The sequence below is a fragment of the Podarcis erhardii genome, assembly GCF_964252035.2.
Source record: "Podarcis erhardii genome assembly, chromosome: 13".
Lineage (NCBI taxonomy): Eukaryota > Metazoa > Chordata > Lepidosauria > Squamata > Lacertidae > Podarcis > Podarcis erhardii.
The window spans coordinates 26,883,693-26,944,640 of record NC_138502.1 but is presented as its reverse complement, the minus strand read 5'-3'; the positions used below and the strand labels follow the sequence as shown (position 1 = coordinate 26,944,640).

Sequence of the window (60,948 nt, the reverse complement as noted above, 5' to 3'; positions counted from 1 at the left end):
AGCATTATTTCTGGGTTAGCGGAGTCTGTAACCTGAAGCGTATGTAACCTGAAGCGTATGTAACCCGAGGTACCACTGTACAGGCGCTTTCATGCCAGGAGAGGTGATTTGAATCTAGTTCTCAAATAAGGTGTGCATGATTGTACCAGACACAAGCAAGCAGCAGGCTTAGCTTTCAAGTTTAATACGTACATAATAGGTATCGTTGGAGGAGTGTACAGGCAGCCACCGTGATCTTACCTCACCCCATCAAAAACTCGGACTATTTATATGTAAGGATCTCTTACGCAGACTGTGAAGGGAGGTTGTAAATGATCCATCAGCCCTGTCAACTGTTGCTGATTGAGGGCCTCTCCAATTTACCTGTTTGTAAGCATCCTGAGTTGCTTGAATAAAGCTTACCCAGAAGTTAGATTATATCCGATCTTTATTGAGCGTTGATGTTTATTGGGCCACAAGGAAGTTACACAACAAAGAGTATTGTCCTACATCCTGGTTTGTGGGGCACTTACATACCTTTCCATCACTGTTTAAGGCATTTCCTCATCAATTTCCAAACAGTAAAAAGTTGAGATTCTTTTCAAAAGCAGATTTATTGTGCACAGGGTGACCGAGCCCTTTAATCCATTTTAATTGCGTACACCTGAATTTCCGACATCGGCTTGAATTCCTCCCACAAAATAAGTAGAGGCTGTCTTGGAAGCACAAGTGTTAAGTAGCCTTTGAATTTCTTTCCTGCAGAAAAACCCCACAAAATTCCAGACCACAAGAGTTTTAGCTGGTCTGCCTTTTGGCAGCAAGAGTTACTGTTTTAAGGGAGATGCAGAGACTCGGAGTATCCTAGTCATAGCTGTCAACGTTTCCCTTTTTCAAAGGGAAATTCCCTTATTCCGAATAGGATTCCTCACAAGAAAAGGGAAAAGTTGACAGCTATGGTCCTAGTCCACCCATTGGGAGTCATTGGGAATTAAGCCTTTTACCTCCCGAACCCTGTCCTCCTGTCCATGAATCATGGCTCATGCACTTAGGGTTGATTTGCAAAAGATAAAACGCTTCCTGCTGTTATGAAACCCTTTCCTTCTTTCATGCTTGGCTGATGCAGTGAAGGAAAGAGCTGGCTTACTCAGGGCTGGTGACCATCCCCCCCACCCCTCCATAAAACACTCTTCAAACATCTTGTTTATTTACAAAGCTTTAATAGAGCAGAGAGGCACATGGAAAGGCATTGCCCAATACACAGGTGGCGGAGTAAGGGTCTAAGAGCATAGGGAGGGAGGGAGAGCAGTTTCAACTATACAAAATGATTAGATTTTAATTTGCAGATTCCAGAGAGATGAATGGGGCATTGGGGAGGCAGGAGAGAGAGAGAGAGAGAGAGAGAGAGAGAGAGAGATGGTGGCAGGGATTCAGAAGTGAATTAATTGTAGATATCCCCTCCAGCTTATCAGTTCGAATTCAGCTGTGAGTTGTACATTTTCAAACTTGGATTTCTGAGAATCTAACGATGGTCTTCAGGCTAGCTACCTGGTTATTTTCACTGGTCTCAGATACTAGTTTTAGATTTTCAGATCTGGATGGGTGAAAAGATGTTAAGAACCGCCATGCTGGATTACACCAAACGAGCAGCCCTGTGGACAACGACAGCTCTTATGCACACCCCCCCAAACCCCGGAACCTCACAAGCAAAGGCACAGTAAAGATAGCCACCCTCTTGTCACTTGTGCCCAGCCTCTGGCCGTCAGAAAGATGATATATTCCTTCTGAATGTGGAGGTTTGGATACCAGCGACTGTGGCTCCCCCTACCCCCACTTCCTTTTCCCTTGTGCTAAATAATTCACAGAACACAAACCAAACACTGCGAAATGAAAGACAAATCTGGAACAGAAAAGAGAAGATAGTTGTTAAAAGGAAATAACCCAATCCATCTTGGTGAAAAAGGAGAGTTTTCCATCAGTGGGACAGCTCCCGACTCTACCCCTTCACTGCTTGCGCTAGGTGGTGGTGTGGATAGGGGGTGGGGAGGAACGGTTTTCGGCGCTAAGAGCGCAGGGAGGTCTCTCTTCCCAGCTGGAGCGACTTAGTTCCATAACATGATCTACAGAAGGAGAGGAAAAACATAAGCATTGGGGGGGGGGGAGTTCTCAATGTGTAGGGCATCTACATGACAAAACTTTACACCAGTTTCAAATCACTTTAAAGATGGTTTTCCCTCTGGCAGCCATCATTTGTGAAGGTGCTGACATTTCCATGTAAGAAGCCTGTTGCTCTTTCCTATGGCTCCTATTCCCAGGGTTTCCTGCTGAATGGCTGTGACCGTCAAAACTGGTTCTAAACTAACTTGAAAAGAAGTAATCTTCGCTTGTAAAATCCAAAGCAAGAAGAAGAGTTTGGATTTGATATCCTGCTTTATCACTACCCTACGGAGTCTCAAAGTAACTAACAATCTCCTTTCCCTTCCTTCCCCACAACAAACACTCTGTGAGCTGAGTGGGGCTGAGAGACTTCAGAGAAGTGTGACTAGCCCAAAGTCACCCAGCAGCTGCATGTGGACAAGCGGGGAATTGAACCTGGTTCACCAGATTATGAGTCCACTGCTCTTAACCACTACACCACACTGGCTCTCAAGGAGGGGATGAGATGGTTGTCACAGTTAGGGAATTAAGAAGGCATCAAGTTCCGTTCCACCTTTTATCAGTCACGTGCAGGACTCCTTCTGTTCTGCATTCGGCTTCTGACGAAGCCTACATTGTTCATCTCACTGTGGTTGAACTTTTCATAATTGCATTATCATTATGTTATTCTGCACCAATCATTTCAATGCAAAGGAAAGTCAGTGCAAAGCGGATAGGGGAAACATGACTTATTACACAATCATTCTATATTGTTTGTAGGCTGAAAACAACAACAGTGAATAATGATCATATTCACTGGATTAATTTCTGTTCTGGACATGGGACATCACCCAGACCACATCACCACCACCACCACCACCAATTTGTTTTTTGCACCCTGTCCATCTGACCGCACTGCTGGACGAATCAGGTATTTCATCAGGTGCCTGGTAGACCAGCTGATTGCAGCCAGGCAAGGGGAGATGCTAGGCACCAAAGGTGGTACCCGGACATCTCCATTCAGCCGCAAAGGGCTGGTTGCCAGTTGCAAAACGCGAGTGGCGCCTGGCTAATTTCGAATGCAGACCAAGACCCTTGAAAATCAGGTAGTTCTAGACCAGCCAGGTAAGGCAACTTTTTAGCTATATAGGGAAACTGAGGGCGAGGAAGCCATTTCTGCTGGTGGTGGGTTGGTGGGGGGCTCTGTAGGGCCCAAATGAGAGAGATAAATACTCTTAGTCATAAATAGATCATTCACTTCCCAGCCATGATCTTAAACCAGAGGCAGTGTGGAATATACAATATAGAGCACTGGGCTTGGACCAGGGCAATCAGGGTTCAAATCACTACAGTCATACCTCGGGATGAATACGCTTCAGGTTAGGCAAATTTGGGTTGTGCTCCATGGCGACCCGGAAGTAATGGAGCGCGTTACTTCCGGGTTTCGCTGCGCGCGCATGCACAGACCGTCAAAATGACGTCACGCACATGTGCAGAAGCGCCGAAACGTGACCCACGCACGCGCAGACGTGCGGACACGGGTTACGTTCACTTCGGGATGCGAACAGGGCTCCAGAACGGATCCCGTTCGCATCCCGAGGTACCACTGTATTCTGATGTGAAACTCATGGGGGGAGGAAGGCTTGAGTCAGTCATTATCTTTCATGTTTCACATCACAGAGCATAATCTCATGTACCACAGCAGATTCTTGAAGAGGTCCCAGTTTGAGAGATGGTGGTGACACAATATTAAACCAGCATTATACTTATCCTTTGTGTTGTAAAGTGAACTTAAAATAGTTCATAGAAGGCCCAGAGATGGAAAGAAGATAAAGTCCCGACCAGAGAAGAATGGCAGATTAAGTTTATGGATTCTGCCGAAATGGCAAAAATGACCAGAAGAATCAGAAATCAGGAAGACCAAAATTTTAGTAAGGGATGGGAGAAATTTATAATTTATCTTAAAAACCATTGTAAACAGCTAAAATCATTAGTAGGATTGGAATAACACTTGTAGTTCAATGGTGAATTTTGGACATAATGGAGATGTAAAAGATTTGTATTATTATAAAAAATGCAGGAGGAAATGATTTACAACAGGACTCACTGAGGGGAGGAGGAAAGTCCAGGAGATTCTTTGGAATCTTTTTTTGATGCTGGATATGTGATTGTAAAACTTTAATATGAAAAACCAAGTAAATAATTTTTTCTGCCCATGGATCAGCCCCTTACTCAGCCTTATTCAGGGTTCTTGTGAGGCAAACAGGCAAAACATACATTTTTTTTAAAAAAACCTTTTGCAACACTAGGAATGCAACAACATGTTAAAAGCCAAGGACTAAGCTAGGTGCTCTGCTGATTAGCAACCACCAGAGACAGAGCTCCTTTGTTCAGGTACATTACCTGTTAGTGGTGGGTCTCCCTGCTCCGGTCCCACCTCTGTCTCCTGGTTCTGCTGGTCCTGGGCTTCGCCTTCAGCACCTTCTGGTTGCTCAGATTCATTGGGGACTTCCTCTACGGATCCAGCAAAGGATACTTTCTGCCCACCTGACGGGAACAAGCGTCACGCTGACGAGCAAGAAGTGACAAAACATCTTTTGCCCTGCAAGCATCCTTTAGAGCAGGGATGGCTAACCCTCAGCTTGTGGCCTGAAGGCGCCACCGCCACATTGGCGGACGTGGCCAGAAAATGGTTGGAAGAGCAGGGAGAGAGATTCTCCTCTCCACAGCAGCACTGGGATGTTTCCCTGATGCTCATCCCGGTACTACTGGAGCCTTGGCCTAACAGCTTTGGCCAGATCAGGTGCGGGGGAATTGTTTGGAGGCTGAATGTTATGTACTGAAGTTCTCACCCTGGGCCAGCAGGGGGATACTGTAGATAGTTATGCAAATAAGGGATCGAAAGTGACGTTCAGTGATTGGATAGTTTTAGAAAATTGCTACAGTTACGTTGTACTGGAGCTCTATATAAGCAGGCTGACTGAACCCTTCAGTTCAGTTCTGTTCTGGCCTGTAAATAAACAAGAGCTGTTTGAAGAATTGCTATGTCGTCTGATATGTTCACCCACAACTTAACACTGAACACATAGCTATATGCAGCAGAGATCAAACGAGGGCATTCACACCTCACTGCAAGTTAATTCTGGGATCAAATACCCCTTCCATTTAAGAGAAAGGGAACTTAAAAGTTACTCGTGTGCCATGGAAAAACGTGGAAATTCTAAGGAGCCTCAGTTTTCAATACATCCCATATTGTTTAGAGCCCCATATAGATACACCAGCACAGGTACCTTAACTTGCAATTTCCATCCTTTCTGGTGTAGAAGACACTCAGTAATTATGTTAAATATTTAAACCAGTGGTGGACCTTTGGGTCTGACACTTCAGCAGCGCCCTGTACAACATCAAAATTTGGCACCTCCTGCCTCTCGCCTTCCATTCTAAATCATTGTTGCAAGGCCCCTGTGCCCCCCCCCAAGCTCTGCACCCAGTGCTACCAAACCGATTGTGCCCCTCATCTGCCTCAGCTTAAATTGAAGGGTTAAAAAACCCCTCTAGAATTTATTTCGTTTATTGAAAAGAATATTCGCTGAATTCCATTAAGCCCCCTCTGGTGGTGGGAGTGGGAGCAGGGAGTGGGACACACCCCATAATACATAAGAATTATACTGCCATTTAAGATGTCAAAATAACTTTGCAATTATTATCTTAGTAATATTTACATCAGCCCTCTAAAGGAGGCCATTTTTATAATTATCTCAACATTATCCCTGCTTTTGCCGTAATGGACTGTATTTTAGTCCTGATACGGTTCTTCAACCATGGAACAAACTATGATGAAGATAATGACCTGGCTCAATGGGTTCCGAACAATACCAGACCTCGCATGCAGTCTATTGCTGTTATCACTCTATAAGCGCCTAAAGCTAAGAATGAATAGCTTGCAATAACCGTATAAAGTGCCTTAATAATAATAATAGTAATAGTAATAATAATGATTTATTATTTATACCCCACCCATCTGGCTGGGTTTCCACAGCCACTCTGGGCGGCTTCCAACAGAATATTAAAATACAGTAATCCATCAAACATAAAAAGCTTCCCTAAACAGGGCTTCCTTCAGATGTCTTCTAAAAGTCTTTAGAACACATACCCCCCCCCCCCCCCCCGGAATCATGGAAACTGTGTTTTGTTGAGGATGCTGGGAACTGTAGCTCTGTGAGGGGCAAACTACAGTTTCCAGGGTTCTTTGAGGGAAAGCCACGTGCCTTAAATGTATGGGGCCCAAATCCACTGCTGAGATCCCAGATTGCAAACAGGGCAGAGATCTCAAAATAAGTTGCAGCGGGAATCACTGGGGGGCGGGGGGGGGGGGAGCCAGAGACTGCAAATCCCATTCAATCATGGCAGCTTCCCTTTTTCTAACACACACACTCCTCTCACACACATATGCAGCAGAAATTCACTCACAAACACACCCAGACTCGTGCTGAAGCATTTTGCACACACCAAAACAAGCACAGCAGCTCCATTCCTCCCACCCACCGTCTTCCACAGCAGCCTCCTCCTCGGCGATGGCCATTTTTCTTCTGGGAAGCAAGCTCCCTCTGGGAAGAGCCAGTGTTTGGCAACGAGCAATGTTTTGAACAACTCACTCTTAGTTAAATGACTGATTAGAATGGGAATTCTGAAACCTCACGGTTCCAGATTTATACACAGCAGATTTTGACCAGCAGAAGGAAGATCCTTGAAACAGGCACAAGTTTTCAACATAATGGAAACAGCCCCAAATGGGTAAATGTAAGGTATGCTTTGACTGTTTATAATAATAATAATAATAATAATAATAATAATAATAATAATAATAATGGCAGGGAACATGGGATGCCTGAACCTGAACGCAAAATGTGTGAACTGCTCTAATTCAGCCATTCTTCTCCAGGATTTTCTGAAATGTCACCCTATTATGCTGCCCTCAACCCACCCAAGGCATATTCTTTATGCCAAATTTCACGCGGATAGGACAAAACTTCATTTCATGAAGCTTTGCCGTGACAGAATGGAAAAAAAGTCAACTGCCTTCACTGTTAAGTCATGTATGTATATAATATTTAACCTGCTTGCTGATCAAACATCTTTAATAGTCTCTGTGTCTGAAGGCTCTCTAGGCAACTGAGAAGCCTTACACATTGCAGTAGAGAGGGAAATCTCTGTCTTTCACAGACTGATCTCTGAAGACCGGAGCAGGCCACTTCAAATGGCTTGGTGGGCCTCATCCTGCCCACTGTCCATCATCCCCAGTAGTATCCTAGAGGAGAGCACTAGGATCCAGCGAGGGCACACCACAAGCCTATAAAACTCTTCTTCCCCAAGTATATAAGCAATGAAACCTTGACGTTCAGGGCTGGCAGCTATCCCTGACAGTTAACTCTTGGCAACTATATGGTGCAGCAGAGGATTCTGGGAAAGGAAAAAAAGGGCTCGTTTCTAAGCCCTCAACAATGGTAAAAGGTTCCTGTTCAAAGGGACTGTTGTGGAGAAGAGACATGCCACAACATTTTATTGAGATTCCTCTTCTGTACCCACAGAATATGTTACAGATCTGCCTATGATTCTGTTTCCATGGAGACCGTGGCTGGAGAAGGACAAGAGTTCCTACAGGCAGCTGACAGTGATAAGGCAGAGAGAGAGTTGCCCACCACTGCCATTGTTCCCAGCTTTCAAAAGTTTTTTTTTGAGAGCATCAGAATCCTGCATAATCTTCTCGTGCATAGCCAGCTGTGCCCGCTTCTTGAGCTATCTGATTTGGCCACGGTGATGCACGACTTAAGTTACATGCCATTTGGATTACTGTAACGCACTCTTTGTGGGGCAGCCTTTGGAAAGTGCTCAGAAACTTCAGCTGGCTCAAAGAGCTGCAGCCAGATTGTTTACCTGGGCTCGTCGTACACAGCGTACAACTCCCTTGTGACAACAGCTCCACCGGCTACCTGTCGGTTTCCAGGCACAATTCAAAATGCTGGTTGTGACCTATAAAGCCCTACAGAGCTTCAGTCCAAGCTATCTGAAGGACTCTATTCCCTCAGATGAACCTGGCTGGGTTTTGAGATCTTCAGGGGAGACCCTTCTCTTGCTCCTGCCACCTCACAGGGGCGCTTGGCAGAGACGCGGGAGACGGCCTTCTTGGTGGCAGCTCCCAGGCTTTGGAACTCCCTTCCTAGAGAAACTAGACTGGCTCCTTCCTTGTTGTCCTTGTGCCAGCAGGTGAAGACTTTCTTTTTCCAACAGGCTTTGGGGAACTGACTGCTTTGAATGAAAGGGCTGGTGCCGTGCTGTTTTAATTGTAATTATCCGTATGGTTTTAACAGGTTTTATATATTACATAGTTTTAATATATCAATGTTTAATTGTATTTTAATGATTTCCCCCCTATGCTTTTAGTGGTTCTTATTTTTATCTGTAAGCTATTTTGAGTTCCGTCAGGGGAAAAGGTGGGGTGGTAACAACAACAACAACAACAAAGTATGCACCCCGTGGGCAATGATGCTGCTGCCATGCCATCTTTAATGCTCAAAAGCTTTTTGCCTTCGTCCATATATCCCGAGTGATAAATCCCACTTAAGCCCTGCAGTTGTCACACACACATTTACCTTTCCGTTTCTGTGATTTGGAGAGTGCAGGATAGATAGGATGCTCAGATTCTTTGGGCTTGTTTTCCAAGACTTCTCAGGCAGCCGCGATGGTGATTGAAGAGGAAAAAGGAGAGAGAAAATATCACTACCCACAAATGCCCCATTGTGTGCGTTTGAGCTTGTATGTTGTCTCCTCTGCCTGTGTGCTTCTTTCGCTAGTCTGAAGACCACGTACATGTGCGTTCCAATGAAACATGATGCAGCCTTCTTGTTGTGTCTTGGATTAAATCTGGAAGCACCCAGCAGCAACGTTATCAGGCAGAATAACAGAGGCTGCAGCATCTTTGTGATTCAGCTGGTTTTATAGCAACACAATCTTCTCCAAGGGTGCTTCCAGATATACATTTATTGTGGGATCAGTGCTCCTCACACATGCAAGTTGTTGGCTGTTGTTTTTTTGCAGCAATCTCTCAACAATCTTTCGCAGTATTAAGCCTGTATCTGGAAGGACCATAAGCAACAGCCAGCATTGCCAAATGCACACCGAACAGTGAGAAGGTGGCACATATACACACAAACATATGGACCAATGTACAATCTGGGAGCACTTGATATTGTAGCTTTGCGGAAGCTAAGGTCAGTGCTGTGATGGAGCCCCCATGCACGCTGCTCTGTGCTTTCAAAGAGAAAGCAGGCGGTCGATGTCAAAAACACCGAGAGTATATGCACAGATCATTTAGTGATGGAGGGGGGAAAGCAAATTATTAAGAGCCAAGGATAACAGAAGTAAATTAACATGCCACGCCCACACAATTCCCAGTGAATGCAATACATGTGTGGAAAGCAGCAATCTAGCATTCTATCAAAGTGCTGACATCTAAGATGCGGATCAGAAGGAGATATATTTGGACACATAATACAGCTTCAGCCAGACTGTACCACTTTCAGAGTACAGATGGGAAATGCATGTAAGAGTACTACCATATATAGTCATGGAGAAGTGGATGTTACATTTTTCTATGTGGGTTTGGGATTTTTTGGGGGGTATGTGAAACATTAAAGCACACCATTCCTGAGCTGCATCTAAGGGGTGTATAATCTTGGGATAGATATATCTGCTGATTGAGCGGCTCAGCTCTTCGACATTCTTCTCCCTTGCCACTCCTGCTGGGCTCCTGTCCCTATGAACCTGGGACATTAATAACACCCAAGAGATCTCCTCTCTTCCCTGCCTCAGCTATCTGTGTCAGCTGGGAGCTGAGTGGTAGGGAAAGTGGCAGGGCAGTATGAAGGTAGATGGAGACTACGGGGGGTATGATGAATACGTGTGTGGCGCAGTGCTGCTTCTGGTGTGGAGAGATAAACCCAGGAAAAGCTTCCCATCCTTCTCACACCATGGCACAAAGGCGTGCCAATTTTTCGGCCCTTCCTCCTCGCCTCGCCCTCACTCTGGATGCTTTGCGTACTTGGGTCGCATGCAATGTTGTCATTTCTACTGTGGCTATGGTGGTAAAGAGATTTTTTGGGGGCGGGGGGGGGGGAGAGAATACCAATACAGGTCCTTGCCAAGGGCACAAGGGACCCTAGGTATGCCTCTGCATGGAATGCTATATACATCTTGCATATTCAATTTGTAAGTTTAAAACACTTGATGTAGATTTGGCACCTCCTGAATTTCCCTTGTAAGACCGCAGGCATTCCTTGCTTGTTCCAAGTTATGAAAAGGTTGATAAAATAATTGGTTAAAACCAACTGAAAATTGGTTAAAATTGTGTGAGCCAACTTTCTGACCTGATGCCATCTTTACCGGAAGTCTCCTTACTTGTTCGCTATTTAACCAGAGCTCTCATAAGTTCCGATTAAGGCAAAATTAAGAAAAAAAGAAAAGAAAAAAAAGATGTGAATGTTAGAATGATGTTGGACAGAAATTAAGTGGTTCCCAGCTGTAATGTAAAGGTTGAGAAAAAAGATATAATAAGTTATAATAAGGATTTGCTGAATTAATAATTTGAATTGGAATACGAAAAGGGGAGGTGTGAGGAGGTCTGGGAAATGAGTTAAAAGAAAATAAGCAATTGAAATTTTATCTGTTTTTAATTGTTTTTAGTTTTGTATTTTTGTATTTGTGTTATTTTTTGTTCTTTTTTTGTTTCTGTACCATTTTTGAAATACGAATAAATATTATATTTTTTAAAAAAGGAAAATAAAAGATGGGCAGAGCCTCCTGTAACTTTCACAATAGTCTGCAAGACTATTTGGCACATGCAGTTTCTCATGAAAGGGTAAGAGAATCCCTCTTTTGCACAACTGCAAAGCCCACAGGGCTGTTTGACTTTGGACAGCTCCAGTGCTGATTGCTCTGATTATGTAACTCTCGGATAGATTGCTAGGATGCAGATCTGCCATGAGAGGAAGCTGTTTTCTTACCAGTGCATTGCCTGAGCAAGGCTGCCTTGGAAGCTGGGCCCAACTGGGATGCTGTAACAGGCAATAAAGAAATATGAGTTGGGAAAGGAAGACATGGTCAAAACATCTTTCCTTTTTCCTTTTACTAACTTATTTATTGATACTTATTCAGAGATATACAAAAACACAAATCCATTACAAGGTATATTTTTTATAATACACTAAGATAAAATAGCTACTTAGCCAAAAAAAGAACAAAGTCAGAAAGAATAAAAGACAAGATCAGGAGAGAACTGAAGAAAAGAAAAAGGGAAAGAAAGGAAAAACTAAAGAAAGACAGAAAGGAGTCAAAAGACTCCCAGGTCTCTGTCCTGCAGCAACATATAATATCCATTCCTTAAAATCCAACCATTCTATCATCTGCAAACCAGTCTTTTTTCAATCTTCAAATCCAGATATTACAAGTTCGTTTTCTTTTCTCGCACAAAAAGCCCATACGAAATTTCTGGTGCTTAACAGATGCCAGTAATGATTTTTCTCTGATTAAACATGTTAACTTTGCCATCTCAGCCAGACCCAAAAACACCATTGCCTTTTCAATGCCCTGTACACACTGCTGGCGCTACACGAAAAAATAATTGTGCGGCAGCATTTTGAAAAGAAAAGAAAAAAGAAACCAAGTTTCCACTCCCTGTGGTTGCCCAGACTGATGCTGTCAACACATCACTGGCACAGAACACAGTTAGGTGGTTCTTTCGCCCTTTATTCAGGTTGCAGCTAGTTTGGGCAGGGGGAACACATCCAGCACAGTATTTCACAAGATGTTGCAGGAAATATGAATTGTGGCTAATGTTATATGTACGCCAGTTCCCAAACTTAGGATGGGCATAGCTGTCAACTTACAGATTTGAAAATAAGGGACCAGCAGCCTTGAAAATAAGGGACCAGCAGCCAAAATAAGGGACCTGCAGCCTCACCTGTTCCAGGCACTCCAGTCTTCCTGTCCTCCTGCAGTCTGGTCAAACTCATGCTGGTAGCTTTGAGAACACTGTCCAACCAACTTTGTAACCAGAGGTTCAACTGAATAGAATCTGAATCACATGCACCACAAGGCCTATGCAGCCTCAACTTAAGATGGCTCCCTGGCCTGGCTTTGCATTGCAAAGTTTGCAGCAGCACGTGCAACAAAATGGTGTCCAGCATTCAAAAACCTCCTCAGCTTGCATTAACTAGCCACACACAAGGCATGCAAGCTCCACCCCCCCGTCGTTCTTAGACTTCTTATTGGGTGAGCAACACAGCCAAGCAACACAGTTGGAGCCTCCCTCCTCCCTGGCCGGCAGGGAGGGAGGGAGAGGAGGTGCTTTCTTTGAAATTTAAGGGACATCATTTAAGGGACATTTAAGGGACATCTATCAATAAGGGACAGCAGCGGGACATGGCGCTGGAATAAGGGACTGTCCCTTCAAATAAGGGACACTTGACAGCTATGTGGATGGGAGCCCACTAGACGCAGAGTAAATGTGTGTGTGTAGACACAGCCTGAGAGCCAGCGTGTGATCACAAAGCTCCCGCTAGGATCTTATAAACCCCAGCCACATCCACGTACCAACTTGGCACCGTCCTCCTCTTTGCTTTCCCCCTGCCTTCCCTCTGCAGTTTGAAAGAGGCTCCATGTGGCCACAATTTTGTGAAGATCTGAAATCCACAGAAGCCTGCTTTTTTAAAAAAAACTGCCGGACACCTAGCAACTACCCCCCCAAAAAAAACTCCAGACCTTTTGCTCTTATATAGCAAGAGGGAGTGAATTTGTGGACAGAAGGGTCTGGAGGCGGGAGAGAGAAAGATGCCTTGTATAGATGCCACCTCTCCCATCTCACAGCTCTTTCCTGCTGAGGAAGATGGTTTCCTAGGAGACTAGCAGCTTCTCCCCATACTGGGGGTAAGGAGCTTGTGTGTGTGTGTGTGTGTGTGTGTGTGGGAGAGAGAGAGAGAGAGAGAGAGAGAGAGTTGGGAGGGGAGGAGGAGGAGGAACCATTTACAGGTTTCTCCCTGACAGCAGAGGTGCTAAATGAAGGGAAATGTATTCAGTACATGCAGCGAACCCCCCAGCGAGTGGGATACATGGCGAACAGCGGGAGAAAGCCCTTTAAATAGAAGAGCATCGCCATGGAAACAGCCCACCTGTTTGAGAACGACTTGACCTCGAGAAACAGCCCCTCCCTGCTCTCTAGAGCACCCTTTGAGCTATCACCTCAGGCTGAAGCAAATGCATTTTATGGTGGGGGGGGGCAGCGGAAATGGGGAGAAGTCAGGGGAAGGAATTCTATCTTTCAACCAAGACTTGGGAGTAGGGGAGGATAAATGCCAAAGCGGAGAATTATAATTTGATCATTGTTTTTGACGTGGAGTGAAAAAAAATGTCTGAAACAATAGTTCGGAATTTAGCAAAATTATAGGGTTGCCAAAACTTGCAAAACTTTTTTTTTGTTAAATAGCAGTGCCATTATGATGGCAGAAGCCAATTTCTTGATTAAGAACTTCCAAGGGGACTGTTTAGACTGTTGCAGCAAAAAACAACAAGCCAAGAGCCCCAAAGGCTGCTGAATTCAGTATGGCATAAGCCTTCAAGCAAATGCCACAATAAATGCATTAGTCTTTAAGGTGACACAAGACTCTTTGGTGTTTCTGATTAAGAACAGCGCTGCTTCACTGGATTAGACATGGCGTATCTGCAGCACAGATAGCCAGATGTCCCTGAGCGGCTGGGGCAATCACTTGCTATTTCCCCCCAACAACCTGCAGAGGTATACAGTAGTACCTCGGGTTACATACGCTTCAGGTTACAGACTCCACTAACCCAGAAATAGTACCTCGGGTTAAGAACTTTGCTTCAGGATGAGAACAGAAATTGTGCTCCAGCGGCACGGCGGTAGCAGGAGGCCCCATTAGCTAAAGTGGTGCTTCAGGTTAAGAACAGTTTCAGGTTAAGAACGGACCTCCGGAACGAATTAAGTACTTAACCAGAGGTACCACTGTACTGCTTTGAATTGTGGAGGTTCCATTTGGCTTGTCATGGCTACTAGACCTGCCCCCTAGGAATATATCCTATCCTTTTAAGAGCAACCCACAGTGAAGGCAAGTGCTAAACAATTTGGCAATGAATGGAAGAACTATGCATTTTTTAGAAGAGGCAGGCAGTATGCATGCAGTTCCACAAAAAGCCAAGTTTTGGGTTGAAGAAACCCAAATGATGAATTTCAAATTCACTTTGCTGATGATGGCCTTGATCCAGGTAAGTGAGTCATGACTGAGCAGCGGAACCCAAGTGAGTCATGGCTAATTCATTCCCCCAGTTGCAGGGGGACTGCGATGACTAACCTCAGATGTATTGGGGACGATGTATATTTTCAGGTCTGTGCTGGTTATCTTTGCATATTTAATTCTACATGCAAAATTTAGCTTTTTAACAAACTGGGAAATGCTTGGCAAGGAGCAGGTGGGAGGCGAAGTCATAGGGCATGGGTCCACATTTGCACCCATAAGGCTAGGCAGTTAAGATCTAGACTTGAATTACAAATAGACAGTAGGAGCAAGACTGAATTCTAGGAAGATGGAGCAACATAAATTTGAGCTTCCAGTAGATTCTCCCTTTATTTTTGTGGAGTGGGTTCTCCTGCTGCAACCACGAAGGCATGCTAGAGAGAAGAGAAGAGAAGAGAAGAGAAGAGAAGAGAAGAGAAGAGAAGAGAAGAGAAGAGAAGAGAAGAGAAGAGGAAAACATGGAAGCTGGAGTGGACAGCTCATCCCTCTCTGTATCCCAGCAGCACTGACATCCGTGTTTGTTGCAGATGAAAGCTGGGCTGCTTCCTGTTGCCAGTAGCAGTGCAGGCAGAGAGTGGGGAAGTATTCATCTATTTTAGGCTTGGAAAACGATTTGCTATTAAGCTGGCCCTTCCATACTCCACTTGCGGGCTTCCTGGAAGCATGTGGCTTGAAACAGGATGCTGGACTAGCTAGATGGGCCTTGAGTCTGAAGGGTTGTTATATTTACATTTACATTTTACATAATATTTACATTTCCTATGGAACATAATCTAGGCATATCCTTTTCTCTGCTGTGGTTTCGGATGAATGATTGAACTTTCCTTTCCTTTGCTATGGTGCTTAGACTCAAGGCAGCACAAAACAATTTTCTGCAATTCCCAGAAAATACTCTCCCCTGGTTTTGGTGTGGGTTCCTACAGTGTAATGTGTTTTATTATTCCTTTCTCCTTTTCTTTCCCTTCCCTATCCATTCATACTATACTGACCAAAGAGGGAAAATGCAACGACGGTGTTAAGATGGTGCTGCGCATGTAATAACTTTAATAAACCAACACAATGGCTTCAGAACAAATAGACATGTGACTCATCCACTGTAGGAGCTACCTAGAAGCTGCCAGGCCCAGCCATGCCAAGCGCAAGATGGGTATTCTCTGCTGCCCCCTGCTGGCACCACAGTCTCCCTCCCCCGCCTCTCGTGTTTCTGCTTACTATTGTCATTGCTTACCCCCAGGCTTGCAAAGGCCGGGCATCTCCCTCACGGTGTCATCTGAATCCTGAGCTTCTTCCTCTTCCTCCTCCTCATCTTCATCTTCCTCGTCCTCCTCAACATCCTCGGGGTAGTCGTCATCCATCCAGGAACTGTTGGATTCCAAATGGCTTTGCGCTAGGCGCTGCACAGCTGTCAAAGATGGAAAATTCGGCAGGTGAGATTTGCTTAGGAGCGCTCAAAGAGAAATGGGAGTTTGGAACTGGAGAACCTCGAATAATGAATTTAACTTCGCTGACACCTTGTGAGTTACTGCTGTCTTGCTCCTGACTCCTGCCTAGAAGCAGCACCACATTAGACTCACAACTGCAGCTAAGGGAGATCCTCTGCGTACATCAACCTCTTTCCCCTAGTCCTCAGTTATCATCCTCTTTCCTTCCTCTTGATCCTTACAAACCCCTCTGGCAACACTCAGCCCATCCAGATTCCAAACCCTGCATGTTTTTTTATTCCTCTCCCCCTCTTGCCCTTTGCCTCTCAGGTCTCCTGCTGTGTTTGGCAACTCTGGAAGATTTCCATCCACTCAAAGCAACCTTCCCCTGCTATCACTTTAAGGATACAGTGGTAACTCGGCTTACAGATGCTTCAAGTTACAGATGTTTCAGGTTACAGACTCCGCTAACCCAGAAATAGTACCTCAGGTTAAGAACTTTGCTTCAGGATGAGAACAGAAATTGCATGGTGGCGGCATGGCAGCAGCGGGAGGCCCCATTAGCTAAAGTGGTACCTCAGGTTAAGAACAGTTTCAGGTTAAGAACTGACCTCCAGAACGAATTAAGTTCTTAACCCGAGGTACCACTGTACCTTGAAATAGCCTATCAATAGTGAGCACCTGAAAAAAACAGACTGAGCAGGCTCACAGCAGGTACCTAGCCACAGTCTCTCCCACCCCAGTGAGATGTATTTTCTATTGAAGGTATATTTTATATATGTATTAGCATGTGCAAATCCATGTACTTGTTCTCTTCTTGGTGCTGAATTTCCTTTTTAAAAACAAAACAAAACAAAACAAAACAACACAATGTGTTAAGTTCCCACCCTAGTAGGAAGTAAAATGTCTGCAGAAACTTTGCATGAATCGCCAGAATTTATTAAAGTGACCTGCAGGGAAACAATTAACATTTTTTAAAAAGGCCAGTGGGTTGAAATAAATGTATGAAATCTAATACATATCACCTGGCTGACCTCACAGAACCATCTGCCTTGGAGTCAATGAGATGGTGAACCTTCGGAGTACGGGTGGAGAGGTCCATGGGAGTGAATTAATAATAATAATAATAATAATAATAATAATAATAATAATAATAATGTCACTTCATGTCATGGTGAAGGTTCTAGCTAGCCTTCTCCCTGACATGCTTATACCCTCCAGCATTTCTCTGATGAAAATAGGGACATCCTATTCAATAATAATAATAATAATAATAATAATAATAATAATAATAATATCATCTATACATCGCCCATCTGACTGGGTTGCCCCAGCCACTCTGAGCGGCTCCCAACATATATTAAAACATAATAAAACATTAAACATTAAAAAACAACTTTCCTATACAGGGCTGCCTTCAGATGTATTCTAAAGGGGGTTGCATAACTCCATAACCTCCAACATTTCTCTGATGAAAATAGGGACGTCCTAAGGAAATGCAGGACATTCCAGCATCAAATCAAAAACTGGTACGGCTTCTGTAAATCCAGGACAGTGGGGTCCTAGGTTGCACAAGCCTAAGATCATGCCTGTTTCTTTGGCAAATCCAGAACTGCACAAGAAGCTGTGGCCATGTTGCTCCATTCCTCCCCACTCTCTACCGAATCCTGTTGCCCAACCTCCCCTCCAGCTTTCTGGGGCCACAGAAGCAGCTTGTTTGCTTCATCTGGCTGGAGGGGAGCAGAGAATGGGGTAAAGGGACTGAGTGGGGATAAGAGCAAGAGAAACCACTGCTGCAGCTTCCACATCTGCAGGTCTGTTAAAACTGACAAACCCCAAAGCAGACATAATCTCATTAATAACCCAGTCTCTCCTCCTACTCTCCCCCTGCTGCCAGAAACATTCACCGTTCCCTGACCCAGGGCACTGCAATGTTCCCTGCCCCCCAGCCAAAATGACCTTACAGTTTTCTCAGAGATACCACGGTGTTATAAATAATTCTATATCTGGCACCTCCACCCTCAGCAGTCAGAATGTCCCTAAACATTCCATGGCAGCTGAAAAGTCCGATCAGCAAGGTTGTTGGTTTTTTTTTTTTACCTTATCCCTTTTTCAATCACAGAATCTCTGAAGGCGATAATTTGAAACACTGCCCACAATAAGAGCACCTTAACATTTGACAGACGAAACTTCGGTTTTGATGGGATCAAAAGAACATCGATGTGCATTTATTTAGAAAAAGAAGAGATTAGTTCTTTGAGAAAGTACAAGCACGCAGGGTAGGGTGGGAATTTTCCCACACCACCTGAACTGGCTTAAAGTTCTATAGAAAAGTTTGCACAAAGGGGGAAAATGGTTTCCTTGTTCAATAAACTTGGCAGGGACCTAGTCCTCAGTGAGGAATGTGATTCGCCTTGTTTGGGGAAGAAAAATAGCCACAAGGGAGGGAGGGAGAGAGAGAGAGAGAGAGAGAGAGAGAGAGAGAGAGAATCTTTTCCTTGTTCAGAAGAGGCTTTTTATTTGGTAGTGTCAACTTTTTCCTCTTCGTACCCTCTTTGCAGACACACCTTCCTTTGCGTTCCTTTACACAAGCCCTGCTGTTTGTTTACCAAAGGTCAAACATACGGTACTTTAGACCAGGGGTAGGCAACCTAAGGCCCATGGGCCGGATGTGGCCCAATCGCCTTCTCAGTCCAGCCCGCGGACATTCCGGAATCAGCGTGTTTTTACATGAGTAGAATGTGTCCTTTTATTTAAAATGCATCTCTGGGTTATTTGTGGGGCCTGCCTGGTGTTTTTACATGAGTAGAATGTGTGCTTTTATTTAAAATGCACCTCTGGGTTATTTGTGGGGCATAGGAATTCATTCATTTCCCCCCAAAAAATATAGTCCAGCCCACCACATGGTCTGAGAGACAGTGGATCAGCCCACAGCTGAAAAAGGTTGCTTGACCCCTGCTTTAGACCTCATCATTCATCAGCTAAGGTTTTGGCAGGGGGGTGGGGGGCTGAAATTGGAAGTTTGCATATATGGTGGAGTTAGGGTGGCTATGTGTCCTAATTTAAAGAGGATAGTCCTCTATTTGAAGGGCTGCCTGATCCCAGTCTGGTTTAAAGGATACGATACGATACGATAATTTTTATTGTCATTGTCCCATACAGAACAACAACATTGAAAAAATCTACATCAGACATTCAAAAACCCACAAGCCTGCTATCCCAGCTATCCCAGTCTGGTTAGCCCCTAAAAACTCTGATACCCCATAATTGAATACAATATACTGACTACTTTACAGTGCGTTTAAAACCAAAATTGCATTTGGATAGAAACTGTTTCTCAGGCGGCTAGTCCTAGTCTTTATAACCCTGTACTTTCTTCTAGAAGGCAGAAACTGAAAGAGATCATTTCCAGGGTACACACTATCCTGCACTATCTCTGCATCTTTCTTATGGCACCTGGAAGCATAGATTTGATCCAAGGTGGGAAGAGTGCACCCAATTATTCTCACCGCAGTCTTTACAACCCTGGACAGCGTTGTTTTTTCCTTGACCCAAACCACACACACAGACCATAAGTTAATACACTCTCAACAGTACAATGGTAAAATGCCATCAACAGGTCCTTTGAGAGATTATTTCTCCAGAGGATTCTAAAGACCCCTAGGAAGGTGGGGAGCAGGAGCGACCTTGAAGTTGCCCATCTGCAGTTAGCAGCTGGACAGCAGCCTGAGCAGCCACACAGGTCACGTGCTCTGTATTCCACACTATGCTGAGATCATAGAATTGCAAAGTTGGAAGGGACCCTGAGGGTCATCCAGCCCAACCCTCTGCAATGCAGGAATCCCAACCAGATTATATATGGCAGCTGGCCATCCAACCTCTACTTAAAAACCTCCAGTGAAGGAGAGTCCACAACCTCCCGAGGGAGGCCCTTCCCCTGTCAAACAGCTCTCACTGCCAGAAAGTTCTTCCTGAATTTTAATTGGAATCTCCTTTCTTGTAACTTGAATCCATCGGTTTGAATCCTACCCTCCGGAGCAGGAGATAACAAGCTTGCTCCAACTTCCATGTGACAGCCCTTGAGATACTGTATTTGAAGGCGGCTATCATATCGCTTCTCAGCAATCCTTCGACTGAAAAGGACAAGGGTGCGTTTAGCCAAGTAGTTTATTTACCCTGACAGTATGGAAATCCACCTGCCATCCTGATGGAGGTTGCTGGGGGTGGAGAGGGATTGTTTTGGTTTTAAAAACCTGTTTATCTGGCCAATGACTGGAGCCCTGGGGCAGGCAGGAGAAGAAGGGCTGTAGGGCAGATCCACACCATCATTTAAAGCCCATTTAAGGTATAATTACCCCCAAATAATTCTGGGAAGTGTAAAGGGTGCTGGGAATTGTAGCTCTGTGAAGGGGAAACTGCAGCTTGCTTGTGGGTCAGAACGTAAGCTTAAGGCTCATGTCGACATCCCAGATTTGTGCATTGTAGGGAAGACTTAGAGTTACTTGTGTTTGTATTAGCCAGGGACAAAGGGCGCATGGAGCTAAGATTACAAGGCCACATCCCTCCACTGACAGCAGGCTTTTGCAAAATCTGCAGAAAGGGTGTTCCCCCACATGACTGTGCTATTGAGGACAGGGGTGACCAAGACTAGATAGAAGCCAGGGCAACATGAGTTCGAAAAGATACCCATGCAAAGCAGAGTGTCCAGATGCGAAAGAAGAAGAAGAAGAGGAGTTTGGATTTGATATCCCGCTTTATCACTACCCGAAGGAGTCTCAAAGCGGCTAACATTCTCCTTTCCCTTCCTTCCCCACAACAAACACTCTGTGAGGTGAGTGGGGCTGAGAGACTTCAAAGAAGTGTGACTAGCCCAAGGTCACCCAGCAGCTGCATGTGGAGGAGTGGAGACGCGAACCCGGTTCCCCAGATTATGAGACTACCGCTCTTAACCACTACACCGCACTGGCTCTCTAGAAAGGGAACAGTTTTGCAGAAGAGGGAACTTCACCAACGTCTGCTTGTCTGGCTGAAATCCCACCTTCTGCACAGCTATGGAAGGTGCAAGGGCCTTGTCCTCTTTTGCATTTGCCCCCAAAGCCTTAAAATAAAGTATGGAGAATCTTAGTTTGCCTAAAAGTATCTTAAGCCTCCTAGAGCAAAATATACATTCAGAGGCTTAGTTTGGTGAGAATCGAGTATGCACTTCTAGAGCTAACGCTAAATAAATTACTTCTGATAACTGAGCCTCCATAGCTGATGGAGGGCCATGAAAATTTGTGTCCTGGGCTTTTTAGACTTGTTTAAAAAGATAAAGGAACCCCTGACCATTAGGTCCAGTCGTGGCCGACTCTGGAGTTGTGGCGCTCATCTCGCTTTATTGGCCAAGGGAGCCAGCGTACAGCTTCCAGGTCATGTGGCCAGCATGACTAAGCCGCTTCTGGCGAACCAGAGCAGCACACGGAAATGCCATTTACCTTCCCGCCGGAGTGGTACCTATTTATCTACTTGCACTTTGAGGTGCTTTCCAACTGCTAGGTTGGCAGGAGCAGGGACTGAGCAACGGGAGATCACCCCACAGCAGGGATTCGAACTGCTGACCTTCTGATCGGCAAGTCCTAGGCTCTGTGGTTTAACCCACAGTGCCACCCGTGTCCCCTATTTAGACTCGTCTACCCATGTGCTATCTGAAAACAAAGGGGTGCATTGGTTGCCAGATATCAATTTCTTTTCAGCTCTCTCCTACCCCACTAGAAACTATAGGATTGATACGGATTGTGGCTAATGCCGTGTGAATGTGGCTTCAAAAATTAAAAGCGCTGGGTGCGGAGGAAGCAGTAATGTGAACATGCCCTTTTCTCTTGTACTCTGGAGAGCACCATGCACAGAAAGACATAAATTCCACTTATAATGCTGTCATTCATGCCCTGGGGAGGCAGGTGGGCTTGCCCTAATTCTGGCTGCCATCCGGGTATTTGCCCTGTAAGCTGTTTAGATGGGGAGAATAATATATGCCACACCTCAAAGGAAGAAAGGGATGTAAACACAGCAGGGAGAGCCAGCCAGGGACCTGGGTCCCGTCAGCAACAGCTTGAGGAATGCTAGTAAGGACAAGCAAGATGCTATATGGCTATACGATACTTTGGGAGGTTGGCAGCATGTTTGATCTACGGCAGTGATGGCCAGACTTGGCCCTCCAGCTGTTTTGAGACTACAATTCCCATCATCCCTGACCACTGGTCCTGTTAGCTAGGGATGATGGGAGTTGGAGTCTCAAAACAGCCAGAGGGCCAAGTTTGGCTATCACTGATCTACGGAATAGCAGGGCAGGGGAGGTGCTTAATCCTTTCTTTTTATGCATTGGTCACCTTTTGCTTTTCATAGAATCGTAGCGCTGCAGAGTTGGGAGGGACGCCGGGGGTCATCTAGTCCAACCCCCTGCAATGCAGGAATCTCCCCCCCCCCCAACATGGGGCTCAAACCCATGGCTCTGGAATGAAGTCTCATGCTCTGAGCTAATCTGCAGGCATTTCCAACTGTGCCCTTGGGGCAGGGGAAGACAGGTGCCTATATCATTTCCCGTCCCCACCACATGAATGGGAAAGCAACCATGGGGAGGAAGGGGGGGTTAGTGGGGAAAATGGCTGGAATGCAAAGGGTTAAGCAGTTCTTCCAACCTAATTCAGGCTTCACAGCTACTTTTAACTATAAAAAAGGGATTAGGGAGCAGTACTGTTAGGTGACTATGTATGGTTCCTAGACACGGCTTTTTCAGGGAAAAAGCGGGTGAGCTCTCCAGCTCCCCACCACCCTGCATTTTATCTCATCATCGTTATGTCTTTTCCATCCCTGCCAAATCAAGGGAGAGCGGACAAGCCTGGCTGTGTGCAAGACTACAGCTCATTACTTCCATCGCAGCCTCAAGATTCCCCCCTACCCGCACCCCAGTTCTCCCTGGGAGGGAAGGAGAGATAAGAGCCCCTTTAAAAGCAGCAGCCATGAAACAATGTAAAAGCTTTAGGTATGTGTGGGAAGGCAATGTGCCAACTCCCCCTCAGAAGATCAAATAGCTTGGGAAGGGGGGAGAAGAAGAAGAGAATTAGAGAAAGACAGGTGCGAACAATAGGTGCGGGGGAGTGATGATGAGAGCAAAGGCTGACGGGAAATGGATGAGTGCAGCACTTTGTGGGGGGCGAGCAACTGGCAGTGAGCATTCCCTGTCGGAGAACAGGAAGGATGTGAAACACACACACACACACACACACACACCCCATTCTGGCATGCGGTTTCTCACATTCTTCTGACAGGCAGCGCATTTCCAGCACCGGGGGCATGTGCACTCCAAACACTGCTCATCTCCAGCCCCCAGCCCCCCAATTCTGGCTTCATCTATCAGCCCAGTCTATTTACTCCTTCGCCTAACACCAGTCAGGTTTGCGGCACCAGCCATCTACAGCTGATGGAGCCACTGCCTGTGAGATGGGAGTTCACCTTCGACCCATGACATGACCCAGGCACCTATCTAAAAACTGCACTGGCTCAAACCAAAGTGAGCTTCTCTTTCTGGAGAGAATTCCCAGAGAGGCCTGAAGGGCCACATCCAGACCCCTCCCAGGGCTGCAGCTCCCTGTCCCGGTTTAAAGGCATGTACGATGTCTGGCATTCATCCCAATTTGCTTAAACAGAATTTATCATGAAAGGACCATGAGGATCATCTGGACCAATCTCCTGCAATGCAGGGATCATTTGCCCCTATTGGGGTTTGAACCCACGACCCTGAAATGACGAGCCTCATGCTCTACCCAACTGAGCTATGCGGGCGTTTGCCAGTCTTTGTTGAACATTTGATCTAATCTGTTCTCAGGGTGGCTGGATGACATCAGACATTCATTCAGATTTGCTTGCGGGGTCTTTATAAGTTTTCCTGTTAGTCACTGTTTCAAACCACACCTTTCAATGCATTTCCTTGTCATGTTTCTACATAGCAAAAAAACCTTTTTTTGTGTGGATTTGCTTTTGCATATGTACAGTATTTTGCCACATGTCCTGGATGCAATAACACTGCAATGGTGGTGGATTTACACTGTACTGTCCACACATCATTCAGCTTTTTTAGTTGCTACGCAATGCCACCATAGCATTCCTGGATTATTGTGGTCTGGAAGGGCACTTCTGTGCTATAGTGCAATGAAAGGAGGACATTCCCTCTCCCCATCCCTCACCCCCGGAACATTTTTATTTTTTAAAAAAAAGAAGTTGTGGGATTTCAGCAGAAAGCTACTGGACACGTCCCGAGTGGAGCAAAAGGCCTATTTTCACCCAAAACATCTGCAGGCACAAACTATACTGAAAGTGGGTTGGTGTACAACTGCGCAAATTGTGCAAACCTAACGTTGTATCACACTCTTGAATCCTGCCTGCAAATTAGTGACAGTCCGGTGGCACCCACAATCATAATCTTAGCTAATAATATAGCAATTGTCTTACATATTTTTAGAGCACTCTAATGTACTCTGCTAATTTCTATATAGGTAAAACTCTCCCCCCCCCCATTCCTATGTTCATTTCAGTTGTTCCTCTTTGCATCATTTCCCACTTTAATCCGCCTTTCTCAAACACCCAAAGTTGGATAGAGAATTCCTGGCGCAGCCCTCGTTCCAAGTTCTTCCCTCCCTGCCCTCCCCATCACCACCCAGAAGTGGCCTTGAGCCTTGGAGAGAGTCGAGAATCCTGCTGCAGCCATTCCCTTTCTCCTGGGATGCCCTCCTCTCCAGGCTGCATTCTGCAGGAAACGCTACCGATTATTGGCAGCGCTCATGACACAAACAGCAGATTGTGGGAAGAGGAACGCAGCACAAGGGAAGGTCTTTAAATAGGGCTTTGTTGTCAAACACATTGGCCTCCAACTGCCTTGGCGCTTCCAACCTCCGTTTGGGAAGTTAGCGCCACTTGTCACTCAGGGGGTGGGGGAGAGTGGATGTTCTTGCTGCTGACCTTAGTGCTAAAACTGGAAAATGCAAATGACTGGGTCGAAAGCTCTGCGTGTGTGTGCACATCCGTGCTTCGACTGGCTGCCTTTCATTTCTATCAGGTGATGTGTCAAAGCGAAAAAGAAAGGGCTTGCTTTTGTGAAGGGATGAGTAAGGCCTGTCTGTTGAAAGTTGACACAATGAGAACTAAAAGTCGGTGGTAAGAAGTCAATGGCAACTTCCTGCTGCATAGATATCAGCAGCACTGGGGAATGCACAATCAGAAGTACAAGGTCTTGGAGGTTCGAGACTCAATTTAAGTACAATGTGGGGCATGTTTTAGAAAAACCTTACTGTATGGTGTTCCATGTGCTCAGAATCACATATGAACTGGGCCATTGGCATTTGTGTGCACAATATTAGCATGCCAGGGATAAATGGCCCAGGAGACTGCGATGTTAATGTATGCTCAGGGACCAAAACTTGGCTTAACTGTGACGCCAATAACATGTTTTCCTAACGTGACCGACAGTGAGTTTAAACATAATTTAAATTGAGCTTGGAAGGAACTGCAGTGACAAACTGATGCTTAATGTGTGTGTGTGTCTCTCTCTTTCTCTGTGTAAAGTAGGTAATAAGAAGTGTTTGGAATACTTCCAGAAATTCCAGGTATTGCGCTTTCAAGAAACCAGCATCTGTGATCCTCGTCAGCTGTTTCTGTCAATGTTATATTTTGGAAGGCAGCAGCAAAGAGAGGCCTTCCTCAGCAGAGACCTTGATGTTAGTTTCAACAGACTCTGATTTCATTGCGTCGCTGTTAAATGTAGCTGCAAACCAGAGTTCTTTGGTTTTCCCATTCAAATCAGAAGGCCTGTGTTTATTTCCTTCCCAAGGGAGCCTAGAATTACTCAAGTCAAACTCAAGTTTTACCAAAACAAATTCCTTCCAGTAGCACCTTAAAGACCAACTAAGTCAGTTCTTGGTATGAGCTTTCGTGTGCATGCACACTTCTTCAGATTCTTTCGTGTGCATGCACACAAAAGCTCATACCAAGAACTGACTTAGTTGGTCTTTAAGGTGCTACTGGAAGGAATTTGTTTTGTTTTGACTATGGCAGACCAACACGGCTACCTATCTGTAACTCAAGTTTTACCTTCAGCCTTCAGATGCCTACTTGGGTGGGAGGTTTTTATTATTATTTTTTAAATAATATTTTATTAAGTTTTACAAAAGAAAGACAATAGGAGGTTTTTAAACAATGCCAGAATATGCTCTAGTGAGGGAGACTTTATGCAATGATTTCAACGTGGATATTTCCTTGAGGAAATCACCAAGGGGGCCAGGTAATTAATAGGCCAGGAAAGCTTCTGCTTAATTCAGCCTACAGTTGAAAATAAATATGTAATGGATGCATCATTGATGACCAAGAAGGGTCATTTACTTTTGCATCTATTGTGGGAGGGAGTCACACTGATTATAAACTTCTTCCTGGTATGTTCAAAATGCATATCAGCCAACATTTATTTCATGAAAATAGGGACGTCCTAAGGAAAAGTGGGACATTCTAGGATCAAATCAGAAACCTTGGTGGCTTCTGAAAATCTAGGACTGTCCCTGGAAAATAGGGGCACTTGGAGGCTCATCTTTTGTGGAGGACAAACCTGATCATGGTAATTTGCCATTAATTTTCAGTGGCCTTTTCTTGATACCAGCATCTACCCCAAAGGAGCCTGATAGTGTTTGGGGTATATTTGACTTAAGGCATTTGAAACAAAGCACCCATTTAAAGAGATCCAGGCCAGCGTTATGAATTAATCTCAAATCGAGGACTCTCTGGCTCAGATTTTGCGTGTCGTTAATCGCATACAGTTCCGAGTTCCCAACATTTTCATATCTATATATTTGTTTGCCGGAAGAAGCTGCTCACACGTTGCTTAAAAAGTGGGAATGCATCACACACAAAGAAAGAGGGAGACTTGCATAAAACTGGCATGTGTTGATTTTTGTGCATAAATGCAATTGAAGAAATAATTACTCTGTTTACAGAGAAAGAGAAAACATCATGGAATCATAGAGTTGGAAGGGACCCTGAGGATTGTCTAGTCCAGCCCCCCAGCAATGCAGAAATATGCAGCTGTTCCATTCGGGGATCGAACCTGCAGCCTTGGGCTTGTCAGCATCATGTTATAACCAACTGAGCCATCTCACTATGGTGGGGAAACTGAGGCCAGGTGGTTTGTGTACCTGCTCGGGCTGCTGCTCAGGTGGTAGCGAATTCAAGACCCTTTATCTTTAAAATGGACTTTGAAAGGACAGCCTCTGCAAGTCCTTCAAACAGAGGACTGTCCTCCGTACAGCCACTGAGAGACTGGCAGGGGAGCAGGTCATTTAATCCTCTTCCACTTCCAAGTTGGGCCTTGCTTGGAACAGATTGTCCTTAAAATGTGACCTTTTGGAAAGAAACTAAACTTTTATATGTTTCTGGCTGGAGCATTTAAAAGCTTCATGGCTTAAGGAGAAATGCAGAGAAGTATAGTTCATAACAGGGCTACCAACTTGAATAAAATATTAGGGGGGGGCAGGTAAGCCCCACCCAGCGTAACTGATCACAAGACGCAGTTCAGGCACACCATTTGAATAGCATTGCTCATCAACATGGGGGGTGACCCCCTCAAATATTTTATTGGGGGAGCTGAAGGGACCTCAGCCACTAGGAGCTGTCTTCTATGGGGGTGAGGAATCTCTAGCCTGAAGGCTAGATTTGTCCTGACACAGGTCCCAGTTTGGCCTGTGAGGCTGTTTTGCCCAAACCGTGCCCACATAATATGTAGCACCAGGCGTAGGGCAGGCTGTACGACCAAGCTTCACATGGGGAACTTGACTGTGCAGCTGATCCCTGCAGAAAGTAGTCCTGAAATCACCACCCAACAGCTGATGGGTGACTTAAAAGTCTGCTGCATCAGCTTCAGGGCTGAGTTCTCCATGGGGCAACTCAATCCTTCCAAAAGGATGCTTGGAGTCATCACTCTTGCAGCTTCAAGCCTGTTGATAAACAGTGCTTCAAAGCACCGCATAGAGCTTCGATCATCGCCTGATGCCATTGTGACATCATCGGGTGACTGACAGGTGGGTGACCCTGCCCACCCATCAAGGGGCAGGGGAGAATAAGGTTCTGGCTTGCTGACCAGATGAGATTCCCACCTCCCCATTTTATATACTGTACACACATACACTGCTATGAGTCACCCCATCTCCCTGGCATCTTGGTTCTGTTCATCAGAAACGAAGAAAGTCGGCGCAAGGTAATGCAAAGTTTGGTTCATGCATAACCCACCCACCCGCCCACACATATTCCTTTCCTTCCCCAGCCCTTCTCTCTGTGTGCCCAAGGTCACCTTCGCTGCTGTGGAATGGTTAGCTTTCTGAGCAGATGGAGTTGTCAACTCTTTATGAAAAAATATAAAAATAAAAGCATAGGGTGGGAAGAGAGGGGGGCACCTCGCATATCCAAATCAAGTGCGTGCGGAGTCTGTTTCCTTAGAACTGCAAGTTCCCCGGCAGCCTGGGGGATGGGGGGGGGGCGGGGACGGAGGGAGGGGTAGCAGCAAGGGAGTTTCATGCAACTGTGAGAAAGAAGAAGAAGAAGAAGAAGAAGAAGACAAAGACAATGTTTTTCTTGGGAATTATGTATGGACTGAAGTCGCAAGTGGACTCTCTCTCTCTCTCTCTCTCTCTCTCTCTCTCTCTCTCTCTCCCCAGAGAGAGAGAGAGAGAGAGAGAGAGAGAGTTAGTTAAAAGGTGTTAAATTCCAGAACTTTGTGTGTATGTGTGCAGATGCATCCAATGAAGTCAAATGGTGGGCGATTCAGGACAGACAGAAGGAAGCCCTTTTGCATTAACACTGAAAACTGCGAGTCACAAACAATTCAAAGCTACCTTACCTTTAAGAGAAGGTGGGGTGTAGACACAGGGGGCATTCCTTTTGTTTTTAAGGTGGTAGCCTTCACCCAAAGCTCTCTGGGAAAAGAAAACAAGAGTCATCAGGTCAAAGGCACAGCTCTCCAAAGATTTCCCAAAGAATGGGGAATGTGACGACGCACAATATTTTATTTTCAACAAATCAACATATAAACACTTATTAAATTAAAATATTGGCTTTGATCCAGGATTCTGAGTGTTTGGATAGGCATTTCTTATTTTGTTTTCAGTGGCTGCTCCCCAACTCTTTGACATTGGAAATGGCTTCTGAAACTTGTTAGTTTTCAACGCGGCTATCACAATTAATTAAATTTATATACTTCCCTTCATCAAGAGACCACAGGACAGTTTACAGCATAAAACACAAGATACATTATATAATAATAGTAAAAGGAGGAAAAGATAATCTCTCTCTCTCTCTCTCTCTCTCTCTCTCTCTCTCTCTCACACACACACACACACACACACACACAGGCCATAAATTGATTAATGTTTTTGCTGGGCACCTGAAGATATGCAATGAAGAAACCAGGTGAGAGCATTCAACAAAATGGGAGTAACCACAGAAAAGGCCCATTCTTATGTTGCCACCCTCCAGACTTCCTGTGGAGGGACACACAAATAAATGTCAATTATAATCCAATTAAAGAAACTGCAGTCAATTAACTGTGATGATGAGTTCATCAGTACAATTTGCATACAACTGCAGGTAACTATTATGATAATTCGGATGCAGGGAAAGTGACTATGTTTTTCGATAATATAGCAGTCATAATCTAAGAAGAGTAAGAACGGAGAAAGACACTTCTAAGTGGGTGTCGACTGCCTGCAAGGTTTTTTCTAAATGCTTGTTTTCTAAATATTACAAAAACAGGTCTAGGCCAGGACAGGCAGCATAGTGCCCTCCATATGTTGTTGGACTACAATGCCCATCAGCCTCCAGCCAGCAAGGTCAATGGTCAGGGATGATGGGAGTTGTAGTCCAACAACTTCTGGAGAGCACCACCAGATGTTTTACCCTAGAATGGGAAAATCCAAAGTATTATTATTATTATTATTATTATTATTATTATTATTATTATTATTATTACAGGGGGAATAGGGGCTGGCATTTTGATACCAATGACATTGCGTGGGCTCTGCCAAAAAGTTGCATGCACGAGGAGCACTTGTCAGCCCACAATACACACCTGTCTGGAAGGAACCCCTAATTCCTATAATTTAATATCCATGATGCATTTAACATTTAATGTTCTATGTTGTTATGCCCTAAAAGCTCTGCGTAAGTGTTTACTGCCATGTCACCAGGAGAAATAGGAAACTCAATTCAGTTTGCAGTTAAGGACATGTATATCAAACTGAAACAACACGAGAGCCAAAACTCAGCTATCCTTCAAAACTTGCACTTGTCCGAAATTTGTGATACAGTTCTCTAACAAAACAAACTGCTCCAGAAACCTGGAAAACTGGGTTTAAGACTGGAAGATGAGAGAACTGAAACTGATCAGTCTTTCAATCCCTAGTTATGGGCTCCTTGCAAGTGGTCGCTGTGATAATCTCTTGCTCTGGGCCACAAACCTCCTAGAAAATTAACCTCCTACACTGGCTAGTCTACTTTCCAGCAAGGACCGAGGCATCCCCTTTTGTTCCAAGGAATGGGAATCTTGGCCCCATTGGCCAATAACATGACTTCCTGTTTGGAAAGACACAAAGGTGTCCTAATCTGACACTGGTGAACTTTCCTTCCCAATGCCAAATATGGTAACTGGTCAGAAGAGTGTAAGCAAAACACACCACCAAGACTCCCCAAGAGAATTTTTATAGGGCCAGAAGCATCCTGTAGCTGTTCAGGGTGTCTCAATAAAACAAAGGGAGAGGGGAGAGTTGCTATTTTTAAGTTTCCTTTACAGTGTCTGGAATTACGTTCGGTTTTCCTAAAATATGTTTTCCCTTTGTTTAGCGATGCTTGTTTTGGCTTTAATGTTGTTCTCGGCAACCTCAAAACCTGCCTGAAAGACTGCCTCGTGCACAGCGCAGAGGCACAACCGCAACGGATTTGGAAAGCGGCGTTGAGCCAAAAGGAGGTAGGCAGTTGCTTTTAATACACAAGTGCCCCATCTTTCGTGCGGGATAGGGGTGGCGGAGAGAAAATCATACAAAAAGGTTTGTGAGGATTTGATGGGAGGGGAGAGAAGGCATCCTTGTTGCCAAGACAACCAGGCCTACACGTTGCCTGTGATGGTTTCACTGTGGCGTCTTATGTCAAGGAAGAGCATGTTGAACATGATGCCTCGGCAGTGGAGACGTATTTACTTTCCCCTCATGCCATGAAAGAGGGCAACACAGGACATAATGGTGCTAATGACACCATCACATTCACAACATTATCCCTGATCGGCTGGGATCATGTGGTGATGGAGAAGAAAGCCTTTAAAAACACTCACTGACTTTGTTTTTTCACCTCACTCAAGCTCCTTTGAGCTCATGAACTTTATGAAAAAACCAAGATTGTATTTACGGTATATGTTATAAAATGGAAAGTTAATAAGTATTATTTTTTAAAAAATAAAATAAAAACACACTTTGACAAGGGGAAAGCCTTCATAAGAGCCAACTCCTAGGGGCCGAGGTCCCTTCGCACCCTCAATAAAATATTTGAAGGGGCTGCCCCCCCAATGTTGATGGGTCTTGCCATTCAAATGGCATGCATCGATTATGTGATCTTGTGATCGATTATGCAGGGCAGGTTATTACCTGGACTACCCCAATATTTTATTCAAGTCAGCACCCCTGAGAGCCTATGAGGTGTAATGGTTAGCGCGTCAGACTAGAACCGGGGAGATCATTGTTCAAATCCCCACTCAGCCCATGAAGCTACCTGGTTGACCTTGGGCCAGTGGCCTAGCCTACCTCACAGGGTTGTTTTGACGATAAAATGGGGAAAGGGGCAGAACCATGTGCCACACCAAAGAGCTTCCCTTGAAGGGGAAATGGGATATCAATGTAATAATAAGTAGTGAAATAAACATTATCATAAGTTAATAAATGCAGCACCAGATGAGGGAACAGTGGCTGTGAACAGCTGCAACAACAAAAAATAATGTAAAGCTTTTTTTTTAACAGTAAAGAGTTTTATTGGAGGTGGGGGGAAGGCCCAAGGAGGAACCTCTGGCACAGGGCAGTTGACCCACATCGGTAATACTTAGAGGATCGTGATGACACCTGTTTACCTCAGGGAAAAGAAAGGGGTGGTGTGGACAGAGGCATTCTGGGAAAAGCAGGAGCAGGGTTACTGCTGAAACGGTCCCAGGAAAGATCCTGAGAAGTGGCAGGAAGTGTACTTCTCTTGAAAAAGATAATCTGCTTTTGTCCTTCTCACCAGTGCTGGCCCAAGGCATGGTGGGACCTGAAGCAGAGCCCTTGGGAAAGTCTCCTCCCCTGAAATGTCTCCCTGCTGCATCATTTAGACACCAAATCTTGCCTTAATCTATTCCCTCCCCACCCTTCCCTGGTGCTGCCTGAAGCAGGTCATTTCACTGGCCCCACTTCCTCCCTGAACTCCAGTTCACAGAGAAGGGAGGGTGTTTATGGCGTTAGACAGGGCTTCTTAAGTGGAACTATAAATAAATAAATAAATAAATAAATAAATAAATAAGATCCGCATTACTAAATTTCCAGCCTTTAATCAGAAAATTAAGCAACTGAAGTGTTAGTTGTTTAATTGGTGATGGAAATATTTGAAAGGCAAGGCTGAGAATTATGTTCACACTTTGTTGAGGTTATTTTGGTTCTTCTGATGTAACTGTAATACAGAATGGAAGGATTTTTTTAAAATTATTACATATATAAAAACGATGGCCTTTCTTTTGCATTAAACTGTGAGTTCTCACACGTTCTTTCGGTAGCTTAAATATTTCAGTAGCTTTTTAAAAAAAGAAATCTGAAAATATATAGATTTTGGAAATAACTTTCACATTTAATTACAGTACTCGAACGAGCTAAAACCCAGATGATTAATCGCAGTAAAGTTTTTTCAAAGCAGTTTTTGACTGCTATGTAAGCTAGCCGTTACCTATCTATCCAGCTCTGGAAACCAGCAAAATCCTTTCCTTCCCTTTTGTTGTTGTTGTTCACTGGACAAAAGCTCTGATCACATTTTGGAAAATGTCCGTGTTCCCCGCTCAATTTGGGGTTGGGAAACAGGTGAAAAAGGTATGCATTCTGTCTGACCTCTGCCAAGGGCTTTACCTCCCACCACCGCCCAGAAAAAAGGGGGGGAAAGCAAGCTGCCAACTGGGGAATGGGGCGGCACACTCAGCGATTAAAGGGATAATCTGATAAAACAACAGACAAGTCATGGGGAGAGTTTGAAAAGCAGCCAGTCTTTCTCAAAGGCACTAAGCTTCTGGCTCCTGACTTGCTGTCCCCAGGATCCCATTCCAGAACAGTACTTTGTCGCATATTAAAGAGGAATTTAATGTGATTGAAGATCAAGGGGAAGTCATGGAAAAATGCAAGCAGGAATAAATTTTCTCTGCAGGCTTGGTTGTGTTTGTGTGTGTGAGAGAGGGGTGGGATAAGCTCAAGAGCCAGACTTTCCAATGGGGCATTCTTTGTTTATTTGAGTAAATTCCAAGGTCTTCTAGCACAGCAGAATTGCAGATTGCAATGCCCAGGTGAAGGGCATTCAATGAAGAGATGCAGAGTCTCACAGTTGTTGCAGTCCCCTGGCCTTCATGTTCTCCCCCCCCCCCCCCCGCGCTTACTATTACAGTGGTACCTCGGGTTAAGAACTTAATTCGTTCTGGAGGTCCGTTCTTAACCTAAAACTGTTCTTAACCTGAAGCACCACTTTAGCTAATGGGGCCTCCCTCTGCTGCTGTGCCGCCAGAGCACGATTTCTGTTCTCATCCTGAAGCAAAGTTCTTAACCCAAGGTAGTATTTCTGGGTTAGCGGAGTCTGTAACCTGAAGCGTATGTAACCTGAGGTACCACTGTACTGAAATAATGGCATAACCTTCCAACATTTCTCCGATGGAAATAGGGACGCCCCATTCCATAATGATAATTTTACTATTTATACCCCACACATCTTACTGGGTTGCCCCAGCCACTCTGGGGAGCTTCCAACATATACAGTGGTACCTTGGGTTACATATGCTTCAGGTTACATATGCTTCAGGTTACAGACTACGCTAACCCAGAAATATTACCTCGGGTTAATAACTTTGCTTCAGGATGAGAACAGAAATGGTGCAGCGGCAGCAGGAGGCCCCATTAGCTAAAGTGGTGCTTCAGGTTAAGAACAGTTTCAGATTAAGAACGGACCTCCGGAACGAATTAAGTACTTAACCCGAGGTACCACTGTATAAAAATGTAATAAAACATTAAAGCTTTTTTTAAAAAAAAATCCCTATACAGACAGCTTGGGAGTCGAATAACTCCATACCCTCCAACATTTCTCCAATGAAAATAGGGAAAAGCATGACATTCCAGGAAATCAGAAAGTGGGATGGCTTCTCTAAATCAGGGACATCCCTGGAAAATAGGGACACTTGGAGGGTCTGTAATGGGGGAGCCTGAAGGATATCTAGCAGCTGAAGAAAGAAAGAGTCTACCTCTGCCTTCTAAAGTCAGCCAGTTCTCTCTCTCAGCAACAGGATTATTCACACATTCAGTTCAAATGGTGTCCTGTGTCTCTCTGCCACCTTTTAGAATGCTGGATTTTTTTCATGTCTCAGTTCAAAAAAACAAAAGAGCAATTATTCAGGCCACACCGATGGACAGGGTGGCTGCCTCATCTATTTCATCTGGCTTGGCAGAAACAGAAATTTAGCAGGTGAAGCTTTTCCAAGTGTAGGAGATAAGTGACAGTGAAAAGTGTCACGTGCTGGGTTTAAGTTTCAGGCTGCTGTTCAAAGCACAGGGGGTGTCAGCTTTGCCACAGGGGTGGCCTTCCTGTGTGGCAGGAGGGCAGCTGTGCCGCTCTTCTCTTCCCTCTCCATCTTAAAAACGTTCTGGGAAACAGTTGCTTGCAGGCAACCTGCTTACTGAGCATCCAGGGAGGGTAGATTATTTAATGTTCACTGAGCACTCATTCTGACTTCACTCTCAGGGTTTGCACACAATGGAGTTTATTGTGTTTTTGCTGGTGTGTTAAGAGTTAGAAGATCTCTCTCTCTCTCTCTCTCTCTCTCTCTCTCTCTCTCTCTCTCTCTCTCTTCTGATCCCTCAGTCAGAGTTGCCAACCTAAATAAAATACTGTATTGGGGAGGGGGCAAGTAAGTCCCGCACCACATAATTGATCACAAGCCATGGCACACATACACCATTTGAATGGCAATGCTCAATGCCCCCAGTCCCTCAAATATTTTAGGGGGGGGGGGTCCAAGGAGATCTTGGCTCCTAGGAGTTGGCTCCTATGCCTCAGCTTTACAGAAAACTGCACAAGCAATTTGCAATAGCCTGAGTGTGGGCTTTTGCAGACTTCTTGGGCGGGGAATTTTCTTTAAAAAAAAACAAAAAACCAAGCACAGCTATCTATATGCACACCCTGTAGGTACTTAACTGGCACAATAGACTCAGCAAATGAGAAGGCAAGGACAAACACAAAAGGGATTGCCTACTGGTGTGCATGGGAAAGCCCAAAGTTTTGCTTCCTATACAAATGTAAATATGTGCAGGGGTGGATTTTGATTAGCAGCTAAATAATGCTCAAATGTGGACCAACTTTTACACCCCCAAAGCCTTACTTCTTCCCTCCAAAGGGTTCTATCCTCTCCTGTGTCTGTCAGGTTTGTGGGGCCTCTGGGCAACAGGCCCTGGGTGGGCCCCCTCTTCTGTCAGTGGGCCCGATGGACTTCCTTAGCTCCAAGCAGGACTGGGCTGATGGGTCTAACCACACTTCATTTCTCACAGCGATATTAGGTTGGGGGCACTGTGGCAAAAAAAGGGGGGCTTGATCTAGTCACCTGCTGCTTTTCAGAACATCAGGCCAGAAAAATGAAGAGGAGGAGGAGGAGGAGGAAGAAGAAGAAGAAGAAGAAGAAGAAGAAGAAGAAGAAGAAGAAGAAGGAGAAGAAGAAGAAACCCCAAGGTATCAGTGGGTCTGCCAGAGTGCTGGGGCCCTGGCAACTGTCTCAGAGGTTGCCAAGAGTTGATGCCTGCTGAAGTTTCTAAATGAATTGCCGATCTGAGCAATGCCGACCTGAGCAGAGACGCCAGTCATGTGCAGCCTGCTTTGAGGGTGGATAATTCTGCTGTGATTCTGTGCCAAGTGTGATTGAACCCTCTGCTGCAGAGATGAGGGAGAATCAGCAAGCCAGTGAAGGCTGGTGGAAAGAGGCAACCTCAGAGCAGGGACTCATGCAGGGAGTGGTGGGTGGACTCCATGCAGGTCCGCCCAGAGTGCCTTGCCTCCATGGATGGCTTGCCCTGCCCCCGGGCGCCTGAGCGACTAGCTACCCTGCTGCAGACTCCACTGTATCAAGGAGCCAACTAGGGCTGAAGTCCCTTCACCCCTCACCCAGGAAAACATTTGAGGGGGCTTGCCCCCCAAGTTGATAGGCATTGCCATTCAAATGGTGTGCATGCGCTGCGTCTTGTGATTATTTTATTCGAGCTAGCACCCCTCATCAAGTATTTTGGGTTCTGTTACGTATTTACTTGACCTCGCCACAATAATTTATTAGCATGCACTGGCACAAAGTTTGAGAATTCCTGGGTTAATTCATTCCAGTTCTCCTGTGAGTTTCCTCTTTGCTAGCTAAGGGCTGCTATTCAGCACAGTACACGAAGCTAAAGGCTCGTCCACACTCCTGTTTGTCCTGGGCCTGGAAAGCATGGGTCCAAGTGTTTTTCTCCTTGTCCCATGCTTTCCAGACTTTCCCTCACTCTTTAGAGCTAAATTGGAACAAACGGCAGTCTGCAGAAAACCCAATTGCCATTTGTTTGGATTTAGCGCCAAAGAATGGGTTTCCCTGGGGTTGGGGGAGCAGTGGGGCATGCAGAGGTGCAGATAAACCCTGAGTTGCTCACTATTATTATTATTATTATTATTATTTAAACTTATTAGTCGCTTGTCTTCTGAAGGTCTCCAAGTGATTTACAGCAAAGAAAAATACACAATACACAATATTATAGGGGGAAAGGGGGGTATCATATCATACATTAATTTTACATATAACATCTGTGGGGGTGGGGAACAAGCCACATAAATAGTAGCGAGCAATATTGGCAATATTCAATTGATAAACAAATAAATACACTGATCCACTAATTAGCAAATAAACAAAACCTCAGCCTCCCCCTATTTTGAGAATTATTCACCTTGAACCAACAATTCCCACCCCCCATTTAAGAAGAAGAAGAATAATTTGGATATCCCACTTTATCACTACCCAAAGGAGTCTCAAAGCGGCTAACAATCTCCTTTCCCTTCCTCCCTCACAACAAACACTCTGTGAGGTGAGTGAGGCTGAGAGACTTCAGAGAAGTGTGACGAGCCCAAGGTCACCAGCAGCTGCATGTGGAGGAGCGGGGAATCGAACCCGGTTCACCAGATTACGAATCCACTGCTCCTAACCACTACACCACACTGGCTCTCATGCGCTGTCTCTGACACTCATGCAAGCAGAAGCTTGAATGCTGCGAAAATGCAATGTTCTTCAAGCAGAACCATTTCCCCACCCACTGATTGCATAAAAGCCGGAGTTTTGATTTCCACGTTAAACAGTTCACCTTAAAATGTTCTAAGCCTTTGTTCAGAGAAGCAGTAAGGAAGTCAACCACTCCTCCATATTCAGGAATTCTGCCTCCTCACACCCATAGATACTTGGCGGGGGAGGCTGGCTGTGCTTACGCAACAGCACTGAGGGGTAGTAAGCACTCTGCACTTAATTCAGAAGCAGTCTCCTTCCTTGGCAGCCACACACACACACACACACACACACACACACACGCAGAGTGAAAATGCACACCTTTTTGGGCGGCGTATAATATACTCCTCCAGAATATAATGCAGCAATGCTTTTCAGAATGTGTTCTGGAGAAAATTAGGGCACCTCAGAATCCTATCATTGTGTAGCCAAAGAGATCAATGATGGGGAACAAGCTTCCCTGAAAGAAAGCTGGCGTGCCATTACTGTGAAATTTACTGTGTATTTTGGAATGCTGTCTGTTCTTTATGCAGTTGGACACCTCTTGAGATATCCGAACCAAAGTCTTCATGATGGTTCCTGAGGTCAAGAAGCAGGTTTTTGTCCATGTTTGGATACGATGGGGCACCATTTTAAATTAAGATGGAGGGCTGAAGCTTTTGCACAGCACTGATTTTTTGGTTTCTTAGAATTCCCAAGCAATGCTGAGTAAGAGCAGTGCTGGATTTCCGTATAAGCTAAACAAGCTCTAGCTTAGGGCCCCACTCTCTTGGGGCCCCCCAAAAAATTTAAAGGAAAAAAACACCTGGATGTACATTTCCAAAATACAAGATAAAAAACATATAAAATAAAACCTACATACAGCAACAGTGTTTTGTGTTGTGTAGGCTCCTATGATGTAAGTAATGGGCTGCTAGCCTGCTCCCTAAAATATCACTGGTTTGCTCATTTCTATATATAGGGTGCCTACATTCTGCATGGACTAGCTGCATGGCAACATGTGCAAATGGCTTTAGATACTTATTAGGTCCATAAATTACCATACAGCATATATTCAACACAAAAAAACAGTGACAATTTGTTGTTGACAAAGGACAGCTGGACATATAAAGGACCCCATTACCTTCAGTAGCTTAGGGCCTCATCAAACCTAAATCCGGCCCTGAGTAAGAGGCACTTAGTATACCAATAAAAAAAGAATAATGGGGACATGCTACTTGGTTCTCTCTCTGATGGGGTCCAAGAGCCCTCCTGCCACCTTCCCAAGATTGCCCAACTTTGGGAAGGAGGCAGCAGAGCTCTGGCATTCTGACAGAAGCCTGGCACCTCCTTCCCAAAGCCCAGGAAGCTTCTGCCCTGTTTAGGGAGGGAGGTGCAATACTCAGGCGTGCACAATGTTGACCTTACACTGAACTTGCAAGCTGGCTCCTCTGGCCCTAACTGTTTCCGTTATGAAAAATTTCACCCCACACCACTGCACCTAGGAATCCTGCCTGTGCAAATTGCCGTTCCATCAGGATGGAAGAAAGCTGAGATACAGTGGACGCTCGGGTTGCGAACGTGATCCGTGCGGGAAGCACATTCGCAACCCATGGCGCCGCAACATGCGGGTTGCGATTCGGTTCTTCTGCGCACACGCAAAGCGCGATTTAGCACTTCTGCGCATGCGCAAGCGCTGAAACCCGGAAGTAACCAGTTCCAGTACTTCTGGGTTCGGAGCAGTGCGCAACCCGAAATCACACAACTCAAAGTGTCTGTAACCCGAGGTATGACTGTATGACAGGCAACCCAACATCTCCAGGAATCTCTGGGGACAAGGAATTACTATTAAACCAGATATGCCCTTGTAGCCTTTTTCACCCAACTGCTCCTTTCCTTTGCATGCCTTCTTCTCCTACGTATAACCGGTGATACTGACCTGGTATGGAGAACCTTCGTCTTCTGCAGCGAGCAGGTGAAGAAAGAAGCAAACAAGAAAAGAGAGCAGCGTCAGTAAAAGCAAACAACAAAGAGGCATAGAATTGCAATCTGAATTTCCGCAATCTGAGACAGAAATACCCAATGTGGAATCCTCTAGACGTTGTGGAGGACACCTTCCATCATCCCTGATCATTGGCAGTGGCTGCTGGGATTTGCAGGCCACCAGGTTGGGGAGGCCTGCTCCAGGACACTGGGAGAGGTGCAAAGGACTTGATTCACGCTCATAGGCGTTTCGTGGCAAAGTTGTGCTGGTGGCACAGGGCGTCTCATTCATGCATTCAAGCAACCAGGCAGGTGACCGCCTGGCAACTTGACTGTGCGGAGGCAGCTTGGCACAGCAATCTATTTGTGTGATTGGCTCCCCGCATTGGGTTGATTTCAACAGTGCCTCTGCAAACCATGGGAGTTCATCAGCATGTTTTTAAACCACCCCAAACAGCACAGTGAGCCGCTTACGCAAATAGCTTTCCTGCATAGAATTGCCTGCAGTCGTGTTCAGAGAGTACCTGCTCAGCTGCTTGGATTTATGAACCAGGCTGGAATGTTTTACCTCCTATTCAGCAGTAATAACCTGGTTAAATCCATTATGCCTAGCGTGGGAGCAGCTGCCTCCCTGTTGAAGCTTCATGGGGTCCACTGATGAATGGAGCTATTGGTGGGCATAAGTCACTGCAAGCCAAAAAGTCTTTTGTAACTGTGCCTTTTATGTGGAGAAGCCACCCCTCTCACAATCCAACGCACAGGCCTTTCTTCAAAATTAGGCCCGTGTCAGCAACTGGGAATCTAGACCCCCCCCCATTGTTCCTATTTTCCAGGGACAGTCCCAGATTTTCAGAAGCCATCCCAATTTCTGATTTGATCCTGGAATGTCCTGCTTTTCCTTAGGACGTCTCTATTTGCATCAGAGAAATGTCAGAGGGTATGGAGTTATGCAACCCCAGATCTCAGGAGATAAGTGAAAATACAACCTTTAGAAGACATCTGAAGGCAGCCCTGTAGAGGGGAGTTTTTTTTTAAAATGTTTAATGTTTTATTATGTGTTGGAAGCCACCCAGAGGGGCTGGGGCAACTCAGTCAGAAGGGGGGGAGGGTATAAACAGTAAAATTATTATTATTATCTAATAGGAAGTCCCTGTTTCACTGGAGAAATGTTGGAAGGTATGGGGATAGGGGTAGAGCTTCATTTCCAAGTGGAACAGTACGAGGGCTACCAAGCCTGACTGCTGAAATGCCCTCTTCTCCTTAGCTCCTTAAAGAAGCATCTGGGCACTCTGCCCCACCCTGTTTTTGGTGGAGAGCCTCTGGCTGCCCAGCTGTTGCTGGATTCCAACTCCCAACAACCCCAGCTTACAAGGCCAATTGCCATGGATGGTGGGAGTTGTAGGCCGGCAAACATCTCGAGGGCTACAAGATTCCCATCCCTGTTTTTAGATCAGCTGAGCATGGCGTTTAGAACAAGGAGAGGACTCAGAAAGATGGAACTCTGGAACTCACCCTCCAGTGGTTAGCCAAAACCCAGGTTTCATCCTGGGCCTCTGCCAGACCTTTTGGCTTGGAAAAAATGTTCAACTGCCAGGGATAAACAATGCTTCCTCTGTGTATCTTGTTTTCTGAAAATTATCTTCACGTTTTAAAAAATACTGTTTGTGTCTTGGTTAGGAGCTGCCCAGATCTTCTGTGTGAAGAAGAGCCTCTCCAATTAAACGTGTCCATGATCCCAAGAGATCGTAACCTTGCCTAATGTGCCTGAGCTCCGCAGAACCCATTTCTGTACGTTGGGCCACAGATCGGTGGTGGAGCACATTCGTTGTTTACAGAAGGGCCCAGGCCCAGGCATCTTCTGACAGGGCTGGGAAATACTCCTGCCTGAAATCCCTGGAGGGCCACTGCTTGGTTAGAGCAGGTGATGCTGAGTTGGATAGACCAGTGGTTTGAGTTGGTACAAGGCAGCATCCTGCATCTCACATGCTCCTTTCCATCACCAGTATGTAGCCACCTGGAGTTTAGATCTTCCAGAGTGAAAGCAATGGCTTATGGCAGGCGTGGCCAATTTCCAAGAGTCTGCAATCTACTCACAGAGTTAAAAACTGGCAGCGATCTACCCCCTTTTTTGGGGTTCAGATCAAAGTTGTTGAGCTTCTTTAGGGAGAAGGAAAGTGACACTGAGCTTTTTTGGGGGAGGAAAGCCCCATTTTTAAGGGATGCAGGGCAAAGATGCTTTTTTAGGGGAGCCAAAGTTTTTTAGCTTCTTTGGGGAGAGCCACTGATCTACAAGTGATCTACCACAGACATCCAGTGATCTACTGGTAGATCACGATCTGCCTGTTGGACATGCCTGGCTTATGGGAATGCATTAGCAAGGTGTCACCAATCATGGGGACATTCCAAACAGGTAAAAAATATAGGTAACCACCCACACCCAGGGACCAAGCACACCTATTTTACTGGCTACAACAGAGTCGCTTCTTTCAAGTCTAATTTAAGGGACTGTGTGGGCAGCACAGAAGGTCTCTGTGGGCACATCTTCACCCATGGGCACCACCTCTGGTTACCTCTGCATGAACATCGCTAGGAGTGCATCCTGATTGTCAGGCAGCCGAGGATCCAACTCCCACGGCAGGTTGCCAGGAATGGACAAGACAAGGAAAAGTCCTTACATCTGCATTTATGCAATATTCAGAGAGAGAGGCTTGGGAGTGTGGCCTCTCAGAATAATGGCGTTGCTCTGAGTGAAACCCCACCCCCTCTGTCTCTCCCACTTCCTCATGAGCCAGTGCTATGGGTCCTGGAAAGTGCCCTTTGCCTTTGAACTCTTTGCTCTCCTACTTTCAAGGCCCACCATGTTCTGGGAGAAAGGGGGTCGGGTCTTGAATGCTTTCTAAAGACACTGAGTCCATCAGCTGTTTCTCCCCTAGTGCTTCTTCTTCCTCCTCCTCCTCCTCTCCCACTATTTCCCAGCTTTCCCCTTCATCTGCCTCTGAGCTGTGACCTCCCTCAAACTTCTGTTGTCATTCTGAACTGTCTCCTTCTCTGGAAGGGTCAGGCTGGGGAGGTGGTCTGCACCATTCCTCCTCCACCCAGACCCTGACACTGATGGGAGTTTGTTGCAGAACTGCTCAGATGTTTTTGCATCATGGACATATCACCGCCACCAAAGTATCTGCCTTTTAGTGGTTCCACCTGGATTTCAGATCAGTAAAAAATTACCTGTTGTGTATGTCCACAATCACAAGTGGATTTTTGTGACGGGCTGTTTGTTATGTGACATTTCTGTGGGTGGGCTCCATTGCCACACTGCTTCCGTTTGTTCCTCACCTGAGCACAACCTAGCCTTTTTTTGTTCCTTATGGGATGCACAGCATGGAGAAAATGGATGGAGAAAGCCCCCCCCCCCGTCTCTCATAATGAAACTGAATGCTGGAAGATTCAGGACAGATAAAAATAAATACTTCTTCATGCAGTGCATAGTTCAGCTACGGATCTTGCTCCCACAGGAGGCAAGGATGGCCACAAACCTGGATGGCTTTAAAAGAGGACTGGACAAATTCATGGAGGAAAGGGCCATGATCTATGATCTGTGCTCTGCCTTCCCCAGTTGGAGCCAGCAATGCTTCTGAATACCATCCACTGGAAACCACAGGAGAGGCGAGTGCACTTTTGGTCAAATCCTGCTTGCAGGTTTCCTACAGGGTGGCCACTGTGAGAACGGGATGCTTTGCCTGATCCAGCACACTCTTCTTCGATTTTTAAGTGTGTTGATTTCCACTTCTCCTGCCAACCCAGCAGTTTGAAAGCACGTCAAAGTGTAAGTAGATAAATAGGTACCACTCCGGTGGGAAGGTAAACGGCGTTTCCGTGCGCTGCTCTGGTTCGCCAGAAGCAGCTTAGTCCTGCTGGCCACATGACCCAGAAGCTGTACGCCAGCTCCGTCAGCCAATAAAGCGAGATGAGCGCCGCAACCCCAGAGTCGGCCACGACTGGACCTAATGGTCAGGGGTCCCTTTGCCTTTACCTATTTCCACTTATTGCTGCTTACTAAAGACACGTCTGAATTTCAGCAAGGCCGCTCAGAGGAAGTGTTCGCTCAGGACCTCTGCACAGTGCATGTATAATAATCCTATAATAATAATCCAATAATAATAATAATAATACAGAGGTCTTGCGAAAGATACGTCAATCACAGACTCATAAACACTATGTGTGATATAAAGCCTCCCGGTCTGGAAGCACGCAAGGTCTCATTTCAGAAATTAAGCCATTGTGTGTTAAGACACCCCAATGTGCGCTGCGAGAAACTGCACTCGCGGTGCCCAACTCTGAGGTCTGGAACGGAGCCAACCACTGGCAAATTCCAGCTGCAGTTAAGCAACAACGCTGCTCACCCACCGTTCCGACTGTGAAAGTTTCCTGGCCACATAAACGTAGCTGGAGGATGTGTTGTGGAAAGTTCCTTGGGAGGGAATCAGCCCGTGGAATAGGTAGATTCTGTCCTTCATGCCCTGCCTGTCCCTGTACAACAAGGGAGGCTATTGTCCAGAGAAGGAACTACCAAGGGCTGGAAGGCTGTTCACCTCTAGCAAGAGATACTGAGGAACATAGTCTTATTTTCCAGCTGCTTGGATGGAACCTTGAGCACAGAAAGAAACTCCAGCGATGAGCTTTCTTGCAATGCAGTTTGAAAAGCAAGGTTTGTTACGGGGAGGACGGGGGCGCAGCTGGGAATTGCCTCTGCTTTCCATGTTGGGGGGGCGGTATTTCCCTTCCTTGGTTCTTAGTTTGCATTTCCCTTACAAAAGATTTCTGAATCTTTAAGTTGTTTAGCGTGTGTTTATGCAGTAAATCACTTATTTTTAAGCAACTAATGTACTGTAGCAGCTAAGACTGTGAACTGGCCAGACTCCAGGCCGGGTCTCACCCCAGCCACAAACGCACTCGGTGGGGAAGGGTCAAAGCTGAGGGGTTCATAAAGAAGGCTGTAGCAGGTTCAAGCCCCAGCATCTCCAGGTAGGGCTGGGAAGGATCCCTGTCTGAGAAGTTGCCAGTCAGCACCTACCGGTTTTCACCAACCTGAAGGAAGTTGTAATGGAAAACGCCAGTAGGGCACCAAATTGACGAAGGCTGACGTAGAATTTATTCAGCAAGGCGGACCAATCATCTGGCTTGATACAAGGCATTTGCCTATATCCCTAAACCACAAAATTCTCAGCTTCTAACTTCTATTCATCTGCAGTTTGGAGATTTTACCAGCCAATCTGACAGAGGTGTGGTTGTTTTTTGGGGGGGGGGGCAGGCTAAGGGATTGCTGATTTATAGCGTTGTATTTCTGAGTTGCTCTGTAACCAAAGTTCTTCGGCTGACGTCATTTGTACAAATAAAAAAAAAAGTTGTAAAACCAAGCCAATCAAATGTAACAGCTCCAGAACAGCCTTGGGTTACTGGGGTTTACAGGCATCTGAACAATTTTGAAATGTTCAGTATGCATCTTATCATACACATATAAATCGAGAACAGGAATCAGAAGGAAGGTTGTTTAGCTTATCCCAAAAAGATGTTAATTTTTTTTTTGTTCTCAAGGAAACAGTGTCTGGATTTTGTTTTTGTTTTTTTTTTGCAAAAGAAGGTCTTTGCCATACAGTCTGTTACCTGTTTTCCTGCCTAACCCCTGCCTGTACCCCTGCTATCTCCAGCTGAAGGATCTAAATCAGGAACGGGGAACATTGTACTCCAGATGTTGCTGAACTACAACTCCCATCAGCCCAAGCATGCATGGCCAATGGTCAGGGATGATGGGATTGTAGTCTAGTGACTTCTGAAGAGCCATAGGTTCCTCACTCGTGGTCTAGATGGGCCAACATTCTGACTTGATATAAACCACTTTTGAATGTTCATACATATTCAAATGCTGCCACTGTGGACGTGAGGATATAAGAAAAGCCAAAGGCCTGTCTAGTCCACACCCCAGGCCACCTGTCCTCTTCTCCTACCCCCATCCTGGCCTGATAAGAAGAATTAAGACTCACCAGGGGATGATGTTTCTGACAGCTGGAACAGCAAGGCTGGAGTTGGTCTTCGTCGGCGAATCTGGAACAGATATCATATGGAGGATTTGTTAGTTTTGCAGAGGAATATGAGACAGAAAAAGATGGGCAATGCATTCTTCTTTTTTAGGGTGAGGTTCTGAGAACACACCACTCCAATTTTGCCTGTACAAATTCACAAGCCAAGTACCCCAAGGTCTTCTCTGTGAGACAAGACTTTGAGCATGTTTGGGAGCTGCGACTAGGGCCCCATTCCTGGATTTGGGAATGAGCACTGGGACCACCAGTTTCATCCATGCCCTGTCCTCTGTTCTCATCCTGAAGCAAAGTTCTTAACCTGAGGTAATATTTCTGGGTTAGTGGAGTCTGTAACCTGAAGCGTATGTAACCCGAGGTACCACTGTACTGCTTTTGGCTTGCCTCTCCTGTTCCTTCCACGACCATAGAGGCAAATTAGGGTGCATTCGGACATGGGTAATCATAGAATGATAGCATTGTAGAATTGGACGGGACCTCGAGGGCCATCTAGTCCAACCCTCTGCAATGCAGGAATCTTTTGCCCAACGTGGGGCTCGAACCTACGATCCTGAGCTCTAGAGTCTCCTGCTCTACCGACTGAGCTATAGAGGCTGCATTTGTCTCCCTAGCTGAAATGCCAGCACTTCTGTCCCTGTCCATAACATTTGTTTCTCATTGCATCATCTGCCGCATTACGAAACTGTGGCTTTTTGACCGATATACCACCCTGCTGCTCTACATTTCATTCCCACCGGTGGGCGTGGTGTGACTCAACAGCGGACGTCATCAAACACATTGTTGCCACACACAACCCATCCTTCATGTGCACATGCACTTCTGTCCCCCCCCCCCACGATTCACACACGGAAACAGCAGGGAGGACCTCTATGCCAGAACCACCACCACCCCACATTTTGTACTGCGATTTTCCAGGTTAACGGGGTTGCGGACAAAGCAATTAACAGGGAGATGAGTGCTAAATGTCAACTAGATTTTGCTAAATGGCCGGAAGTGGCCTTTACCTCATGTGGAAGAGGATGTAAAATGCAAAAAATAATAATGATCAGGTAAGGAAACTGGAATAAAGTGCTGTTTTAACACAGTAATTGCCAGAGGTGCCTGGATTTCAGGGATGCCTCCCTCAGCTACGTAAGTGGCTTGGGAAGAGAGCCCATGCCTGCATCTTGGGAGGAGGCAGCTGAATTGGCTGGCAAGAGCTCCCTGGCATGCCAGAGAACATGACTGGGTCCCTGCTGGTCTCCATTGGCTGCTCAGAGGGGAGGAAATAAAGACACATCAGATGTGAATGAGGAAAGAAGCAGCCAGCTCAGCTCTTCATAATTCAATATATTATTATTATGCTGCTCAGCATACGAGAAAGCGTTGGGGTGGGGAAGAGTTGGAAGGACTTTAATTTTCCTAGGAACACTCAAGGCCCCCCTCGAGGCATCCTTTCCCCTCCCTGTGCATTCTTCATTATTTGTGCTTGTGATGATATTGGGGCAGCCATATAATACTAATACTAATACTAATACTAATACTAATACTAATACTAATACTAATACTAATACTAATACTAATACTAATACTAATAATATGCTACCCTGCTAATCTTGCCTGTGGCTGCAAAAGTTTTGGGGTGCTCACACTACTTCATTTTCCATTAGTGCCTGTTTGGAAAGTTCTTGCTGAAATCCCATCACTTTTCGGGTACCTCCGTTTTATTGTATTATGCAACATGTTTTTGACCCAATCATAGGGCATTATAGGGAGTGGATTTATTCTGCTTTCATTTGTTCCATGATTCTCCCTCAGTGTTGTTGCTGTCCAGAGGGGTTACAGCGTAGCAAAAGCAAGACAGAAATAAACCAGAACATCCGTAGTATGAAAAGTTATGGAATTTCATCAGGGAGTTACATCAGGATGTGCACCGATTGGACAGGAAGTATGTGACCAACTCTAAAAAACTTTGCAGGAGCAGGGAGCTGGGTTGTGTGTGACCGCCCCAAGAGCATCATGAGAACAAATCATCGTGAATGTGCAACAAAGAATACTTCCTGGTGTTCTCCACCTTCTTATCATCATGTGTTTCTGTCATGCTGACTCTGGGGTCAGGTTCCTCATCTTCAGGGGTTAGGGGTGAAGACCCTGATGCAGAAGGGGAAGGGCATTCGGGGACAGCCCTTCTCAGACATTAGGAGTCGACTCCTAGGAGCCAAGGTCCCTTTGGTCCCCCATAAAATATTTGAGGGGGCCTGAGCCCCCCAATGTTGATGGGTATTGCCCAGGGCCAGATTTAGGTTTGATGAGGCCCTAAGCTACTGAAGGTAATGGGGCCCTTTATATGTCCAGCTGTCCTTTGTCAACAACAAATTGTCACTGTTTTTTGTGTTGAATATATGCTATATGGTAATTTATGGACCTAATAGGTATCTAAAGCCATTTGCACATGTTGCCATGCAATCAGTCCATGTAGAATGTAGGCACCCTATATATAGAAATGAACAAACCAGTGATATTTTAGGGAGCAGGCTAGCAGGGGGGGCCCATGACTTACATCATAGGAGCCTACACAACACAAAACACTGTTGCTGTATGTAGGTTTTCTTTTATTTGTTTTTTTAATCATATATTTTGGAAATGTACATCCAGGTTATTTTTGCTTTAAATTTTTTGGAGCCCGCCAAGAGAGTGGGTCCCTAACCTATAGCTTGTTTAACTTATACGCAAATCCGTCACTGGTATTGCCATTCAAATGATGTGTGTGTGCTGTGTCATGTGATTACGCTGGGTCGGGTTTACCAGGGCCCCCAAATATTTTATTCATGAGCCTGTAGGGCCAGTATCTGTCCACTGCCTCCCTCTCTCAAGGATGGGGCACTGCCATCATCTGACAGGATTCCATTGGCAAAGACCCAGGAAGACCGAAGGCTTGCTTCTCCACTGCAGTAAAGGTAAAGGACCCCTGGATGATTAAGTTCAGTCAAAGGCGACTATGGAGTTGCGGCACTCATCTCACTTTCAGGCCGAGGGAGCCAGTGTTTCTCCACAGACAGCTTTCCGGGTCATGTGGTCAGCATGACCATACTGCTTCTGGTGCAACGGAACACCGTGACAGAAACCAGAGCACATGGAAACGCCGTTTACCTTCCCACCACAGTGATACCTATTTATCTTTTTGCACTGGTGTGCTTTCGGACTGCTAGGTTGGCAGGAGCTGGAACAGAGAAAAGGGAGCTCACCCCGTTGCGCGGATTTGAACTGCCAACCTTCTGATCGGCAAGCCTAAGAGGCTCAGTGGTTTAGACCACAGCACCACCCGTGCCCCTTGGCCTGAAAGTGAGATGAGCGCTGCAACCCCATAGTCACCTTTGACTGGACTTAACTGTCCAGGGGTCCTTTACCTTTATCTCCACTGCAGTAAGAGGTTATTGGAGAAGGTTGGACCTTTAAAACAGCAAAGGTGGTGTTAACCGTTAAGCTGCACCCACTGCAAGAAGCATTTCATATTTACAATTTTGTGCAGCTGCACTCATGGAATGTATGCATATATAGCTGACAGCTTTGTGCATCTGACAAGATATTTTCTACAATCCATTCCCCGCTTACGCCAGCTGCCATATATTGGTTAGTCTTCAGAGGTCCGAAAAGATTCTCCTCTGCTTTGGTTGCTGTTAGTACCCGTCTGGAATTTGGAATTTGTTGCTACCAAGATTTAACAGTCTCCTGAGATAGCTCAGTCAGCAGAGCATGAGAATCTTAATCTCAGGGTCGTAGGTTTGAGCCCCACACTGGGCATTGCAGGGGGTTGGACTAGATGCCCACGGTGTCCCTTCCAACTCTACAAGGCTGTGATTCTGTAATTCTTCCCCTGTGCTAGCCAATCCATGCTCCCTGTGTGTAAGAGAAAGGGAGATTCACTGCCTTTCAGACTAACCTACCTCACAAGGTGGTTGTGGAGAAAAAAGGTGGTCTATAAATGCAATCCATCAATGCTGTACAGTCGATAGCGTCAACACCGCAAATTACACCGCAAAATACAATTAAGTTCCACTGGTTTCCATGAGAAAGGTTTAAACACGTGCTTAACTCTCACACTCGAAAGTGCATCTTTCTTACTAGATCATGGCCCTAGAAATTATAATAATTTTTGTAGCACTTTTAATGTGCAAATTACATTACGATTATGCATGTGTGGATGTGGGTGTGCATATCCTTACATACACAAACCCAAGAAATAGGCTGTAAGTATTGACATTTTTACGGATGGTGAACAGAGTTTGCAAGCCAGTGACTTATTTGCTCAACGCCACTCACAGAAAACTTCTGGCCGGAGGCTATGTATATTATGTGGGCACGTGGAATTAACTAATTAGAGAGAGAGAGAGAGAAATTTGCATCTACGTAACTCAAATTCTGAAAAAGCGGACATCTGCAAACACACATATATTTGCTTATTTTGTATCGCACATTCTCTTCAGTTGGTCACAGGGAGGAGCAAAGAGTAGAGAGCAGATGCTCCACCCCCTGATCTCTGGAGATCCTGTTTTTAAGAGCCCTCTTTCTGATTTCAGAGATTCCACCAGGACTTGTCCTCACACTTCCACCGAGAAGTTTCCAAAGCCATGAGGACCAGAAACCATGGTTGTAAAAAACAAAAAAACTGGACAAAAGTTATAATTTTCAAAGTGTTGATTTCTTCGCCGTGTATGTGTGTGTGAGATTGCATGGTTTAAGTGTGAAATTGCAGAAAGCGCAAAGGCAAGTGTGAAAAGCAGGGATTTGCATCTGATGTGAGAATTTGCTCATTGGAGTAAAAATAAAAGCATGAAAAGAAAGTTTGGGTGCACACTGAATGTGGGGTGTGCAGGAATGTATACTTAAATGGCCATCATGGGAGGAAAGTGCCTACTTTTTATAAATAAGCTTGGGATTCAGGGGTGGTTGTGGAAGAAGAGCGAACAGTGCACATCTGGGTGTGAATGTGCACCTGTGGAAGAAGGAAATAAAGTGCATTTCAAATGCATTAACTGTATTTTCCTGGTTGGGTTCATTAGTTCATTTTGGTCTTGCATTCACAGGTGTTACTTGCATGCAAGTCACTGAAATCCCTACATAAATACACAATGCTTCAAATACTTAATTCTCTTACTTAGCTGGTTCATACACCCCGCTCTTCAACAGGTTTCTGGGAAGGCTTACACAAAGTTAAAACTGCAATGATGCAAATTACAAGAAAACTCTTAACACGTTTTAAAAAAGGGAGCACTAAAATGCTCACAGTATAAAAGAGTGGGAGCCACACACTTTCAACATAAGAAATATGCATCGTACAAAGGGCATTTCATAGACGCGCTTAACCTGAGGACTCGGAAATAAGTCCCACGGATTTCAGCAAGTCTTCCTTCCCTGTAATATATATTTTAAAGACCGAAGTTCCTGTGTTTCCCGTCTCTCTCTCTGTGTGTTAGAACATGAAGCACATTGGATGTGCTTATTTGCATTGCAAGCTGAAAGATTGCATGCGAGAGACTCCGGCAAATCAGTGCCAGCTCACACTTCCCAGCAACTTGATCCTTAAGTCCCAAGCCGCCTCTGCCGCCCCCCCCCCCGACCCTAACCCTCGTCCCCCTTACCATTTCCACCGCTCTGGGGTCCAGCTGGCTAGGGGGAGCAGGCACCGAGAACTGGATCTTCTTCCTCTCCTTCGGGTCCATTGTAGCAGAGCCCGTGTCTTCTTCCAGCCTACGCCAAGGAAGACGCCCCCCACTCACTCTGCCCCTCTTGTGAAGGATGGGGATGGGGGTCTCTGGATCTCTTGCCAGCCCCCTTCTGGATCCAGCTCCCTGGGAGAGACGGACCCCCCTCAACAGCAGCAGCAGCAGCAGAGGTGCCCGGTGCCAACTTCCCTCTCTGCGAAAGGCAACTGAGGGTAGCTGAGCTCAAACCTCATTCCTGCTATGTTGGGGAACTGTGTAGGTAGAGACGCGAGGGCAGGAGGAGGCAGGGAAGAGAGGAGGTGGGAGGGGGTGGGGAGGGGAGGGGAGGGGAGGGGCAGCTGGCTGCTCTCCAGCGGCAATCTGAATTATTTAATCCTCTTCTCCCAAGGCAGGTGGGCACCAGGAGGACTCAGCCTCTTAACAAGCCCTCGGCTGGGTGCCCATTAAAAGGACGCCAGTCAAAGGATGCCAACTGCCCGCCTTCAGCTGTGTGTGTGAATGAGCAGAGCTCTGGAGGTGACCGGGGGGGGGGGGGGCAAACACCCAAAGGTGGCTCTTTTGGCAAGGCTTCGATTCATCAGCCTGAGAGCCTCCCCCTTTCTTTAGGTTCAGGTCTTCAGCCCCAGGACATACTGAAATGGAAAGATTTGAAGTAATGAGGAAGAAAAAGAGAGTGCCTCTGAACATGTGCATAGTGCTTTAGTGCTGGCACCTTTTATTTATTACTGTATTTTTCCATGTATAAGACACCCCCCCCCATTTTTTTTTGAACCCTTTTCTTAAAAGAAAAGAAATCTTTAGGGTTGCCATACCTCTAGAAGTGAAAATCCGACGATCAGCAGTGGCGGCATGTTTCTCACCTTTGGGGGGGGGGGGCAATCACTCTCAAAGTTTTTTTAATGATCCATGTATAAGATGACACCCAACGTTTTACAAAAAAACACAAATAAAGCAAAAAACGTTTTCTTATACACAGAAAAATATGGTAATTTTTACATTCACAACCCATGATTTATATACAGCCCCCCCCCCGCAAAGAGCTCAAGGTTCTCCTTCCCCATTTTACTCTTACAGCAACCCTGTGAGGTAGGCTAGGCTTGAGAGGCACTGATTGGCCCAAAGCCACCTAGTGAGGTCTTTTGACTGAGTAGGGATTAGAACCCTGATCTTGCAGTTCCTGGTCCATAATCTTTTGCACTGGATTATCATACTCCTGCCCTTGTCTCCATCCCACTTTAAAAACAAACTTCGTTTTTAAGAGAGAGAGAGAACTTTTGCTTGCAGGGCTGCAGGGCAAACAGCAAATAACACACCCCAACCACCAGTAATTTGCTCAGATACCTAAATCCACCTCTGTATATATAAAGGGGCATGTGCAAATTTTAAGCACACTACTTTTTTTTTGGTCATGGGTTTAGGCTCTTTTAACTACCTACCTGTGCTCCTACCTCACTCTCACCGATGGGTGACCGCAAGCAGCCTACGAACACCTGGGAGCAAGAGCTATGCCAGGCATTGGCTATGAGAGGGCGTTCCCTGTGCAGCTGATCCAGCAGGATTCGGCTCCAGCTCCCAACAGCCAATGGGTGGTAGAACCTAAGGCTTTAAGGCTCCTGGTTGTGCATGGGCAACCATGTTTCCACCTGCCCTGTACCTGAAGCCACAGGTGTGACATCATATGACATCAGGTGCATGGGGTGGGGGCAGACATACTTTCTCTAGGGAGTTCAAAGTGGCGTATATACTTCTCCCCCTGCTCTTTTTTATTCTCACAACAACCTGGCGGGGTAGGTAAGGCTGAGAAAATAGTGCCCTGAATTCTGAGAGATGCAGAATTCAACAGGTTTCATGTGAATAGGTTAAAACGCCAGAGGCAGACCCTTTACAGAAGCCATCCCAGTTTCTGATTTGATCCTGGAATGTCCCGCTTTTCCTTAGGGTGCTCCTATTTTCATCAGAGAAATGTTGGAGGATATGGAGTTACCTGACTCCTGAGCCATCTCAAAGCAGCCCTGTATAGGGAAGTTTTAAATGTTTAGTGTTTTATTATGTTTTTATGTATGCTGGAAGCTGCCCAGAGTAGCTGGGGCAACCCAGTCAGATGGGTAAGTGTATTATTATTATTCTCATCGAATAGGACATTGCTGTTTTCACCAGAGAAATGTTGGAGGGTATGCAGAGCTGGGATGGTTAGCCTGTGGCCCTCCAAATTTCGTTGGACTACAATTCCCATTATCCCTTGCAGGCTGGGTTGATGGGAGTGGAGTCCTGCAATATCTGAAGGGATATCCTAGACGGGGAGAAGCAATTACCCCTTATTTGCCCTCAAGACAAACCAACTGGAGACACACTCCCCCTGGAGAGAGCCCCATTTTCAAAGAGTCCAGGAAAAAGGTTTAAAAAACACTGTGATATGATATCTCCCCAGAGCACAGCCTTATCCTAATCTCATAACAAAACTTGGACGTTTGTACAGTCTCTGTCCACAGTTCAAACATCCGCTTGACCCCTTTGCCCATTTTCACGTTGGGGAGGATAAATGCAAAACAAATTGTAATGTGAAACCTGGAATGAAGGCTCCCAGCTACTGAGATTTACTCATTTATTCTGCTTTATCACTAGTGGCTGGGTGCACGTTGTACCGTAAAGGCACATCTGCAGCACATTCTATCCCTCACAGAATTCTGGGCACTGTAGTTTGTTACAGTTGCTGGGAACTGGAACTCTGTGAGGGGCAAAATACAGGGCCCAGAATTCTTTGAGGGAAAGAATGCACTTTGAATGTGCTTTAAAGGTTTAGTCTGTATGGAATGCTGACCAGAAAACCTGCTCACATTCTTTTCTGGGTTCTGGGATGTCCCGCAATAACCTTTTTTGTTTTGTTTGATGATTTAAATCATGTTTTTCTACCGTCCTTCAGCACACCAGATTTCAGGCTACTTTCAGCATACCTAAAACAGCAGACGAAACCTAAAAGCAGTCCGAGGGCCCTTCCACATGTCCTTAATGTTCATTATGCCATTGGGGAGGTCATAAGCATCCTGCTTTCAATACTATTTGTACCTGCAGATGTTTTCAGGTGCTTATACTGCTTCATTTCCAACCAGTGCATATCCTGTAACATCCTGCTGAAATCTGATAACTTTCACAGATGTCACAAATGTTCTTGGTTGGGGTTTTTCGGTCCCACTGTAGCCCCTCCAGACAGCAGTAGCGTGGTAACATTGAGGAAGCATCGCAGAACAACAATAAAACAGAACAAATCCACCACCAATGCACCCATGTTGCAGAATACACCCATGTTACAGAATACACCCATGTTACAGAATACACCCATAATAAAACATGAGTCTGGAGGGGCCTTACTTGTGTCACTAAGTTTATATCAGAAGGCAAGAATAAACACAAGAATAAAAGTGAACCACTAAGATTGTTAGGGTACTGAATTCTGTGTTCGACATCAGATCTGTGTGATGAAAGTGCAGAATCAATAGGTATAGCCCTGCCTGCAATCAAAGCACTCACCCATGGCTCAACTTTTTCTATCGTGCTCTGCCTTTTAAAATCTTCTGTCACCACCCTTTTCTCCAGTGTTTTTCATTTCTACATTCCTCGGGAAACAGAGGCTGTCAGCACAATCCTATACATGTTTGCTCAGAAGTGAGACCTGTTAAGTTAAAGCAAACGTGCATAGCACTGCAGCCTGTGACAAAGGATAGCTCAGTTGGTTAGAGTGTGGTGCTGATAACACCAAGGTTGCAGGTTCGATCCCTGTAAGGGACAGCTGCATATTCCTGCATTGCAGGGGGTTGGTTTAAATCAGAGCTTTCCAAATCTTGTGTTGTGACACGTTAGTGTGTCGGCTGCAGTGTGTAGGTGTGTCGCACGGATGTTCCCCATGCTTCGCCCGGGGCTGGAAAGTAATTTAGTTTTACTAGCAAACCAGAGGTTAAACTAACCTCTGGTTTGCTAGTAAAACTGAATTACTGTGTCATGAAATGATGCATGTCTAAACAGTGTGTCACCAACATGGAAAGTTTGTAAAGCTCTAAACTAGATGATCTTCAGGGTCCCTTCCAATGCTATGATTCTTTGATACAACACCTTGCCCTCTACTGGTGCCAAGTAACTCCATTAAACAGTGTTGTTGTTGTTTAGTTGTTTAGTCGTGTCCGACTTTTTGTGACCCTACGGACCAGAGCACGCCAGGCACTCCTGTCTTCCACTGCCTCCTGCAGTTTGGTCAAACTCATGCTGGTAGCTTCGAGAACACTGTCCAGCCACCTTGTCCTCTGTTGTCCCCTTCTCCTTGTGCCCTCAATCTTTCCCAACATCAGGGTCTTTTCCAGGGAGTCTTCTCTTCTCATGAGGTGGCCAGAGTATTGGAGCCTCAGCTTCAGGATCTGTCCTTCCAGTGAGCAGTCAGGGCTGATTTCCTTAAGAATGGAGAGGTTTGATCTTCTTGCAGTCCATGGGACTCTCAAGAGTTTCCTCCAACACCATAATTCCAGCACCATTACATGGTGGTGCCCCCCTAAAACAGCTTGCCCAGGGGGCAAGCCGTTCTGGACATTGTAGCATTGACTTACAGCAAGCAAGATGTGCAGAGCAAACTGGAAAACCTTGGCTTCAGAAGCCACCTCCACAAACAAGCTTAGTGAGCTTGCAGGCTCCAGTTTAATCCGGGTGGCCCCTTCTAACTCAACAGCCACATCGTTCCTTGTTTGGCTTGGGTATTTATTCTGGAGGCGTCTGACAGAATAAAATAAGCCCCAGGAATTGGTTGTGACCCAACAGGAGAGGGGGAAAACACTTGGTGCTGGCAGAAGGGAGCTGAGAAGTCAGGGCAACAGCATTGCCCAAGGCGACGGAGGTGTAAGAACATTTCCCTTTGTGGATGTTATTGATGCTTGGAGAAGTCGTTTTAACATCCCATTGCCTACTACTATTTAGCATTTATTTTGTGCAAAGCAACCAAGGTGAGACCCTGCCCCACAGAGCTTACCAGGGTCAGGGGGACAATGCAGCCAATGTTTAGTACTTTTAAGTCCCAGTGATTGCAGTAGGAAGCAAAAGGATTATAAATGGATGGTTTTCAAACACAACATGCCCTCGGTTTCAAACAGTTAGGGCTCTATTTAAAATGAATGCTAGCCTCTGCTCCAGAAAGGGCACTCTTAAGTCATGAATGTCCTTACTTTGGTATAGGCTGTTTTGAATTCTCCTTGGGACAGAATAGGAACCCGGATCTCCCCCATAATCAATATCTGTGTCGACAAGATTATTGGTCACTTTCTGCAAGGTTCAAGAGGGTGGGATTTGGGTGTTGTTGACCCTTCCAAGCAGGGAAGCCTTTGAAACTCCAGAGGTTGCTGGACTCAGTCTCCCATCAGCCTCAGCTAGCATGGCCAACAGCAATGGAAGATGGGAACTGTAGTCCACCAGCCACAGGTTCCTCATCCCTGGGTTAACACAAAGCTCAGGGCCGACCTGTCCATGGGGCAGACTGAGGCAGCTGCCTCAGACAGCAGAATCCAAGAGGTGTCTCCATTGCCATGCCCCCTTCCTCTGCCACCAGAGGAGTGAGGAGAAACAGCTATGGTGGCTCCCTGTGCGATCTTGTGTGACCCAGGTAAGCAAAGCTTCATTGGGGGTGGGCTGCACTTCGTGTTGCGTATGCTCAGGGCGGCACCTTCTCATTTCGCCTCAGGTGGCAAAACAGGATGGGCCGTCCCTGACAAAGCTGGTTGGAACAGGACAGGCTTTCTGAAGAAGTCAACTTTCAGGAGGAGGAGAAAATGATTCTGTGGACCTACCAACACTTAGAGAATGTGTTATTATCCCTCCCTACTATTACAGAGAAGACAGTCTCATCATAAGCCAATCTAATGACCTGGGGGAATATCATTTCCCACTTCTAGGTATGGCAGTCAGGATCTGTGCATGAGCAAAACCCAACTGAATCTTCTTATTAGAAATTTCACAGGGGCCCATGCTTATCCTGGCAACCAATATTCTAACTTATGGCAGTCCCCGTCAGAATTCTGGTAAAACAGTTTACCACCCCAGTGCCCCCATTCATAAATGTTTTGTGGTGATTTTTTTAAAAAAAAGAAGAAGAAGAAGAAGAACTCTGCTAGGTTCTGCTGGGTTCCGAGATCTCTGTCCATTTCCAAGGGATCTCCCAGAGGCAGCAAAATCCCACAATCTGGCGGGCATGATTCATTACAGAACGTTTAGCCTGGCTCAGAAAGCAGGGACGAAAGTCCTCAGTAGCTGAAACTCTGGGATTTTCAAGGCAACTCAACTGCCTCCATGGCTGGCTTCCAACCATTCTAGCAAGAAGAAAAATATTTACCCTGATAGAAAGGTCCAGCCAGAAGCTCCGCTCTGTTTTCTACATACCTGGATTGTTGTCAAAAAAAAAAAAAAAAGAAGAAGAAGAAGAAGTTTTGTGTGTGGGAGCAAATCTGTCTGTTCTCTTTATATATTTTTAGAGGGATGTGGGCAAATGAGAGAGGATTCCAGGCTGCGGCCTTCTCCGTGTTATAATTAAGCTGCCCTCTTGCTCTGCTGGACAAAATGGGGAAAATATTGCTGCAACTCATTTAATGAAAGTGCTGGCCCCAGGTTTTGCGAGGGGTGGCAGAACCCCCTCAAGCCACCCCCTTTATCTCTGGGAGTCTACCCGCTCACTGTCACAAACCCTCCAAGTGTCCTTACTGTCCAGGGACAGCCCAGGATTTACAGAAGCCATCCCGGTTTCTGATTTGATCCCAGAATGTCCCACTTTTCCTTAGGACGTCCCTATTTTCATTGGACGGTAGCGGGTTATGTGACCCCCAAACCTAGGAGATACAGCCTTTAGAAGACACCTGAAGGCAGCCCTGTATAGGGGAGTCTTTTAATGTGTAATGTTTCATTATGTTTTTATATATTTTGGAAGCCGCCTAGATGGGCGGCTGGGGTATAAATAATAAAATTATCACCATCAGCATTATTATTATAATGGAATAAAAAGGCAAAGGGACCCCTGACCATTAGGTCCAGTCGTGACCGACTCTGGGGTTGCGGCGCTCATCTCGCTTTATTGGCCGAGGGAGCCGGCGTACAGCTTCTGGGTCATGTGGCCAGCAGGACTAAGCCGCTTCTGGCGAACCAGAGCAGCGCACAGAAACGCTGTTTACCTTCCTGCCGGAGTGGTACCTATTTATCTACGTGCACTTTGACGTGCTTTTGAACTGCTAGGTTGGCAGGAATAGGGACCGAGCAACGGGAGCGCACCCCGTTGCAGGGATTCGAACCGCTGACCTTCTGATCGGCAAGCCCTAGGCTCTGTGGTTTAACCCACAGTGCCACCCACGTCCCTTAATGGAATAGGATGTCTCTATTTTCATTGGGGAAATGTGGGAGGGTATGTTGTCAGTGTTGCCAACTGCTCCTGCTCCTCTGCCTCGTTGGCTTGCTCTTGCCAAGCAAAACCAAGGAGCAAGCAGCCAGTGGCAGCTACCCAGAGGAGGAGGGTCCATTGGGGCAAAAGGGGCACTGACCCACCGAACCCAGTCTGCTCTCAGCCAGCCTCCCTATTTACAAGCAATCTGGAGGATGTCACTGCCTGGCAGCCCCCTCCCTCTCCTTCGTCTCTGTGTTGCCCTTGCAGAACTCTGTAGTGAAGAGGATGGGAATGGTAGTCTGACAACATGTCCTAGCTCCCCGCTGCTGTTCCACCACGTGCGACTGCACGCGAGGAAAATGACACAACTCCTAAGATTTCCCTGAAAGGCAATGATTTGCCAGGACCCGCTGGAGAGTATGAGAGATGTGAGAGACATTGAACAGTTTATGCATTCCTTATTATCAGAGCTATGTATAGACTCAGGCCTATATATAATTGAATATATTTTATATTTTAAAAAACTGCATCCAGAAAATCTGTATTCTTTCACTTTAATGAAGAATGTTTAAATTGCAAATGGGAAACCTTAGCTGTTCAGACGTTGCTGGACTCGTAACACATATCAGTCCCAACCAGCATGCCCAATGGTCAGGGGTAATGGAAGTTGTACCCTGACAACATCGGGCTTGTGGCAGCACAAGTCTCTCCCACCCACCCCGATTTGTGTCACAGAGGCTGCAATGCTATGGGTGCTTCGCTGGGAGAAAACCCCACAGAGTAGATTGGGGCTTACTTGTGAGTACATATGTAGCTGGGCCACAATGGGACTTGGCACAGAAAAGCAGTGGGTGGGGGAAAGGGTTAAACAGCCTCTAGCCTCTAGCCTCTAGCTTCTAACCTTTCGAAATCCCCCCTCCCCAAGCTGCATTTCTGTAGGGGTGAAAAACTGTTGGGCTTTTCTTACCTGCATGGTTGTATATAATGTTTAATAAGGCACTTGATAAACTAAGAGTAACTTTCCATTTTTTAAAACAAATGTTATTATATCTTAAGTGGAATTTAATAATGCTATTGTTCCTCTGGATTATAGAGCTTTCTCTACCACTGAGATACAGTCTCATCATGTTTGTCCTTTCAACAGCCTATGTTTGGGCTGTTCTAGTTTGTCTGTTTGCCTGCAGGCAGCTCCTTCCTTTGCACCAGCTCTCAAAGAGCAGTCTTTCATGGATTCCCACTCAGGTACACCATTTCCTGGCCAATGCAAGGCTTGAACAATCTCAGAAAACTCCATCTCTGGGGTTGCTTCTCTGTTTCTGCTGGGCCATCCCTACTATTTGACAGAATGAGGCAGCCACCTCAGGCAGCTAATTCTGGGTGTCATGAAAGGGCATCGAATGGCTAACTACCGTATTTTCCACTCTATAAGACGCACCAGACCATAAAATGCACCTAGTTTTTGGAGGAGGAAAACAAGAAAAAAAATATTCTGAATCTCAGAAGCCAGAACAGCAAAAGAGATTGCTGCGCAGTGAAAGCAGCGATCCCTCTTCCTGTTCTGGCTTCTGGGATAGCTGCGCAGCCTGCATTCGCTCCATAAAACACACACACATTTCCCCTTACTTTTTAGGAGGGGAAAAATGAGTTTTATAGAGCAAAAAATACGGTAATTTATGGTGTTTTTACTGCGAGGGTGAGAGGAATTTTCTGCCTCAGCTTGCCAAAATAAAATTTGCCTCATCTTGGGTACGATGCATCTTGACTTGAGAAGGGGGGGGGGTCCCATTTGTTGCTTCTGCATGCGGCCCTCAAGGCCTTTTTGGTGGCCCTCAGCAACTTTGGACACCTCACCCCGCAGCCTTCCCAAAGCCAAGTAAGCAAGGCTCTGGGCTTTGAGAAAGAGGTATAAAGGGTCTCAGAGCCCTAAAGTCCTCCTTCCTCCTTCCCAAAAGTTAGTTAGCACTTTTCCAGCTTAGGGAAGGAGGTGGACCCTGCCAGAGCTTCATGCCACCTTCCCCAAGCCCAGCACCTCTGTTATCTGGCTTTGGGAAGGCAGCACGAGGGCTGGGGTGTGTGTCAAATTTTGGCCTCCCTCCCTCCCCACATGACCAGGCAGTTCCGTGTCAAAGTACTTTTGCAGCCCACTTGGTATAAAAAGTTGGACCACCCTGATTTCAAGATTAATTCTCACTTCTGTTTGTCCCATGTTTTCTTCTGTTTATTCTGTGATTTCTAGGTGAGGGTCTGAGAGGTTTTTCTTTTATCCTGCCGCTTTCCTCAGAAAAAACAAAACAAAAACCCGT

The 60,948-nt window shown here is 45.7% G+C and overlaps 1 protein-coding gene across 1 annotated transcript; it reads right to left on the bottom strand.

The window, feature by feature from the left end:
• Positions 1-1,176: 1,176 nt before the first annotated feature.
• PPP1R1B (protein phosphatase 1 regulatory inhibitor subunit 1B) lies at positions 1,177-51,532 on the bottom strand. The gene is made up of 9 exons (XM_081837062.1): positions 51,169-51,532; positions 45,497-45,557; positions 39,415-39,437; positions 28,803-28,878; positions 15,703-15,876; positions 11,172-11,222; positions 8,763-8,834; positions 4,516-4,659; positions 1,177-2,096 (listed from the first exon to the last, which is right to left on the bottom strand). Exons 1-9 carry the CDS (start codon positions 51,247-51,249, stop codon positions 1,993-1,995), a joined length of 786 nt encoding a protein of 261 aa, XP_081693188.1. The 5' UTR covers positions 51,250-51,532; the 3' UTR covers positions 1,177-1,992.
• Positions 51,533-60,948: the final 9,416 nt, after the last annotated feature.

Bases quoted from the DNA above. Each gene is read 5' to 3' on its own strand.
- PPP1R1B (XM_081837062.1), bottom strand. From the start codon at position 51,249: ATGGACCCGAAGGAGAGGAAGAAGATCCAGTTCTCGGTGCCTGCTCCC. The intron at 28,879-39,414 runs GTCAGTATCACC...TTCTTTTCCCAG, and splicing joins ACGAAGGTTCTCCATACCAG to AGAGCTTTGGGTGAAGGCTA. The intron at 15,877-28,802 runs GTAAGGTAGCTT...CATCTTTGACAG, and splicing joins CACCCCACCTTCTCTTAAAG to CTGTGCAGCGCCTAGCGCAA.